At 37.9% G+C, this 60,948-nt stretch overlaps 5 protein-coding genes and 1 long non-coding RNA gene across 6 annotated transcripts; 3 read left to right on the top strand and 3 right to left on the bottom strand.

Moving 5' to 3' along the window:
• The first annotated feature begins 1,806 nt into the window (after window positions 1-1,806).
• On the top strand, window positions 1,807-2,259 carry LOC118646664. Its single transcript, XM_036290116.1, has one exon. The coding sequence runs from the start codon at window positions 1,891-1,893 to the stop codon at window positions 2,257-2,259; it is 369 nt and encodes a 122-aa protein (XP_036146009.1). The 5' UTR covers window positions 1,807-1,890.
• Window positions 2,260-8,158: 5,899 nt separating this feature from the next.
• LOC118646663 lies at window positions 8,159-9,358 on the top strand. Its single transcript, XM_036290114.1, has one exon. The coding sequence runs from the start codon at window positions 8,159-8,161 to the stop codon at window positions 9,356-9,358; it is 1,200 nt and encodes a 399-aa protein (XP_036146007.1).
• Window positions 9,359-10,123: 765 nt separating this feature from the next.
• LOC118646743 lies at window positions 10,124-11,614 on the bottom strand. Its single transcript, XM_036290326.1, has 2 exons — window positions 10,825-11,614; window positions 10,124-10,720 (listed from the first exon to the last, which is right to left on the bottom strand). Exons 1-2 carry the CDS (start codon window positions 10,869-10,871, stop codon window positions 10,144-10,146), a joined length of 624 nt encoding a protein of 207 aa, XP_036146219.1. The 5' UTR covers window positions 10,872-11,614; the 3' UTR covers window positions 10,124-10,143.
• Window positions 11,615-15,850: 4,236 nt separating this feature from the next.
• LOC114254132 lies at window positions 15,851-16,925 on the bottom strand. Its single transcript, XM_036289758.1, has 3 exons — window positions 16,890-16,925; window positions 16,703-16,814; window positions 15,851-16,608 (listed from the first exon to the last, which is right to left on the bottom strand). The coding sequence occupies exons 1-3, from the start codon at window positions 16,923-16,925 to the stop codon at window positions 16,028-16,030; spliced, it is 729 nt and encodes a 242-aa protein (XP_036145651.1). The 3' UTR covers window positions 15,851-16,027.
• Window positions 16,926-19,485: 2,560 nt separating this feature from the next.
• LOC118646747 lies at window positions 19,486-26,360 on the bottom strand. Its single transcript, XR_004964196.1, has 3 exons — window positions 25,968-26,360; window positions 22,831-22,832; window positions 19,486-19,495 (listed from the first exon to the last, which is right to left on the bottom strand). It is a non-coding gene; the product is annotated as an uncharacterized LOC118646747 (long non-coding RNA).
• A 16,794-nt stretch (window positions 26,361-43,154) lies between these two features.
• LOC118646572 lies at window positions 43,155-49,666 on the top strand. Its single transcript, XM_036289757.1, has 3 exons — window positions 43,155-43,344; window positions 48,295-48,524; window positions 48,662-49,666. Exons 1-3 carry the CDS (start codon window positions 43,155-43,157, stop codon window positions 49,664-49,666), a joined length of 1,425 nt encoding a protein of 474 aa, XP_036145650.1.
• The last annotated feature ends 11,282 nt before the right edge of the window (window positions 49,667-60,948 follow it).

Below are 60,948 nucleotides of genomic sequence, written 5' to 3'. Positions count from 1 at the left end.
CCACGAACTCTCTTCGTGTAACAAAAACAATATATACTACACTTTGCTGCTAGTGAAGTACTAACTGCTAGGTAAGCCGTGAGTGATGGTTTTCTTTTATAAGCCTTTTAGAGTAAATTTTCTCACGAGAAGGAGCGCCGTGCCTTCGCCTAGTGGCGAACTTGCGAACTACTCGCGACTATATGACTATACATGCAGTACATTAATTTACCCGATATGTTCAATCTCTGGGAGTTTGTTTTGTCGAATTTTGTAAACTTCTTGAAAACTCAGCAAAACGAACTGCCTGGGAGCTTGTTTTGTCGAATTTTGTAAGCTCCCCGGGAGTTCAGCAAAATGAACTCCCTGGCAGCTTGTTTTGTCGAATTTTGTAAGCTTCTCGGGAGCTCAGCAAAATGAACTCCCTGGTAGCTTGTTTTGTCAAATTTTGTAAGCTCCCCAGGAGCTCAGCAAAATGAACTCCCTGGGAGCTCGTTTTGTCGAATTTTGTAAGCTCCTCGAGAGCTCAGCAAAATGAACTCCCTGGGAGCTTAATTGGAGCTTTGTGCTGTATGGGTATATATATATATATATATACAGGGTGTTAATAAACCTCCGCATAATCCCAGTAGCAAGGTGACGTTAATACGACGTCAATAATTCGTCATTTAAGGTCGCAGACGTCATGTTACCAAATTAAGACGTAATAGTAACGTCATATTCTTGACTAATTAATAACGTCAGTTAATTGATCATTTTACGACGTATTAATAAGATTTTATTAGTGACTAATTACCGACGTTAACTATAATTCTTTGTAATAATTGACGATTTGACCTCAAATGACAAATTATTGAGGTCTAGTGGACGACACCTTGCTATCTATAACTATCATTATTTAAAGATTGGTTAATAAACAACATTATTAAAATTAATATAATATTTTATATAATTAATACTATCAATATTTTAGAATCATCCCAGGCAGCATATAATATTTATGATAAATATTTATTAATATTTATTAATATTTATTTTTTCAAAATATTATATAAATATTTTACACATATTTTATATATACGAAAAAAAAAATCTTTATTCAACATATTAAAATATAAATTTAATATTTTATATAATATTTATGATAAATAAAAGATAAAGATTTGTATAAGTAATATTTTGTAAATATTTATAAATATTTCATAAATATTTTTATAATATTTATAATAAATCTTTATGATTTGTCAAATCTAAGACCACAAAAATATTTATAAAATATTTAGATAAATATTTATAAAATATTTAAATAAATATTATAAATATTTAATAAATATTTTATAAATATTGCGTTTTGTCTGAGGTATAATTTAGCTTTATCAAAAGAACAGAGCAAAAACATATTTCTATAAGTTATTCCACATGTTATTTTGCATATGTAAAAATCAGGAAAAAAACTGTAAATTTATATTTATTTATAAAAATATTAGTTAACTACAAGTTTCATGTTTCTCGCATCTATTGAACTGATCTATAACAAATATGTATTCATGATCATCAAGTGTTCATGGATCATCACAAAGGGCTAAGTAGCGTACGATCTTCGAAGTCAAGCAACGTCGACGGCGGTTCAGAGTTGGATGGGTGACCGCGGAAGTTAGGCAATTCCAAACGTGACTATGGTGTGGTGGGTCGTGATGCTTGTTGAGAAACAACGTAGATTTTTTTTACATTATAATTATGTTATTTCGATATTTTCATAATGTACTGCATATACAGGGTGTCCCAAATCTGGTGTGCAATACTTCATGGAAAGATAGACGGGATCGAGATGAACATAAAAATCCAATATAGTCGAAACGTGATATTACAAGACTCGATACCAGCGATTATCCGATCGGTAATGCGTACGGTATGCCTCTTGAAAATAAAAAAGTGCCGGGTCTGATGAAGGATGAGAACAACGGTGTGATAATGATCGAGTTTGTTGGACTCAGGGCAAAAATGTATGCAATGAGGGTGAATGGGAAGAAAGACACCAAAAAGGCCAAAGGTGTCAAGAGCAGCGTCGTCGCGCGAACTATAACATTCGATGATTATACACGCTGTCTCCGTGAAGAAATCGAAATGACACGTCGCCAATCATGTATACGATCAAAGTTACATGAAGTATACACGATATCTGAAAAAAAAATCGCCCTGAGCCCGTACGATGACAAACGATATCTCGTACCGGATTCGATTGAGACATTGCCGTGGGGACATTGGCGGATACCTTTGTAATATATTGTATTAAATACATATTTCATATTTGTATATTTTATATCATGTATTTTACATTTTACATGTATTTTTGTAGTTTAACATTTTATACTGTATATATTATACATTTTACACATATTTTATGTATTTTATATTTCTGCGTCTTTGTATTTTATATTTCTGCGTCTTTGTATTTTATATTTCACATATATTTTTATATATCTAAAACTCGTACGAAAAAAGATTTTTATACCTATTCTATATTAAGGATAAGGAAGAAGGAATAATAAAGATACTCTTTGTTATATATCATAAAAATTTATTTGTATATTTTATACATTATACTTTTGTATGTTTATAAATAAATGTAAATAAATAAATGTTTATTATTCTGTATGAATCAAATGATATGACACTTTGTGTATCCATGAATTGTGTGATCCATCGAATCCCAATCACTTTACGTAGACCTCGTCACCCTTTCTGCGTAATATTTTTTCCACAAGAAATACATCCGGATGAGTCGTGCGATGTAATTCGTACTCGTAGAACGCTCCAGATATAGATTTTCCGCGATAATCCTTGAGTAGATAGGTTACGGAATTGGTATGCTGGACTTTAATGATTTTAAACATCTCAGTCGTCCAATTTGGTGTATAACCCTTTTCAAAGACAGTTTTGTACTTGCTTACGCATACAGAATCACCCACTTTAAATTTCGCCGGACCGGCAATCTTTATAGCGTTGTATACTGTAGCCAAGAGTCTTTCAGCTACCGCGGGCGTTACGTCAACGGGTCGCATGCCAATTGTTCGATGCTTTCGGGTATTGTAAGTAGACACGAGACGCGGTAACATATCAATCCATTTGTAATTGCCGTTGAACGTAAACTGTTTCCACATGTCGTTTTTCAGCGTGCGATTAAATCGCTCAACGACCGACGCTTTCATTACAGAGTACGTAGAATAATGATTGATATCATGTTTTTTCAAGAGTTTCTGTACATCAGCGTTGTAAAACTCCTTCCCCATATCGGTTTGCAAGTTTTTCGGATGTCTACTGCTCTCTCGAATTATCTTGGCGATAGCGTTAGCCGTCTCGCTTCCACCCTTGCTCTTGAGTGATACAACCCACGCATACTTGCTCATCGATGACAGTGAGTATGTAGTGATAACCTTTGTTGAAACGCGAATACGGATGCATCTCAACGATATCAGCCTGCCACAAGTCGTCGTATCCTCGAACTATAACACGTCTTCGTGGAAAATTTCTTTTTGCTGGAGCATGCAGTTCCTCGACGAGTCGCAGTCTTTCTGAACTAACGCGTCTATTGAATTTCAATGATTTCATGTTTCGCAAACTATCGATCAAGTAATAACGCGCGCGATGAAATTACACTATGATTTATTTCGTTCTTTTACGTTCTTTTACGTTCTTTTACGTTCTTTCACGTTCGTTTCACGTTCTTTCACGTTCGTTTCACGTTCTTTCGCGTTCTTTTACGTTCTTTCACGTTCGTTTCACGTTCGTTTTACGTTCTTTCACGTTGGTTTCACGTTCTTTCACGTTCGTTTCACGTTCTTTCACGTTCGTTTTACGTTCTTTCACGTTCGTTTCACGTTCTTTCGCGTTCTTTCACGTTCTTTCACGTTTGTTTCACGTTCTTTCACGTTCGTTTCACGTTCGTTTCACGTTCTTTCGCGTTCGTTTCACGTTCTTTCACGTTCGTTTCACGTTCTTTCGCGTTCTTTTACGTTCTTTCACGTTCGTTTCACGTTCTTTCACGTTCGTTTCACGTTCGTTTCACGTTCTTTCACGTTAATTTATAATAAGGCCAACCTCGCGAAGTTCCTCAATTATTGACAACATCTCATTATCATGTGCATTGTGACCAGCTTGACGCGAAGCTTCAAGCAAACGTAAGCGATCCACTAGCTCGTTGGGATCATCCCAGTGCATGTAATCAATCGCGTTATCATTTAATGTCGCAACGTTAGGTTAATCCTTTTCCAATCGTAAATTTATCATTTAATAACGGTGCAATTATATATTTATACTTATATCCCTTGTTGCTCAATAATCGACCGTGTGAAACGTGATTTCGTTTATGCGCGTTTGTAACCAACAATATGTTTTTGTACTTTCGTTTATCGTTTTCCGTGTAGAGGGAATCATCGGCATATCTTTTAAAGATCAGTTCATAAAGACCCGGTGTGCCAACGTATCGCATACCGTCGACAATTATATTATCTTCGCTGTCTACGTCAAACTTTTTACTACCAAGCATCATTCCATCCTTGCCCAGATAAACACCGTAAACGATATCTATAATTTTCTCTTTTTCACCATGACCGCTGAGGAAATCTCCGATGTACTCTTGACCTAGCGGACCAAAGTGCTGCGACAACGCTTTTCGACCCTCTGGTGTTTGCAAACGATTTCGAACGATTGCTGCAAACGAATCGTCTGTCGTTTCGAAAACATCTTCGTTCTCGAGCGACTTGGGTTGTACAACTACCATACGCGGCGTGGACGCTATTGCTGGCGAATCCATTGCTGGTGAATCCATTGCATCATTTAACGTATGCTGATGCTGCTCATCCTGTATCGATGGCAAATCTACCGCGTCGTTTAATGTATACCGCATAAGTTTGTACGATTCGTTTAAGGTGTGATCCATCGAAGTGTTTTTTTTGTTTTCACTTTATCTTACTCTTTGTCGTATCCTTCTGAACAAACGACGTTTCAACATCATCGTCACGAGGCTCCTCTTTTATTGCATATGTACTAGAATTGTCAACAATCTTTTGCAGCGGTTCAATCTCTTAGTCACGATATCCTCTTCGATCCTACCGGTCTTCAAGGCACGATGTTTTTTTCGGATTGATTCACTCGTTTTCTCAATCTCCTTTGCGATATTTTCACGCTCGCGTATATCTTTCTTTTCAGCCATGTTGACGTTTGTTTAACGTTGACGTATCGATAACGACTAATCGTTCCGTGGTATCGCAAACTCGTTAAATCCTCTTCTATATCGTTCGTTAGCAAGCTCACTATCCTTGTCTATCACTAGAAATCCATAATCACGCTGCCAACAATCGCGACACAATGTACAAAAATCATCATACGTCATATCGGTATTCACATGATCGTTGTATACATGCTTCAGGTTGGTATTATCCTGCTTGAACAAGATTAATAGGTTCGCGTTGTCACGTATAAGATGTTTAGGTATTCTAGCATACGTCTGACAGAGATAAAAACTATCGACGTTTGAGTGTCTACCCATTGAAAAGTATTCTCTTATCGTATCTTGCTTATCGCATGTCACGTCATCAAAGATGAAGATTGAGTTTGAACGCGCCTCGCTCGGAGGAATAACGTTACTGTTATTAGAGAATGTAAAGTAACCGATTTCATCGATTGATGTTAACAAATTCTCCAAGTATCGATATTTCGGCTGCTGAAACGATTTCGAGTACACGTACACGTTCTCGAAACGTACGCCGTGCGGACTTTCCAACAAGCTTATGATGACATTGGTTTTACCACAATTCGAGGGTCCGCAAATAATTGCACGTATAGTACTCGGCAGCATTTCACCATGGTTACGCTTCTCACCACCGTCACCCATCAGTGACAATTTGTCGTCGTAATTTGTAACGCGTATCGCCAACGGTTGTTGTACGAACCTCATTTTCTACTAAGTAAAAAGATAGGATCGAACGTCTATTTATATGCACGCAAAACCGTGAATTGTTCAGTAGCAAAGATATTTGCGCTGTTATCACATCTCTCTGATATTCCTGATTTCAACGGTCCCACACCGTTGATAAAGAATTGTAGCGAATGCCATCGGGTTGTGGTTTGTTAAATCGCTTGATAAACGCGCTTCCTTTCGAGCTACATATCCCTGGATATCAGTTTTGCGGTCCGGGAACACACTTGAAAAAACGATTAGCCAGAGGCGATCAGGGTGTAAATCCATTGGACGCAGCGTGCCGCGAACACGATATTGCTTATTCTCATAACAACAATCTCGCTAAACGACACGCGGCGGATAAGGTACTCGCCACGAAAGCGTTAGGACGTGTAATCGCAAAAGATTCAGCTCTAAAAGAGAAAGCTGCTGCTGCTGCCGTTTGGGCAGCTATGAAAGCTAAGACAAAGATTGGTATGGGCATGAAGAAGACGACAATGAAGAAAAAGACAACGAAAAAGAAACGAGTACTTCCAACAGCAAAACGAGGCGGTATGTTACCGATTCTACCGTTATTGGGCGCACTCGGATCCATGATCGGTGGAGCGGCTAGCGTGGCAAAAGCTGTGAATGATAAAGTCGCGCGAAGTCAGCTCGAGGAGTTACAACGTCACAATCACACGAGGGAAGGTCGCGGGGTGTATCTTGGTCCATACACAGGTGGAAAGGGACTGTACCTCGCTCCATACAAATACGGAAAAGGTGTAACAGCGAAAGGAAAAAAAAAACGTCAAAAAAACGTTAAAAATGCCTGCGGGTGCAATGACAAATGTGCAACTGCAGCAACTGGCTATTTGTATGCGTATTCCATACTTTAGAGATGTTTTCATGCGTGACGCATTACCGATAAGCGGTCCACGACGAAATGAGAGCGGTATCGTAAACCTGGATGATGTAACGGGTCCCGGTACTCATTGGGTAGCGTACGCAAAGAGAGACAATCACGTGATATATTTCGATAGTTTTGGTAATCTTCGGCCACCTAAAGAACTTGTACGATATTTCGGAGACGGTGTGACAAAGATAGAGTACAATCGAACGTCCTATCAAACCTACAATCAGAGCATTTGTGGGCAATTGTGTTTACAGTTTCTCCGAACAGTCGATGCGTATGAATTTAAAGCTCGACAGCATGCGAATTAACTCAGTATTCGTTGGACGGTTTTTCAATCATGTCGTTGATACTTACGCTAACTGGGAAGGACAGCGTCCTCACTACAACATACTTTCCAATTATAGATTTGAGCGATAACAATTACGAGCTCGATCTAATGAACTTTGAGACTTACAATACGATTCCGAATGTAAATGCTTCGAATAATAAGTTTTACTTTGATGAAGATGTGGAAATTACGATTCCCGAGGGATCGTACGAACTGCAAGCCATAAACGAGTTTTTGAAACACAAAATGCTGAAAAGTCTGGAATATGCAACTAATGATAATGAAAAACAAGACGATGGTAGCGTTACACACATATCGCATGATGACATCCCACTTGAAGACAACGATGTCGATAAAGATAGCGGTGATAAGGATTTCCCGATAGTACTTCGCGCGAATAACAATACGATGAAGAGCGAGATAATATGCGCCTATAAAATAAATTTTAGCAAGCCCAACAATATTGGATCGTTGCTAGGATTTTCTTCAGATCGTATATTAAAGCCGCGAAAATGGTACAAATCAGACTTATCAATTAACATTATCAACGTAAACATTATCCGCATAGAATGTAACGTGACTTCGAGCGCATACAGTAATGACAAGCGTGTGCATACAATATACGAATTTTCTCCGAACGTGGCACCAGGATATAAGATCTCGGACACACCAAGGCAGATCATTTATCTGCCGATCACCGCACGGAGCATTTCGGATTTGATGATACGTGTCGTCGATCAGCACGGACGATTGCTTAATTTTCAAGGAGAAGAAATCACCGTCAGATTGCACGTACGACGACTACGACGATAACGTTTGTGTAGACGCAGCGTGAGATGCTCGTATTGAACGGGCACGTAAAAGATAACACATCGTTTACAAAACCGACATTTAGTAGTAAATTTCAATCATCAAGAAAAGAAGTTTGCACTGAGAAAAAGAAACTTACCGCGTCAAACGTTGCATTTCTTCAATCTTTGGGATTCGCAGTACGACAATGACGGACATTTTAAACATCGAGAATGAACCGATCTTCGATGATCGCATCATCAAGATCGAGACTCACACGTACAATCCGTTTGCCAATACAACGTTTGATCACAGTGATGAGATAAGAATACCTATACAACATCAAGATTTATACACGTTACCGTCTGAAAGTTTTCTATACATCGAGGGAAAAGTTACGATAAAAAAAACAGTTACGGGATCTAGTGTGACATTGGGGAATAATTGCATCGCGTTTATGTTTGATGAGATTCGATATGAACTTGACGGTGTAGAGATTGATCGTAACAGAAACATTGGAATAACCAGCACGCTCAAGAATTATATGACCATGTCAACTAACAGAACCAAAATTGCGAATAACGCTGGTTGGGATCCGTGGTATCATGTAAATGGATACTTTAATTTTTGTGTGCCACTTAACATGCTACTGGGATTTTGCGAAGATTACAAACGCGTGGTGATTAACGCTCGTCACGAGTTGATCTTGATACGCGCACGCAACGATAATAATTGTCTAGTCGGCGATCCAGCGCAGGAACCAGAAATTGAATTATTCAAAGTACAATGGCGAATGCCGCATGTGCTGTTGAATGAGAGAAATAAACTGTCGATGTTGCGTGCTCTAGAAAGTGGGCGATACCTCAGCATGGCTTTTCGCTCATGGGATCTGTATGAGTTTCCATTATTGCAACGCACAACCAAACATACATGGGCTATCAAGACCGCTACTCAGCTCGAGAAGCCGCGTTACGTCGTCTTCGCTCTGCAGGCTGGTCGGAAGAACGTTATGCTTGAGGACGCGAGTCGATTCAATGATTGCAAACTGACAAATGTAAAACTGTATCTGAACTCGGAATGTTATCCGTATGACGATATGAATCTGGATTTCGATAAAAACAGATGGGCAATTCTGTATGATATGTATACACGTTTCTGTAAAGACTATTATGGATATGATAATCTTGAGCCGAATCTATCTGTCGCGAATTTTCGACAAAAAGGTCCGTTTGTAATTATCGATTGCTCTCGACAAAACGAATCGATTAAGAGTGCAACTGTAGATGTGCGTATAGAATTTGACTGTAAAGAGAACGTACCCGCGAGCACCACCGCGTACTGTCTCATCATACACGATCGCATAGTTCAGTACAATCCGTTGACCAACGTTGTGCGCAAAATTACCTAAGATGACGACGACGACACCACCACACTTTTCTCCGGAAAAATACATTTGAGACGATATAAGAATGTATAGCGCATTGATGTGGATCAGTCTTCTCAACGATAACAGTCATGTCTGTACCAACGTTTGTGGATCTGCAAGACTTCATCGTCAGGGGAAGCTTTGTCGTGAAGGAATTTGCCTCTCTCAAAAATGGCGTCGAACTCTCACATTACATTTTTCAACATCCCATGCCGTGGCATCAACTTAGCAACGCTGACAAGCGCTTGGCATCGTGGTTGCTTACGCATCATCATGGAATATCATGGGAGGGTGGAATGATTCCATACAGAATGGCTAAAAACTTGATTACAGCAGCGCTGATGAGGAATGAAACAACACCCGTCATATACGTTAAGGGATGTGAGAAACGAGAATGGTTGTTGGACTTGCTTCTGGACGAGGACGCTAATGTCGAAAATATCGAGGTGCATTACGAAAATATAAAACCTCTAAATAAAATGGATGTTACGCATACTTTACGTTGTCGGAATCATGTGAACAATTGCGCTTTACAGAATGTATTTAAACTGTATAATTGGTGGTCTAATAATAAAAAATAAAAAAAAAATAAAATATATACAATCTTTTACTTTACTTTATTTTCCCCATCATATTTCCCTTTCTTTTTTCTCCGTTTAATAAAAACTACATTTAACAAATTAAATTAATTTTATATATTAGGATAATTGATAGGAGATAGGAATAATTCTTAAATAATTTTTAACATTTATACAAAAACATATTTATTAATTATGTAAAGCATCATATACAATATTATCGGATGCATAAGTCACTAGTTCGCATTCTATGATACAAGTTTTATCGTAATTTTCATTCAGAATTTTTATAGCATCATACTTATTAGTAACATAATTTTGACGCAAAATAGTAATAAACTTCTTATATTTATTGCTTACACTATAAGTATTTTGATATAATTGATTATATACAGATTCAGCACAGTGTTCGAGATTAAATAAAAATTGTACAGTTGAGGGTTTCATATATATACAGGTATTACACAGTGTTAATTTTACGATATCGTGTACGTTTACAATTTCTATTACTAAATCACAAATAAAAAGTCTCGAAGATGGTATAGTTGCTCGTACGAGTTCTTCAATATCCACACGTCTCTCGATAAATTTTTGCCATGTTATATATGGCAAAATTAGCTGATTTCCCTTGTTGTCGCCAAGAATCATCTCCACAAAAGGCTCAGACCCCACGCTGATTCCCATTTCCAAGTACTTGTAGGATGTAGCCATAAGAGGAAATCTCCTTCTCAGGATGCGAGGTGTATGGCGCGGTTGTGATATTGTTCTATAAAGAAAAAAAAATGCGAGTTAGAAATAAAATCTAAATAAATATGTAATAAATATGTAATAAATATGTAATAAAATTTGATTTAATTAAGAAATACTTACGGTTTATCACGAGCTTCGTTTTCCTGGATTGGAACGTAGTAGTTCATCTTTGAGAAGTAAGTTTTTCCAATTGACTCCAGCAGCCAACGTTATTCTTTGTTGTCCGTTCGGTAATGAGCGACTGTAATGAGGATATTCGTAATGAGCGACTGATGTATGGCGATGTTCTTCTTATATGATGCACCCCTCCACCATATCTTAATAGTAATGTGCATAATCACATTGGTCACGTGATTTTGATGAAAAGAGTTTTAGAAGAAGGGGAAGCTAAGATTTAACATGTTGCGACACGTTCAATTAAAAGAAATTTTTAGGTATAATATTAAACGCATACTACAGTATCCGAATGTTATATTTTTATTTTTTAATCTAACATATATTTTTAATGTTTATAAAATCTAGCAGCCTGATATCGGCGCTCGCTAGCAACCAAGATAAGGGCGCTGTTTATATGATTAGTGTAGCGGGAGAGAGAGAGATAAAGAGCAAACTGTAACTGGGGTGGAATATACGTAATATAATTTTTATTACTTAATTATTTATAATTTAAATTAGAATACATATGCATATGTAATCTAACTCAAATTATAAATAATCAAATAAAAATTACATTACATATATGAAATAATAAAGTCTCTTTACCTGAGCGGCGGTGATGGTGAGCACAAAGGACTTTCGAAAACATCTTGAGACAAGTTTCTCATTTGTTAGAAAAACAATAAACAAAAACAATTTTGAAATTTATGATAGGGTAATATGTTATAGAGAAATAATAAAGAAAAGGAAGTTTGAAATTTAAGACATGGTCAATTGTTAAAAAGAAACAATAAACAAAGGGATCTTGAAATTTATGACAGACATTAAAAAGAAACAATAAACAAAAGAAAAAATAAAGAAAGTTTGAAATTTATGACAGGGTAATTTGTTAAAAGAAACAATAAACAAAAGTAAAAAAAAAAGAAAGTTTGAAATTTATGACAGGTTAACCCCACCTCTCCCCAATAAATTATTTGATAACCCTCCTTTCGCGATAGATTAATTAATCCCCTCAATTAATTTCCCCGATTAATACTCCCCCTCTATTAATTACCTTCTCCCCTACAATTAAATACCCTCTCCACGCTTAATTAATTACCCTCTCCCTACAATTAAATACCCTCTCCCTCAAATAATTACCCTCTCCCCTACAATTAAATACCCTCTCCCCTCAATTAATTACCCTCTCCCCTACAATTAAATACCCTCTCCCCTACAATTAAATACCCTCTCCCCTCAATTAATTACCCTCCCCTCTATTAATTACCCTCCTCTCCCCTCCCCTTATCCCCACTCCAACTTGGGTTAGAACTCTCATAGTCCTACTACTTATATATATACAGAGTATAATGTAATCGGAAGCCATCCCGTAATGGAAAGATAGACGGGATCGAGATGAACATAAAAGTCCAATATTGTCTTGGGTTAGGTCTATCAATAATCGAGATATAAATTTTTCAAATCGTACGAATGAGAGCGCGCCGTGTGAAGAGCCGAGACACTCGAGCTGTAGCGCGGCCCACTGTGTCGAGCATTGGCTGCCGGCGGCGGGGAGAAGAAGGAGAAGCGGTGCCGCTGCCTGTGCTTCGCCGCCTTCGCGTCTCACCGCACCGCGCCAACACTCGTGGCGATGGCAGCTATGCACATTCGCGATTACTTGACAAATTAGGAGTTAGCAAAGATATGACAAATTAAAACCGTAATAAACTGCTGTGATTAAGAAAGTCGAAAGAGCGAAAGCGATAGATGCTTATGGAATCTACATATAATCTAATTTCTATCGTAATTGTGAATAAGTAAATTAATAAAAGTTTTTCGTACATTCACGAAAGATTCTTTCTTTTTCTTAAATATCTTATTTACAGTATCATACAATTCTAACTTTGTTTCTTATCGAATTGTGTCGTACTGTTAAATCCTTGATGAAAACATTAATAAAAAATTACCATAAATTCACGATTGATTCTTAAAGTGATAATTTTCTTTTATAAGTGTATGTATTATAATATTTGCCGCATCAAATTCTCTCATCGTTTCTTATTGTTTTTTTTCCATGGAATGTTAAATTAACGAAGGTTTATCACGATTAATATCTACGATTGATTCTTCATATATTCTCATTTCGTAAATATTTAATTAGAAAATTATAAAATGCGCGATATATATCCATATAATATGTTACACTCATTGTTCATAACACGATAGAAAAATATCTCTTGATGTAACGATTTCACAATAGATTATGCCTTCTATGATAATTATGCTTAGAGATGTTCAATATCAAATATTATTAATATAACGAAGAGTTTTTCTTTCATAACGATAGGGAACTCGGAATTTCTTTTATCTTTAATTTCATTATTAATTACGACAGATTTTCACTGATTGATTTAGAATAGATACCAACAAAAATACGAGAATCTAATTGATTTCTCTTTCGTAATCCATTACTTGTCTGAATAAAAAAAAAAAAAAGAATTTCAAAAAGTGATATCATTGTCTATTGTTTTCTCGTTTCCTGTTAGGAAAGTATATTTTCTCATTGGAATATGACAAAATATCTACGGAAACATCGTGTTTAATAGTTCTGTTAGAATATTTCGTAAACTTAAGTTCTCTATTGTATAATTACGAAAGAAAACGCTTTGTTGTTAACCATACTGGTGACATTAACATCTCCAAGTATAATTACGATCGTATCGTATAATTTATCACGAAATCGTTAGATCAGCATACTTTTCTATCGTGTTACGAAGAGTGTTATATTATGGATAAATATTTCGTGCATTTCGTAATTTTCTAATAAGATACTTACGAAAAGAGAATGTATACAGAATCAATCGTGACAGACGATTCGTTAATTTACCATTGTATGAAAAAAAAGATAAGAGACGACGAATGAATTTGATGCGGCAAATACTATAATATACTGACAAGAAGAAACTATCAACCGCAAATTCACGGTTGTCCTTTGTCAATGTAGAATTTGTAAGTATGATAAAACGCAAAATATTACAAGAAACAAAACTATACCTGTGGATGTTTCGAGGAAACGCTATCGTTTCCGCACCACCGAAATAGATAGCTTGGCGCGTTTTTTTTTAGTGGTTTCCCCAGTAGGCCTAATCCACTCTCGCTATTTTACACAAAAATGTGAGTATTTTATACTATAGGGGAGTGGTTAGGTTTGGTTGATCAATCAGAAGGCCCCCTTAAAATATAATAATGCGTGCTCTTATATTTAATCTCTTTGGTACAACTGTGAATATGTCAGTTTGTAATTAATGTGATCTTGAGGTAGCCCCGGAAGATGGTTCGCTCTGGTTGTCGTCTGCCGTACGCCTCAGTCTCGAAAGATGGTTCGTACTGGTTGCAGTGTTGCCAGGTCCCAAAAAAGTTTTTCCCCACCAGAGTTGATTATATTTCTCCACTTCGGTTAATATTTCCCCACTAGCTATCTCATAATTCCCAAAAAATTCCCCATTTATGGAAAATGTATCAAATAAACAAATAAAATTCAAAATATGCGTGTATTTTGCATAATAAATAGCGTTTTTATTCAAAATAATGGAAATAAATATTATCACATAGTATCAAAATATATAAAATAAATGAAAATTATGAAAGTAAAAATTAATTTACATAGGTATAATTAATTTTTACTTCTATAATTTTTAATATATTATCATTATATATATATATATATATATATATATATATATATAATATATTACATTATTATAATATTTAAACGTAATATTTACGTATAATATAAAATGAACAACAAAAATAACATTCTTTATGAGTGAGTCCCAGATGCGCACAGATCGAAACGGACACCATCAATCAAATTCTATAAATTTATCCTAACTCTAACTAACTCAGCAATCTGATTGGTGGTGTCCGTTTCGATTTGTGCGCATCTGGGACGCTCCCTTCTTTATAATACCAGGAACAAATATAAATAATCTTATTAAGGTTTTGAACAAAATACTTATTCATAAATGCTATTATTAAATTTTGCCAACATGCTTTCAGAAATATTGTAATTAAAGCAGCTATTCCCATCTTCTTTTATTAACTGCTTAGGAAAGAGAATACTATTAATTGTCTCAGTGGACAGTCTATTTCTTTGTTTAGTTTTATTTAAATTTACTGCACTAAAAATTCGTTCGACTGATGCACTGCTGTGAGGCAATGTCATCAATCCTGAAACGAAATAAATCATATTTGGATATAGGGGAGTATCGTTAGCTGTTTTTAAAGTGGAAACTTTACCCCAAAATAATTCAACGCTCAAGGAAAAGTCTAAATCTGTTTGATTGCGCAACAAACGAAATTCCCTATCTAAGAGGTTTATATCAATAACAAAATTTTTGAAAAACTTTGCTGTTGTAGCTATAGTCTTAGTGCCTGATATGTTTGCAGGATTGAGAAAACCCAATTCCTTCAAACCCTTACAAAATTCTGAGTCAAATGGAAACCGTTTGTTGATTTGGTTTAAAGCCTCAATGTAAAAGTGTAGGCAGTTTGTTTTAAAAACAACTAATGACTCCGCGTTTATATTGCAACTATTGTCAATAAGGACCGCCGTCACTTCCCCACCAAGATAAATTTCATCCAATGACAGATAATTTTGGGAATCATTATAATTTATTCCAAGAGGGTCTACTTTAATTAAGTCAGGTTTTATAAAAAATTCTAATATTGTAACATACGTGGTATACATGGATTGATATATATTATGCAACTGAAATGACTCGACCTGGAACAACAAGTTGAGATCACAAAAGGGGCAACACAAACTTTAAAAACTGAAATGTAAGCTTAATTAAAGGATCGGTAAGTTTATCAAAAATGTGTTCAGCTTGCTGGTTTTTCTCTTCGAAGGCTGTCATTCTGAAGAAAAGAATTAAAGCGTTGTACTGCTCCAAAATTCTTTTTACTGAAGAGTACAAAGACAACCATCGGGTCTGGGATGAATGCAAAATTTTGTGAGGGCGTGCTTCTACAAATTCCTGAAATTCTTTAAACTGGCTGATTTTTTTATAACTGTACTTAAAGTACGAATAAATTTCGCGCAACAGTGTTTCAGGTGTTCTTGGCAATTTTGTGCAGGCTTGTGAAGCACATAAAGCTAAAGAGTGGCAAATACATTTGAAAACCCTCAAATCGGGAATATCTTCAGTAAAGCTTGTACTAAATGATGTTGGCCCATCATTACGCTTGCTCCATCAGCAGCAAAACCAACCATTTTTGATTTATAATCTATCTCATGTTCGTGGAAAAATGCGATCAATGTGCTGTGTAAGGTAGTTGCATTCGCTTCAGGAACAGGCAACAAATGCAAAAAATAATCCTTAGGTCGACAATTAATAACATACCTTACACAGATCGCCAAACTCTTGATTAAAGCAACATTAGTTGATTCATCGATAATGATTGAAAAATGTTTTTCTTTCATCATTATTACCTGATTTTGGAGGCTTTCTTTGCCAAGTACATTCTTAACTAAAGCAATGCACTTCGTGCGGTTGCACGACATATCTTTTAAGAAGTCTGAATCGGAAGGAAGGTTACGCACAATATTTATCAAATGGTCAACTGCATTAAAAGATATGTTGTGCTCGACGACAAACGATGCCAATCTTAATTGAAAAGTTTTAAGCTGCTTTTCTTTGGTTTTAAACAATGATACAGCTGGCATTTGCAAAACAGAAACTTGGGATTTCATTAATTTGCAATTACCTATAATAAAAAAACAAAAAATCGATCAATTAAAATTTAAAGACTTAAGTAATTATAGCTTTAATTAAATAAAGTTTCATTCTATTCTCTTTACTTTTGTGTTTGTTGGAATTCTCGTGTGTACGAATTGCTGAAATTCCTGCCAAATAATCACTGGCACACACTTTACAAAAGAAATAGTAGGCTCCTTTCTTGCTGACTTCAATCTATGAATATTTTGTCTTCTATTCTTCACGGAATTTATGAGAATATTTTCTCTTCTTGTTAGACGGCTGGCATACCGCCACAATGTCAATGTTAGTATCCGATTCCGACATCTCAACGAAAGTTGAAAACGAGAGAGAACTAAGATAATAAATATAAATGATGTGATATTACAACAAAGCAATAATCAAAACAAGACTAAGTATAATGTATAACCTTCTCCGGAGGCTCAGCAAAGTCCAGTCAGTTGGATCAGTCTAGTTGTGACGGTGCGGTCATCAATTAGTCTGTTTGTTTTTACTGCACTTCTGAACTAGTGCAATAAGTTAAAGGTGCCTTTTCACGCTGACGCTTGACGCTCATTTTCAGCGTCAAAAGACATCACGTGACTAAAAATAAAAAGATACCCATTTGTCATTTTTAGTCACATGATGTCTTTTGACGCTGAAAATGAGCGTCAAGCGTCAGCGTGAAAAGGCACCTTAAGGACCCCGCACACACTTTTGCATAACGCATAACGTATGTACATAAACAAATTGATTGGTCCATGAGCAAAGTGCATAAGAAATCCAACCAATCAAATTTCTTATACATTTATGTTATGCGTTATGCAAAAGTGTGTGCGGGGGCTTTTAGAACGAAACAAATATATTTTCTTTCTAACTTATTGCACTAGTTCAGAAATGCGGCGAGAACGAACAGACAAAAATTTGAAATTTCCCACTTTTCTCGTGAATTCCCCATTTCCCCACTGACACTAAAAATTCCCCAAAAGTGGGGAAAAATCCCCACACCTGGCAACGCTGACTGGTTGTCGTCTGCCGTAAGCCTCAGTCTCGGAAGATGATTTGTTCTGGTTGTCGTCTGCCGTAGGCCTCTCTGCCTCCAAAGTAGTTAGGCCCAGTCGTGGAAGAATTAGGCGGCACCCGGAGATGCCTGAAGGCGGGATCCGTAGACCACGGCAGTCAAGTAGGCGACAGCGGGACAGGATGCCCGAATGTGTCTCCTGGAGGAGATCCTGGAAGATACCGGAGCTCTCTTGCGCCGAATATCAGAACGCCAAGGCCCTGAGGTACTTCTTATGAAAAACAGAAGCTACTAGTATAGACCCTCTCGAGCTCACTATACGCGTAGGAAGCTTAGCTTGATCCTTCGTCGTGGGTGGTCTCCTTATGTAAACCAGGTGTTGTGATTTTACTCCCGAGTTTAAGGCGCCGCGCTTTCGCCTAGTGGCGGCCGCGCGCACTACTCGCAGTCGCCGGGGTCGGTGACCCGGCCGCGGACGCTGCGCGCGCGCGCGTCGCGCTGTGGCGTGCCGCCACATATACTAACATAGTACATCATTACTCACAAGAGAACCTCGCAAACTCGGAAATTCAGATTTTAATGAAACTTGGCATGAATGTAGAGGGAGTGAATACATGAATTTAGAAATTTTTAGTTGGTGCCCAAAAACGGTTTGAAGGGATAAAACCACCCTTCAAAGTTGAGACAATTTTTGCGGTTTTTTGATATATCTTGTAAATTAAACAAAATATAAAAAAATGTTTCATACGAAAGTTTTACAGTATAAATACCTTTATTTAACTATGCTATTTATTTAAAAAAAATTTTTTTATAAAAATTTTTTTTTTTCCGAAAAATGAATAGCGTAGTTTAATGGAAGTATTTATGCTGTAAAACTTTTGTATGAAACATTTTTTAGTATTTTGTTTAGTTTACGAGGTATATCAAAAAACCGCAAAAATGTCTCAACTTTAAAGGGTGGTTTTATCCCTTCAAACCGTTTTTGGGCACCAACTAAAAATTTCTAAATTCATGTATTCACCCTTTTTACATTTATGCCAAGTTTCATTAAAATCAGAATTTACGGGTTCTCTTGTCAGTGATTAAAACGAACGCGTAAGTGAGAATATGCTCCGTAACTTTACAATATACTAACTTCACTTTTAATGTGAGTATTGTTACGTGCCTAGACACGATAAAAATTCTCTTTTTAAAATATTTCTAACTAATCACCCTGTACAAACTATGTCATAAAACTATCCCGACATATCATCCCAGATCCTTAATTATTGATAACCTTTTCTATCTGCGGTCTTTTTAAACTTAATATTTGTCTGTTTCCTCCTGTAAACATCCCTGCATCCCACCCAAACTATTCTTTATGACATAGATATCAATTATCAAATTCTCTCCTAATTTATTTTTAAGAAATCAACCAATAGTTATTTCCGCCTTACAAGCATTTCCTATGATTGGACGATGCTAACTTATTCCGACTTTGATATAAGGATCCCTCTCGATGATTAGAGTCCGTCTCTGTACTAACAATAAGCCATTAGCAGTTAGATGAAAGTCTGTAAAACACTTTAAAATATTAGTACGATCCATTCTCTCACATTACGTGCATCTCACACGTAACAGTATGCGAGACTTAATAAAGCACAAGGTCTTGAAAGCGCTCAGATTGTGGGTATAACGCTCAGTTCAGTCTCACTTGTGAGAATGCAAAAGAAATGTGCATTTAACTGAATTATGACGTTACAAGTGAGAATTATCTGAGTTTTAATGTAAATGAAAAGCAATTATAAAGATCCGGACACTGTAATAAAATTGAATAAAATATATGTTATCAGAATAAGGAACAATTAATTATTTTTGTTAAACGGTTTTAATCATACTTTATTGAAGAAGGATCCAACTAGTATTAATTCTTAAAATATAAATATAATTATAAATATAAAATTTATGAAACATAAAGCTTATTAGTGATTCATGGTGAACATAAAATTGAATACAAACATCACTTATCTTAAATTATTAAGATATAATTAATACATACAATAACTAAAATTAACCAAAGATTTTGGCAAAACAAAAACCAGATACATCACCTTTTAATTAAAAATATGAATATATTGTATTTAAATATCACAATAATTAAACAAATAAAATATTATATAAAACAGAAATATAATTATATTTAACATTTAATAAAATGTATAAAATAAAACAGTTACAGTATTTATTAATAAAGTATATAAAGTAAATCAAAAAAATTGCAATTTATTTTATATTGCAGATAGAATAAATAATAATATAAAATGAAGTTCATTTTATATTGCGAATTAAAAAAATGTTATTTATAGAACAGCTGTATACATGCTCATACTTTTACTGTTGAATGCAACTGTTTGACAAAAGATGTTTTAAATTATCTTTTTGTTTTAATGCATACATTTTTAGTCTCATTTGAAAAAACCTGATAAGAATTTTGCGACTAATATCATGACAGGTAGACACATTTCAACAAGCTTTATTTCTTTTGCCTGTACTAAAAGTAGTTGTGTTTCCCTGAAAGATAATTCAGCTTTTATAATGGCTTTGAAGCAAGCATCGGATTCGGATACCTCAATTAAGTTTCCTTCTTTGTAACTCTTTAATTTTATTACTAAAGCAGAAGAATGAGAATTGTGACCATGCCACAGAACAGACTGGAAGCAAATATCACAAATTTTTTAATTGGTAGATTTAACTGTGTGTACAACAGCTATATCATAAATAATTGGCCACTCCCACGGATCCAGAAGATTCAAATGATGGTCTTGCAGTCGAGGTATTTACAGTGCTGATGATTTAAAAGTATTTTATCAGTTTTTTCAGCCTGCCTTGCTGCAGCTATTTTTTTGAAAATTTCAGAAAATCCATTTTTACTTCTTCATTTTTATTTTTATCAACATTATCATAACTTGAATTTTTTGAATTTTTGCAGCTTTGACTGATAGTAATGTTTTACATGTTTTGCTTCAGTTGGAAGACATTCGGAAACGCATATCTAAATCTAATACATGAAAATATATTTTCAAGACAATCTTGAGTAAAGCGTCCAAGAAGAAGAAAACTGTAATCTCTTTTGTTTAGAAAATAATCTTGAAGAAATACAGTTTCATAAACCATACGCATTCCTGTTTGACATTGTTTCCAATGTCCTTTAATGCCAATTTTCATAAAACGGAACACCATTGTAGTCTTCTTTATGTGGTTAATTCCTTTGTTGTAGTCCATCTCTTTTTTCTTACTGAGAGCTAGTTTAGGACTTCTGTTAGTCACAAAATTAAACCAAAAATTAACAAGTGCAAAAAAAGCTGTTGTCTTAGGAGAGGTTCAATGGCGCACAGTACAATTAGACACGTTGCAATTGCCAACCGTGCTATTAGACACAAAACATTGCGCACCGTTCAATTGCGCACAGTTCGTTTGGACACAGTTCATTTAGACACAGTTCGATTGGACACCGTTTGATTGAACACAGTTCGATTGCACACCGTTCAATGACATACCGTTCAATGGCATACCGTTCAATGGCATACCGTTCAATTGCACACATGTCAATTGCGCACATGTCAATTGCGCACATGTCAGTTGCACACAGTTCAATCAAATGCATATTAATATTTATATATTATGGCCGCGTTTGCAATGTGTACATAGGTTAGCGACTTGGACGGGATGGGTGCGGGAGGGGAGGCCGAAGGCCCCCCTTGCACCCCCCCCCGTGTGTGTGTGTGTGTGTGTGTGTGTGTGTGTGTGTGTGTGTGTAAAAAGCATTTGCGACTTAAATGGTGTGCGATTGAACGGTGTGCAATTGACATGTGTGCAATTGAACAGTGTGCAATTGAACGGTGTGCCATTGAACGGTGTGCAACTGAACGGTGCGCAATTGAACGATGCGCAATCGAACTGTGTCCAATCGAACTGTGTCCAATCGAACGGTGTCCAATCGAACTGTGTCCAAATGAACTGTGTCCAAACGAACTGTGCGCAATTGAACGGTGTGCAATTGAACGGTGTGCAATGTTTCGTGTCTAATAGCACGGTGGGCAATTGCAACGTGTTCAATTGTACTGTGCGCAAATGAAGGCCTCTCGTTGTCTTTACTCCAATGTCGCACATGTGAAGGGAATATGTCTGTAGACCAATTTCAGTTTTTTTGTTGAACACAGCTTTAGCAGTGGAAACTTTTATTTTTGTAAAATTATTTAAACAATTTAAATTTGATGATTTAAGTTTAGAGGCAATCTTTAATTTCAATTTCCACTCATTCCATTAAATTTTGTATGTTTCACATTTATTTCAAGATGTTGCAGATTTTTAGCATTTAAAATAGCTGTTGGTAGGTAAATTGTCTTGTTGCTTACAAGCATGGTACGGATGTTTTTAAACACATGCACTGGATCTGGCATAAAGAATAACCGGTCGTTCTTTCTTACAGGGTGTTCTACACTAGTTCTCACCTTAATATTCACCTTCACGCTTACATACAACGCCAAATGCTTTCCACATTGCTCTGTTTTCGCTGCCCATGTCATTTGTAATGCAATAAACTTGAAGACCAATCTCTTCAGTCTTTATGATAATTTGAAGCAAGATATCCTTGAGTACTTTGCCAGTGGCTGTGATAAACTCATTTTTTAAATCCTTTTTGCTTTTTTGTCCACTGTACCAGTGAAAAAATATCCCACTATACAAAAAAACGTATTTAATGTGTTTCATAGATGTTTTTCTGAAACATGAAATGTTTCAGAGACTCATACTGAAATACGTTTTAAAAATGTAACATAAACAGTTAATGTCCGTATTCAGATACTTACATGTGAAACGTTATAGAAATATTTCTTGATATTATATCATAAACATTTTTTAAAAACAGTATTTAAATGTTATTGTGGTATATTACTATAATAATATTTATAGCGATATCATAAATATCTTATATGAGATCCATTTTGATAGTTTCGATTAGATTGATTTTTTTCTTTATTTTATAAAATTTATGTTTTCACAGATTTAATAAAATAATGCATTTACGCGCGCGCGCGTTTTCTTTTCTCAAGAAAAACTTTTCGCCACAAATATCACTTTTCTCTCTTTGCACTTTTTTACTTATATATATATCATTATTCCGCAGCAGCCGCGAGTAGTTCGCGAAATCGCTGCTAGGCGAGGGTGCAGCACTTCTCCTTCTCGTGAGAAAATTTACACCAAAAAGCTCATAAAAGAAAATCACCCACAGTAACAAATTATCTCTGGATGTGTATAGTGAGCTCAATAGGTTTATCTAACAGCAAAGTGTAGTATTTTTGTCATTTGAAGAGAGTCCTTTGGGCCTTCGCAACTTGAATAGAGCTTCCAAGAATTGAAAAAATATAAAAATAAAATTTTAACCCTTGATCCGTGGTCTTATGCAGTGGCCAGCAGAGATCGGCAGAAAAATTATAATAAATTAATATTATTTGATTACTTAATTAATCAGTAATCAAAGACAAAAATTATTTAATTACTCGATTAATCAGTAATCAGAGATGAAAATTATTTGATTATTTGATTAATCGATAATCAAAGACGAAAATTATTTGATTATTTGATTAATCGGTAATCAAAGACGAAAATTATTTGATTGTTTGGTTAATCAATAATCAAAGACAAAAATTATTTGATTACTCGATTAATCAGTAATCAAATTTTTGATTACTTGATTAATCAGTAATCAGAGACGAAAATTATTTGATTATTTGATTAATCGATAATCAAAGACAAAAATTATTTGTGTTTGAAGCACTAAGGAAAGTGAGCGAGGATAGAAAATCACTTGCACAGAGTTTTCTTATGCACTCAAACTTTACTTTACATAAAATTGATACATTACACTTTGAATTATATCCTACTTATTATATCTTAGCGATCACACGCGGTGATATCAACGAGTACTCGACGGCGCTCATATCAAGACTAAGGGAAATTTTTTCCGCTTCTCCGCTTCTCGTCGAGGGAGGCAAATCTGACCTCATTGAAAGCCAATGGGTTGTCACGTCGTCAATTTTGGCAGGGTGACCCCGAAACGACAAGTGTAATTGGTGGCTCCGAAGTCATCCGGTGTCACGATGCCGATCTGCCAGGCGCGCTGGCAGATCCGAGCTCGCGATTGGTTCGCGGTAACGTTGGCGCGGTGCGGTGACGTTGGCGCGGCGCGGCGCGTTGGCGCGCGAGCGGGCTCGCTGTCGATAGAATTGTTGTTGCTGAGCGTGATCGTGTGTACAAGGCGAGTTTGTTTTAAGTTAAGATTCCGTTGCAAAATAACGAGCGGTGCAAAGTTTCTTATTCGCCTTGTCCGCCCGACCCGCTTAATAGAGCATTTTTAAACAATTTGATTATTTGATTAATCAATAATCAATGATGAAAATTATTTGATTATTTGAATAAGCGATAATCAAAGACGAAAATTATTTGATTACCTGATTAATCAGTAATCAAATTTTTGATTACTTGATTAATCATGAGCTGTATAAGAAGTGGAAATGACAATCTTTTTTTCTGGAGACCTGTGGAAAGTGTCGAAAATCTGTCAAATTAATTAAAAATTGCGTCTATCCGGAGAGGAACTGTACCGATTGCGCACATAAGTGATTGGACACAGTAGTATTTCCCGATTGGACACAGTCGCGATTGAACACGGACCCGATTGGACACGGACCCGATTGCGCACCGACCCGTTTGCACATGGACCTGATTGCGCAGCGACCCGATTGCACACGACCCGTTTGTACAAGGACCCGATTGGGCATGGACTCGATTAGACACAGATCCGATTGGACACGGACACGATTGAATACAGTCTCGATTGCACACCGTCTCGATCGGACACAGTCCCGATTGGACACGGTCTTGATTGGACACAGACCCGATTGGACACAGATCCGATTGGACATGGACCCGATTGCGCACCGACCCGATTGCGCACCGACCCGATTGCGCACCGACCCGATTGCGCACCGACCCGATTGCGCACCGACCCGATTGAACACGACCCGTTTGCACACGGACCCGATTGCGCACCGACCCGTTTGCGCACGGACCCGATTGCACACGATACGATTCCGCATTGCAGATAGTACATGGGTTAGCGACTTGGACGGGGTAGGTGCGGGAGGGAGGCAAAGCTCCCCTTGCACCTCCCCGTGTGTATGTGCGTGTGTGTGCACAAAGCATTTTCCATACCACATGGGTTTGCGACTATAAAATATGTATAAGAAAGAAAAATATAATAAATATTTTCTACGTATTTTTTTATGTCTGAGTTTGCCAAGTATAAAAAAATTATGATAAATATTTATGAAAATATTAAAAATAAATATTTATGCAATTATAATCCAAAAATATATCAAATATTTTGAATTTATATACCATAAATATTTTTCAGTACATTTTAAAAATATATTTTATATATTGTTAAAAATAATTTTTGTATTATTTCTAAATAGTTTATGAAAAACAATTATATAACTTTTAAAAACAAATTCGTAAAATATATATAAAAATTTATGCTAAATTTTTTGTGCTATCTACGTTGTTTTTGCATTATTCTGCAATGCGGAATCGTATCGTGTGCAATCGGGTCTGTGTGCAAACGGGTCGCTGCGCAATCGGGTCGGTATACAATTGAGTTCGTGTGCAATCGAATCCGTGTCCAATTGGATCCGTGTCCAATCGGGTCCGTGTCCAATCGGGCCTCACTCATCCGGAGACAAGTCGAATCTGTGGCATGGAAGAATTTTTAGTCAATTAGTTTTTGGTTAAATACTTATCCAATAGTTTTTGAGATCTCTAATAATGTTTCAATATTGGGATCCCGAAATTCAAAATGGCAGATTCAATATGGCGTGGCAAAATATCAAATATCGTCACAAATATCACACTCAGCCGAACTGAGAGACACGAACGAGGACGTTGTGGTTGTTGTCTCCATTTGTTAAACTATTTTTGTTAAAAAACTTTTATTTTGTTTTTTGTTTTTTTTTTGTTTTTATAATTATTATAAAAACATATAATTATTATAAAAAAAATTAAAAAACAAAATGAAAAAATTTTTTAACAAAAAAAGTTAAAAAATGGAGACACCATCCACTACGTCCTCGTTCGTGTCTCTGGGTTCGGCTGAGTGTGGTATTCGTGACAATATTTAATATTCTGCCACGCCATATTAAATCTGCCATTTGGAATTTCAGGATTCCGATATTGAAACATTAGCGATCTCAAAAACTATTCGATAAGTATTTAACCAGAAGCTGGTTTGACTGAAAATTCTTCCATCCCACTGTTGTGAGCGTTTGCTCGTTTTGGGAATTCTTTCCCGTTAGTAGTTGGGATCGTTCTGCCTGAAGGGTTAGGACCCAAAGGATGAAGGTTTGGCTCGGTGTATGAGAGAAAAGAAGACGCTTCTTACTTTCTTGTTCGTTGTCTTTATTTCTTTCTCTTGCGCTTACAGTCAGCTGTGTTGATGTCACGTAACACTCGCGATAAGGTTTACGGTATGCGACGATGCTCGGTCGCTGTTATGATACTCTCCGCTCGGTTACGGCGTGGTCGCGTTTATATATTATGATATCTGGCGCAATTTCAGGGGCGTGACCGGGCGTCGGTAGCTTCCGCGAGGCTAAGCGTTTCGACATCGGAACGCGGTAGCCTTGCGGTTTGATTTTGCAGCGTAGGGCCTATTTCTAGGGCGATACGAACTGCTTCCGAGTGCGCTGTTGTAATCTCACGGAAGTTAATTGGGACTTCCGTGAGCGCGCCGGATTCTTGTGCGTCTTTCGAAAGAGGTGCTTCTTGCAACGTCTTTCGAAAGATGCGTGTCGCAATTTTAATAGATATAGTTGTAATCGGCTTACAACACCACAGACTCGACTTGTCTCCGGATAGATGCAATTTTCCATTAATTTGATAGATTTTCGACAGATCTCCAAAAAAAGACTATCATTTCCACTTCTTATACGACTCATAGATATCCATGGAACTCATTTTAGGTACTTTTTGTAGTCGAAAAATCGACCTTTTTTAACATCCTCCTTTGACCACGTTCAAAATAGCCACGTTCGAAACGGCCACATTCGAAATGGCCATGTTCGGAATGGCCATGAAAAATATTGTACTGAGTTCACCCAAGTAATAAATCGCAAGGTGCTCATTACAATGAACTCTTAAGGAATACTTTAATGTGAACTAATTGTGGTTAATTCCTCAAGAATTCTTTATGTATTCATTTTTCTATTTCTGCAAGTATTCTTTAAAATGACTTCTTTATGATTTTTTGTTCATCTCTGTGCTATCTGGGTATGCTGAAACACGGTGCCGAATAAGATTAAGATGAGTATAAACTTGATGCAAACGCAAATGAGACAAGCCGAGGCCGCACTGAATGCCTTACATTGTAAAATTCAAATCTCCGCGAATTGAGCAAATTGAGAGAATACAAGGCAACTTCGTTTGATGAACGAATGTTTTTGACTATGATTCTGCCGCGCTATATCAGATTAATTTAGCACTTGCATGTATTTGCCTTGCATGCTCATGCGGTCTTCAGTCTCTGCTTACCTTATTCTTGTTTATGTATATACATATATATATAAGTTGATATATAGATATTAAATAAATGATATAAATTAAGCTATTATTATTATTAAACTATTTTCCCGTATAAATCCCGATTACCTATTATAATTATCTTGAGTATATCTTATAATTATCCTGCGATATACTCTCAAAGTTTTACTAATCGACAATAATCACAGATATCTTAGGGATAAGATAAAAATATATTTTATTACATTTAACGATATCTTTACGATATCTTCACGTTTTCTTAACTACGGACATTAGTACATCCCAATAATATGCCATGGATATTGAGACGTTTATCAAATATCTTTGAGATATTGCAATATCCTGACAAAATAGCTTGAAGAAATCCCACAAATATTTTGCTGTAAGGGTAGTGTTTTTGACTGGCTTTGGGTTAATCGCTCCGAGAGCGACTAATGATGTCCTAGGGCAATCACAGCTATTCTTTTGAAGAATGGAATAACTGTAATTAGTTGGCTCTAGAAGGAAAAGAAACTGAGATGGGTTAACCCAGCTCGATTTTGTCCAGTCGAAAACGTTATAATTATCTATATGAAAATTTATTGCGAGATCTCAGATAAGGGATAGTGAAAAAAAAATCTTACTTCCACAGTGATTTCATTGACGTCAATTGAGGTTGGGCCATCGAACATGAAATCTTTTATGTGTATATAATGACCATGCTGCATGCACATGTTCTCAAAAATGAAACAACCACGTCCATACGGCTACATATATATATATATATATATATATATATAGGGTGTCTGGTAAAACTTTATGGAACGTTTATGAGCAAGTAAAGCGCATTAAACTGAACAGAAAAGTCTTTTACTGTTTTTCCAATTTCGCAATAGTTAACGAGTTATTGATTTGTAAAGTTTGCTGTATTAGTCCAGCCTATTGGCAAATACAAGCGCACCGGGTGAGCGCGCGGCGAGATGCGGCCGCCCCCGGCATCGATCCTTGAGGTTGTTAGGCGCACGGGAGGAATTGTTTACAACAAGCGACAATGGCGACGCGTAACGCTGGATTCTTCCTTTGAGTTATGGTTTCTAGCTTTTTTTTTAAATAAAAATAATATTTTTTGACGACAAAAAGTATGTGTGTACGCGTACATACATGTGTACAAAAAAATATCAATCTTAATGCTTAAAGAAGCAATTAATAAATTAATTTGTTTTTAATAAATAACGATTATATTTAATAAAAGATATATTTTTTGATGATAGTCTTAAACGTTGTAAATTGTCATTATAAATAAAAAAAACTCATGTGCGCGAAAAAAAATTTATACTTTTTCAAAAAACATTGCAAAATTTTATCGATTAAAATCGAAATAACAACCAAATAAAATTTTTGTTTTGTTTTTATATTTTTAATTAAAAATTAAGCAACTAGCAAATTTATATTTTTATTAAAATTAATCTCTGTGATAAGCTTATAATACACAGAGAAAACTTTATAGTAAAAATTACTATGGTAAGTAGTAAACGCAAACCAAAAAGAAATTATGGAAATTTTTATTATATTTTTCATTAAATTACGATAGTATTTACACCATTTATATGGTATAATTCTCTGAAATTTCTTCTTACAGTTCGTGGTTACCATCGTAAGTAATAAATCATACATAATTTTTCTATGAAATTTTCTCTATGTAGATTTACGAATATATGAAATTATAAAATGTTTGAAAACTTATAAACAATATTTATTTAAGTCAAGAAACTTTTAGTATGTAATATGTATGTTTGTGTGTGTACATACAATCGCGAGCTAAAGAATAATCATTTTCTCCAGGATTAATTTTATTAAAAATATAAATTTTCTAGTTATTTAATTTTTTATTAAGAATATAAAAATAAAACAAAAATTTTATTTGATTGTTATTTCGATTTTAATTGATAAAATTTTGTAATGTTTTTTGAAGAAGTATGAATTCTTTTTTTGAGCATATGAAAACAGTTGTTTTTTAAATTTATAATAACAATTTACAACGTTTAAAACTATCATCAAAAATATATTTTTTATTAAATATAATCGTTATTTATTAAAAACAAATTAATTTAGTAATCGCTTCTTTAAGCATTAAGATTGATATTTTTTGGTACACATGTATGTACATGTACACACATACTTTTTGTCGTCAGAAAATATTATTTTCATTTAAAATAAAGCAAGAAACTACCATAAGTCAAAGAGAGAATCTAGCGTTACCATTGCGTCGCCATTGTCGCCTGTTGTAAACAATTTCTTCCGCACGCCTAGCAACCTCAAAGCTCGAGGCCGGGTGGCAGCCGCATCTCGCCGCGCGCTCACCCGGCGCGTTTGTATTTGCCGATAGGCCTACTAATACAGCAAATTTTACAAATAAATAACTCGTTAACTATTGCGAAAAAGGAAAAACAGTAACGAACTTTTCTGTTCAGTTTAATGCGCATTACCTGCTCGTAAACATTTCATAAAGTTTTACCAAACATCCTATATATACATTACATGTGATAATATTTAATATTAATGATACATACAAGGTGAGTCGTTATAAGGTGTTACAGACTTACATCTTAGAAACAAAACTGTTGTGAGTGACATACTCATACCAGATAAAAATGTGTCAGTAGCATGATGACGTATGTCGGTCAGCTGCATCGATCAATATCGAACCGCCCGAAAATTAACGCGATGCTTCTTAGAGAGCACTTATTGTATAAGCAGAATTTCAGACCACTGACCGAGTTACGCATTAGCGTAATCCTCCTTTTCCTTAACCAGATAATTAAAATTGATGAGTATATAAACCGCTAAAAAAGCAAGGAATGGGTCAGTCGAGCGAAGTACTATGGCACTCTGCCTTGCGGGGTCGCGATCCAACATTGTAATTAAAATCTTGCACCCAAGAGCAATACTAAGATTGCAAAACTCTACAAGTGTTTTTGACCTTTCACCGGATCCCTGGCAGCAATTCCGTCCGTACTCCGGAAATTACGGGGTACAACAAAACATTTTACAGGAAAATGTTTCTGACAAAAATTATTGGGTTCGAAGAGGGATATAAGATAGTGCCATCGGTTTAATTTTGAATAATTGGTTAATGGTCACGTTAAGGTCGCCTATAATTTCTTAAATGGAACATCCTACTTTTTATTACATATTCTTGTTGATTACCTTAAAAGCTTTCCAAAACACTATAAGGTGTTTTTTCGTTAAGTATTTTTCAAATTGTAACCCATACAGCACATTTTTCAGAAAGCTTTCTGAAAGCATACACACGCACACAAAGAGGTGTAGGTAAATCCTTTAATAAAACAGTACGTAATATTCACATTAATAATACGTGGATCGGCATTAGGGCTTTCAATACCCGTATCCCGGGATTCCGCAATACCGTGATTCCGGTTGAATTCGGACTCTTTTTCAATGGCTTAGTTTACATCGTGCATTTGATACGCGTATCAGGTACCATATTCGTATCAAATTCGTACTAAATATTTAGTACGCACGATGTAAACGCTGCCGGATCAATTTGGTACGAGCGTATCAAGTAGGAATATCGTACTAAACTGATACGCGTACCAAGTGATACAAATGTCGATGTAAACGCATAAAACGCATTTTAGAGAGAATTTAGCAATTGAGCATAACCTCAGTGCTAAAATCTAAAAACCGGTGTGAAAATGTCTTAGTAGGAGACATCAACATGAATTAAATTTGTATTATATTTTTCACAGTACGTGCTTAGTACATTCGATGTAAACGCGCCCGTACTAAGGCTTTGGTGCGCACCAAACTTAATACGCGTACTAAGGTTTTGACGATGTAAACTAAGCCAATACCGTTGTTGCCTGACCAATACCGGAATCACAGTATTATATAAAATGTAATAAAGATTCAAATTTACGCGCGTTTCTTCGCCATGTTACTGTGACGTCAACCGATGCAACTAGGGCTGCGTGATTGGTCGTGTTATTCCGTTCTATTGTCAATTTCCGTCTATGGGATTCTAACCTAAAAGCACATCGCATATGCGTTTGGAACGCAACTTAGCCGATATCAACTCCCGTGCCCCCCTCCCCTCCTCCAAGTCCCGTACAGTCGCTTTACGTAGACCAATCAGCTACTCAGTAGTGTCTTGTAAGTGTAACGTTGGGTGTGTACGTGCGACGTTTGGCGCTTCATTTGTTTGTAATTATTTTAGAGTCAAATAACAATGTAAATAAACTATTTTATTTAACAATTATTTATATAAAAATAATAGAAACACTCTAGTTTATCTTAATTTAATGCTTATTTTCATAAATGATAATTAACTATTAGTATATTATTTAACAAAAACCTGAAAATGTGTTAGTATCATAAATCTTAGTAGTCGTTCGTAACATCATTAATATCATTCGTAAAATGTTATATTTTATTTCTTTGAGAGTTAAGTAATGTTTAGGTGAATGCTTTTTTTTAAGTCGACTTCAAAGAACACAATAATAACTTATAAAAAGTTTTTAAAAAAGCGTACTCTTATTAGCATATGGGATAATTTTACAGCAGCTGATGATCGACTAAATGCTAAGCGTAACCTTTGCAAAAAAACCATAAAAACAGGTTCTAAAAACAGGTGAAGGTTCTACTAGTGGATTGCATACTCATATGCGTTCAATACACAATTTATCTTCAAATAATAGTCTGGCTTCTAGTGCGTCTTCTTCATTTAAATTGTCTGGATTAAAAGACGAACCCGTTCAACCCGCATCGAAAAAAACGAAGCTTATAGACTATTATCAAAGTTCTGATTCTATGGAATTAATTGTATCAAGAATGGCAGCCCTAGATGGAATCCTGTTGACTAAATTTTGCACATCTGAAGATTTGCGTCGATTTTTCAAGAAATCGGGCTATAATTTGCCAAGTTCACCGGAAACTATAACCAATATAATAATAAAGCAAAGTGATAATCTTAGAAACCTACTAAAAAAGATGTTCCAAAAACTGAAGATCAGGGAACTCAGATTTACTTTAACTTTCGATGAATATACAGCGACAAACAATAAAAGATTCATGAATCTTCATCAACGTACATAATAAAAATTTAGATCATGATTAATATAAAAACCTCGGACTTGTCAGAATTACAGGATCTATGTCAGCATCTGTGGATATGCAATATCTGAAAGATCGGCTACAGGAATTTAGCATAAATCTCCATGAAGACATTATCGCTTTTACAACGGATGGTGCGAGTGTTATGACCAAAATGGGCAAAAACTTTGAAGGCCATCATCAACTCTGCTTGGCTCACGGCATTCAATTAGCTGTCATAGATGTACTGTACAAGTGCATTCATAAGACGTCTTCCGTTGTTTCTTCAACCTCAACTTCTAAAACTGAAATTGAAATTAATAATAGTGATGATGACAGTGAAAAAGCGATTGAAGAGGATTCCTTTAATTTATTACAACCGATCCTATTAGAGGAACCAGAGTTTATTTATAAAAACCTAATTGAAAAAGTGAGAAAATTGGTTAAACTTTTTCGAAAGTCTCCCACAAAGAACTTATTACAGAGATACATTGTAGAAAAACATAACAAAGAAATGCATTTAATACTCGATTGTAAAACACGATGGAGTAGTATGTCGGATATGATTGGTCGCTTTTTAAAACTGAAGTATTATGTTTTAAAGGTTTTGATAGACTTAAAATTAGAATTTTCTCTTGATGAACAAGAAATGCGAATTCTTAATGATATTTACCATAGCCTTGCTGTAGTCAAAGCAACAGTATTGGCACTTTGTAAACGAGATGCTAACTTGCTGACAGTTGACGTTGCTCTGAAATTTATGTTAAAAAGATTAGACGAATGGGCTACTGATTTAAGTGAGAATCTTACAACGGCACTTAGAAAACGCATAAAAGAGCGGCGTCTTTTAATACCAGGAGTTTTACAATATTTACATGATTCTAAAGCTTTTTACAATGACCACGATGATGACGACACTTTCAAAAAGCCAACATGTGACAAAATCCATCAAATAATTATATCTTTAATTTCTTGATCAAAATATGAAAATATTAATTTAAAACCTACATCATCTCGAACAAAAAGCAACGAAAAAGTATCGATTTCATTGATTGGTGATTCAAACAGTGAAAATGAAGAAATATCAATAAAGAGCTAGAAAAAAAAAAATTTTAATGTATATCTTTAAATCAGAATGCTTCTTCGAAATCACAAAATACTGATCTCGATTCAATTATAACAGTGGAAATGTGTGTGTATGACAATGCTGGGGGAGGTCGTGAAGTATTTTTAACAGCAGCGTACGAATATTTATTGTCTGTTCAGCCCACAAGTGTAGAGGCAGAGAGGGCATTTTCTTCAGTTGGTTACTTATGTAATCGGCTAAGAAGCTCTCTTTCAGATAATTCATTAAATGCTTTATCATTCTTGAGATCCCAGGTTCAAAATGAAAAGAAGTGGGACTAATTTTGTCATATTTATAAGAATATTTTCTTTATTTTCTTAAATTGTATATAATTAATATATAAATTATCTTACTAATAATTAATATAGGCAAGCAATCTTAATTGATACGATGTGTATGTGCAATACATAACAATTTTTATTTTAAATATTTTTGTGATAAACGAACGTTTATTTATTATAAAACTTGTTCAGTTTGAACTAAAATAATTTTAAGAATAAGATTAGTAAGAAAAGCAGGAAATTATACCTGCCTGTGATAATTAATTACGTATAAGACTGTTTCATTTGTTGTCAGATTCGAAATAATTTAATGTTTTTTTGTATTTTTAATAGTAATAAAAAATACTAAAAAACTTTAATTATGATAATGAAAAATTAAAGACTAATTGGTAAAAAATACGTATTTAGTTTTATTTAATTAACATCTCAATTTAGGCACCCTTCCAATACCGGAATTCCGGAATCCCGATATTGGAACAGACTAAATCCGGTATTAATACCGATATTCAAAAAATCCGATATTTAAAAGCCCTAATCGGCATCGTAAAATTTACGTGAATATTCGAATGGACATCCGCTCGAACATGGTACTAGAATCTATGTGGATGCGATCATAGATCGACGTAGAAATTACTAGAACTACCACGTAAAAATTTTATGAATTATATGAACAATTTTATGAAAAATTTTATGAAAAATTACGTAAAAATTTTATGAACTATAACCAGTATCCACGTTCAGTCCGAAGGGTAACTCATACACACAATTTTTAGGTTGCGTTCCGTACTATGTACACAAAGCGACAGCTATATGAGAGTGAGCGAGAAGGTAATAAGAGTGAGCGAGACAACAATAAGAGAGCTTGAAGCGCGAACGAGACAGTAATAGAAATGAGCGAGATAAAAATACAAGACGAAAAGGGGGGGAAAGTCTCGAGCAGGCCTGCTCGGTTTAGAAGTGGGGGTATAGGCATACGTAGAAAAGAACAAACGTAGACATTGAAAAGGGACGGACGATGTAACATGCATGATGTAAGAAGAAAGGTGTGCTCCCACCGTGAACTAATTTTCGTTCAATTCTGCGCCTTCCGAAACGCCGCCATATTAGAACTTTTGTTTACATTTTGCTACACGATTTTTACATCAAAAATTATTCAAAATGCCGAATTGTTCAATAAAATCGTGCTCTAATTGGAATGGAAACACAAAGAGTAAACATATTAAATATTTTTATTTCCCCAAAAACGAGGATCTGCGAGAACAATGGATCGACGCATGTGGAGTTGAAAAAGTTAACCTTAAAAATGGTAAGTTATAGAAAAATTTGAAAACAATATTTAAAACATTTTTTTAATAATATTAATTAAAATGACTAATTACTAAAAACATGCCTCCTCAAGATCCTTCTATCTGGATTGGTCATATTTCTAAAGGCCAATTGATATATCCTTCTGAAAATTTACTAAACGCAGCAAATATTTTAGAAAAGGTTTTCAATGAATTTCATAAAGATTTTTTATCCGATGAAGACTTAATTTTCACAAAAGTAGCACTTAAAATAAAAGAAAAGATACCTGAAAATTGTTAACTTCCATGGAAAGTTCTATTATGTCTTGTCAGAACAAGAACTTATATTAGACTCAGAGAATTAAACAAAAATAGAAAACAATCTTATGCACAAATTAGAATTGCTGCTAGGTCAGCAAAAAATCAAAAATTTTATACATAGATATTTTTGTTTATTTGAAAAGCTTTTTTAAATAAAAAAATGTTTAAAAATAATTTCTTTTACATTTCTTTAAATAACCTATCCTTGAGAATTTTCCTTATTTAATTTGCAATTCTATGTTTCTTTATTACTAAATTTATTTGTTTACTTAAAATTCAAAGTTAAGTTTATGCCAAAAAATTTTAATTCAATATTTTTTTCAACTTTTAGTAAATTGAGTTTTAAATAGACGAAATCTCGCGGATTGATGCTATTGATTGATTTCTCAATATGGCGTTGTTTAGGAAGTGTTTGTGATTGGCCGTGCGCGGTAGCACACCTTTCTTCTTACATCATGGTAACATCTATTTCCTTCTCTTTCACACGCAGGCGTGTGTAAGAGAGAAGGAAATACCTGTTATATCGTACGTAAGCCTTACCCCCACTCCTGAAATTTGGGACAATCCTCGGTCTAGATATACTATGTCTATGGTCTCGAGCCTCGAGTCGTTCGAGCTTCGAGTCTCCTTCTCGTGCTGTGATTCTTATCTCGCTCGTTTCTATTCCTGTTTTGCTCGCTCTTTAGACTCTGTTGTCGTCTCGCTCGCTTTCATTACTTTCTCGCTCATTCTCATGTAATTATCGCGTTACTCTCCGCTCACTCTTATGACCATATTTACAGACCGACGATTATAAATTTGTACTATTAAATTATTTATTACACTTATTGTATATAAATTGTATATTATATCCCCGATAGGAAGATTTTGCAAACATTGCACAATAATGGCATTAAAGATTGTGCTAAGATGATTCGTCATAACGCAACAGTTATGTCAGAATATAATTCTTAAATAATATTTGTTACAGATTAGACAAATATTGAAATATAAATATTTTGCAATTATTTCAGCATTTAAAATTATTACATTATAATCTTCACAATATTTTCACAATATAATGCAGCAATAATAATGTGCAATATTTACAGCATTTAATCTTCAATATTTAATTCAAAATTAATACCAAAAGGTAATACACAATGAATTTAACAAATATCGCTTATTTACTAGACATTTAATATAAAGATTAAAAAAAGAGACACTTTGTCTGACGGATTAGTTGCGTCCGTTGGAGAGTTAAGTATCTCATTGATAGTAATAGCGGTCAGAAACTCTTAAATCATTTCTACATTATAATGCACAAATATTGAAACATACAATATTACACATTCCATGTTTCAATATTTGTGCATCATAATTTAGAAATAATTGGGGAATAATTTGAGTCTTTTGTGCACAATTATATTTCTAAATGTTTTAAACATGTTACGACTGAAATTTTTTTCTCAATTATTGCACAATTTATTTCTAAATTTAATTTTGCAAATGTGTTGTTAAAATGATTCGCCATATCGCTACTGTTACAACATATCATTTCAAAATTTAATTGCGCAAACATTTATTAATGTTTTATAAAAGGTTAATGTTTCTACATCTATTTTCTCAACTATGCCCTCATATGATGGATTATAAATCTTTTACAATTCTTTTGTCATATAATTTTATAAATCTTTTCCTATCGGGGATATAATTATATAGTTATTTAATTATATCATATAATTATACAGTTATTTAATTATACCATTACCTGTCACATAAATTTCAAAATTTCTTTTGTTTATTGTTTTTTATAACAATCAACCCTGTCATAAATTTCAAAATTCCTTTTTATTGTTTATCTGTAACTAATGATCCTGTCATAAATTTCAAAATTTTATTTATTTATTGTTTTTTTTGTAAAAAATGACCCTGTCATAAATTAAAAAATTTCTTTTGTTTATTGTTTTTCTGTAACAAATAACCCTGTCATAAATTTTAAAATTTCAGGCTGCTAGATTTTATAAACATTAAAAAATATTTTTAAAAAATAAAAAAAACATACAATATAACATTCGGATACTGTAGTCTGTGTTTAATATTATATCTGAAAAATTTCTTTAATACAATTAAACGTGTAGCAACATGTTAAGGGGACCGTCTACATTAGAGGGTAAAAAAAATCGATTTTTTTTCTTGCTTAAATCGATAGTATTTTATCCGTAGAACATGCTCCTGAAATCCCAAGTATAGATTCAAATTGTATTAGGCCGAAATGAGTGAAAATTCCTAACGGTCTTTGAAAAGGTACATTGCCTGCTCGGAAAGAATTACTTGAGAGGTGTTTAGGTGGGTATACACAAAATGCCAATGAAAGTTTTAATGCGACGATTTGGCAACTGGCCCCAAAACACTTCTGTTGCGGCCGCAAATTATTGAAATTGCTGCCTACATAACTGCTGGAATTTTTAATGAAGGCTATTTGTTGGTTCTAAGAATCATTGTCCATGTCATGCATGGAAATAATTATTGGACCAGTATGCAGAGATGTTGCGGATAGAATAAACGAAAATCACACGATTAGCTAAAATCGTCGTAGCAGATCTGTTGCGCAGGAAACGCGTACTTACGACAAACAATAGCTGTTGGAGAAGAATGAATTGTATGAGGACACTGAGAACATTTATATGGAGCAGGGATAGTAGATTAATCGAAAAGTACGGATGAACAATCATTAGCAAACTTTTATCAACCTTTTTCTTTGATTGGAAACTTTAAACGCGTTTTTTTCGAAACCACTTTTTTCGAAACTGCGTATATGATTAAAAAAAAATTAATCGACGGATCCACTTCTTTTTTTTTAATTAAAAGTTATTAAATTATCTTCTGTGTGAACCTAAAATATAAATTAAAAGTCATGTAAAAAAAAAGTTATTTTTAAAAAAAGTCAAAAATTTTTTACAAAAAATCAATTTTTTTTTTCAAAATGCTATTTTTATAAATTTTTTGTAATAAATGTACGGCTTTCTTAGGTGCACTTAGAAGTTATACTCATAAACTTTACAAAAAACTTTGGTTTTTTTCCTTTTAGTCGATTCTACTGGATGTTATCGTGTACGCAATGTGGAAGGAATTTTTTAAGGCAGTTGTGCATTTTTGCTTACAACTTATAATTAAATAAATAAAATTTTATAATAAAAATTGTTTTGAGTATCTAAAGACATGCACAATAAGTGAAAAAAATCACAAAAAGATCCATTGCTTAGTTCCATTAGAAAAAAATTATGAATAAGTGCTTAATTATGGCCTCCTAATGTAGACGGCCTCTTAAAGCTCAATAGGACTTTTTCCCTTCTAAAATTCTTTTAAAAAAATCACGTGACTTTACAAATAGCATAAGTATATATAGATGAGACTCTTAGAGCATCCCTTAGACGTTTTCAGTCAGTTTTCGAATCAGTTTGCCCGAAAGCTTGTGTGTGTAGTTTTTTTTATAAGCGATTTTAAGAACAATTCAGTTTTTTTCGCAAAATGGAAAATTTCGAATGAATGGAACGCGAACTTCTAGAACAAGCAAAGGAGTCACCACATTGAGTGAATTTTTTACTTGGTTGCAGCAATGTGAGAAGTGTATCAAACAACTTGAAGAACGCAATCATACCAAGCGTCCTCGGCTTGCCATTGGACAGAGACAATCTTTGGTGGCAAGAATCGCTCGACTCGCGGGTGAAAAAACGCACCTGCAAAGACGTTTTATGCACGTTGGCGGCAATTACGTGAGCACTAGTGACGATAGTAACAACGCGAGACTTAAGTGGCGTGAAATAGATACTGCATTCGAGAGCCGTATCTTAACCGGTGCAGTAATTAACGTGCGTCACATCGAATCTCGTCATTTTTTAGAAGATGCTAAAGACATCGTGCTTGAGCGAGTGCGGGAGGCAATAGACATACACAGTAGTGTAAAAGTGAACATCGCGTTCAATGGTGAATTTGTAGCAGGGGATAAACGTGCCAACAAGAGTGTGAATACAAAAAATTATGCATTCTTCCAATTATCAGATTTGAATGAATGGTATGAGCTGTACGTTATCGAGCCCATGTTAGCGTTGCTCGAAGAATTTCAAGAACGCGATAGTGGGTGGGCGGTGTCGCGTATACTAAATTTAACTGTTAATATAAATAAGTACAATTCTATGCGTGCAGGATGCCGTTTTACATTACCACAGCCTATTATGGTGAAAAAGCGATAATCAACGTGCAATCTGAAGACAATGCATGCTTCGCATGGTCGCTGGTAGCCGTTCTACATCCTGCAGAAAGACATAGTGATAGAGTGTCGTCGTACCCTCATTGAAGTACTGGAACAGTGGGAGGCGTACCGTAGCGCGACACATTATTATATCTGTGATAAGCCGTTCGCATTAGATGATACGCGAGTGCGCGATCATTGTCACATAACCGGTAGATATCGAGGTCCCGCGCATTCAAATTGTAACCTAAGTTATAAAAATTCGTATTACATTCCAGTAGTTTTTCACAATTTATCAGGCTACAATTCACATTTTATAATAAAAGAAATAGCAACCGTGTTCGAAGGTGGCATCAATCTGCTACTAATAACAAAAGAAAAGTACATTTCTTTTACCAAAATTGTTGAAGATACCATCGAAAAAGACTCGCAAAAATACATGCAGTTACGCGATTCATAGCATAAATTCATACAGATTCCTTAATACCAGTCTCGATAACATAAATTCATACAAATCCCTTAATACCAGTTTTGATAAATTAACGTCATATCTTAATAATGACAAATTAAAAATTGTACAGTCTGAATTTGCAAATTTATCTGACGAAAAATTTAGTTTATTAACTCAAAAGGGTGTATTTCGAGTACGTGGATTGCATGGACAAGCTGCAGAACACGTGTTTACCGCCGCGCGAATTGTTTTTCAGTTCCTTGACCGGTGATACGGTATCCGAGAGCGATTATGCGCATGCCGAGAAGGTTTGGAAGCGATTTCCCATCCATACCTTGGGTAAATACAGCGATTTATATTTAAAAACAGATGTTTTATTATTAGCAGATATTTTTGAAAATTTTCGCGACACGTGTATCAAAAGTTACGGTCTTGATCCCACACATTATTACACATTACCAGGTTACACGTGTGACGCCATACTGAAACATACACGTGTCAAATTTGAACTACTCACGGATATCAATATGGTATTATTTATCGAACGCGGTATACGCGGTGGTCAGTCAATGTACAGGTAGATATGCGCGAGCCAATAACAAGTACATGCAGTCGTACGACTTATTGAAACCGTCGTCGTACTTGATGTACTTTGATGTTAATAATTTGTATAGATGGATAATGTGTCAACCTTTGCCTTACGCTAAATTTCAATCGAGGATGTCTCAAATTTTGATGTAAATGCAATCGCTGTGGATTCGCCTACGGGTTACATTCTCGAGGTCGATTTCGAGTATCCAGAACATCTTCACGACGCTCACGCCGATTTATCCTTCTGCCCAACGCGCGACAAACCGTCCGGTACGCGGGAAGATAAACTACTTGCAACTGTTTACGATAAGAAGCGTTACATTGTCCATTATCGTAACCTACAGTAATGCATGCGCCACGGTTTTCACGTAACACACCATATATTACAATTTACTCAATCTGCATGATTCCGCGAGTACATAGAATTAAATACACGTTTTCGAGCCCTCGCGACAAACGACTTTGAAAAAAATGTATACAAACTAATGAACAACGCAGTATTTAGTAAAACAAGGGAAAATGTACGCAATCACGTTGACGTAAATCTTTTGACGAAATGGGAGAGACGATATGGCGCGGAGGCAATGATCGCAAGACCTAATTTTCACAGTAGAAACGTATTTTTAGAGAATTTAATCGCCGTTGAACTGCGTAATCTCGAGGTGAAATTCAACAAACCGATCTATGTAGGAATGTGTATGGTATACTCGACATTTCGAAAATCTGTTATGACGTGGCGCGTATGACCGCGCACGTCACAAGGCCGTAAGTCCGACCAAGGGGGGCCTGCTTCTCGCCGAGCCGAAGGGGAAGCGACCTTATTGTGCTTTTTAACTTTCGCGTTACCGTCTTTTCATATTATTTTGTTAAGTTTTATTAGAAACAAGGCGCCGAGTGAGTGCTCAATCTAAAATTATACCGAAGACGGAAGAGGAGCAGCCGTCGAAGGAGTTTTGTCGCGAGCCGACAGTGGACAGGACATCTCGCAGGGAGTTTCCCAGCCGAGCTGTGCGTCGGACCCCGTTGCGAGTTGCCGTACCTGAACTACAAGGATACCGACCCCGCAAGGATACAGCGTTATCGAAAGACGATCCTCGAGGTGAATAACGCCGAGGGCACGCCACCAAAATCGGCTCGGTCGCGGCCTGGCCAGCCGGACCAGCCGAAGCTAAGGAGCACGAGAGATCTCGCATTCGAAAATCGACACGCTCTGATTTCGGAAAATTCCGAGGGATAAAGCGGCGCTGCGATGGATCGAGAATCCTGCGAGGCGGACGGATCTATCTATTGGAAATTGAAGCGCGCACGGGCCTGCGCGGAGACTCGATCCGGCTGGCGTGGGACCGGGGTTCCTCACTGTTTCGGCGGGCCGTGCTTTGATGCGTATCGACGAGGACCTGCTCTGGCTAACTCATCCCGGTGGACCAGGAATTCTGTTGTAAGGCCATTACTCGGCAGCCTTCAAGAATTGCGTAAGATTCGGTTAAGGTGGTCGACTCTCGTGCGAATCCGGATAAAGAATACCGTTTCTTTTCGTGTTACCGGTAATTCGGAGTCCGCTACCGTGGTTGTTGTTGCTTTTGCATTTGAGAAACTCGAAATAAAGAGTAAAGTCTCGTTGCCGCATGAGAGATCGGAATGGAGAGAATATCGATTAATTAAGTACGTCCCTCTCGAACAAAGCCGGCACCGACAGTCACTTTTAGTTAAAAGTAATTATTAATTGCTATCGTTTATTGTATTGTAACGTTTATTGTTATCGCGATTATTGTTTCCGGGAAGTAAAGTATTTGTTGTTGTTTGAGCGAAGAGCTTCGTCAGCCTCTCGCCTCGTCTAATAGATTTTTTTTAAGTTTCTGCATTTTCTCTGTTCGTGGATTCTTGTTTCCGTTTCAATCGCGTCAATCTGTGAATCTATCTGGTTCCGCTAATTTGAGCAATGTCAATTATTTTCGCTTGTTACTGTACTCGTTAGTTATTCGAAAAATATATTTTATCAGTGTTATTCATTTAAAAATTGTGTACCGATTCTATTCTGCGACCTGCCTCGATCCGAAATCTCCACACCTTCCTCTTATTTAAGTACCACGCCCCTCTACCACTTCGGGTAAAGAGCTACCGGCTTCGTAACGCTTTTTCTTTGGCTACCGAATTATTATAAAGTATTGTGTGGCGCGGAGATCCGGGCCTGGCGCCCAAAAATATAATATTTCGAAGATACCGTTTTTCGCGAGTTACTGATACCGTTGAGGGAGCATTTTCAAGCTCCCTTTTGGAGATATCGTTTTTGTAAGCTACCGATTTCATTGAGAAAGCGTTACCAGTTAATCTTTATACCGATTAATTGATTGTAGTCCTTTTGGACCTGGCGGTTCCCGAAGGAAATCTACGTCGCACTGTTTGTATGAATTTCACCCCGAGTACATGCTACCGCTGTATCGCGACAAATGTAAAGTAATGTATACCGACACCAACAGTCTTGTATACCACGTCAAGTGCGAGAATATTTATGAAAATATGAAACATGATTGCAAGATTCGACACAAGCGGTTATCTGATCGGCAATGCATACAGTCTGCCTCTCGAAAATAAAAAAATGCCGGGTCTAATAAAGGATGAAAACAACGATGCGATAATGACCGAGTTTGTTGGACTCAGGGCGAAAATATATGTGATGAGGGTGGACGAGAAGAAGGATACCAAAAAGGCTAAAGGTATGAAGAGCATCGTCGTCGCGCAAACTATAACGTTCGACGATTACATACGCTGTCTCCGCGAAAAGATTAAACTGACATACCACCAGTGGTGCATAAGATCTAACTTGTACGAAGTACACAGTATCCGAAAGGAAAATTGCCCTCCGTACGACAACGAGAGGCTTTTATTTGCGCACAGTACAATTGGACACGTTGCAATTGCCCATCGTGCTATTAGACACAAAACGTTGCACACCGTTCAATTGCGCACAGTTCGTTTGGACACAGTTTGATTGCGCACCGTTCAATTGCACACTATTCAATTGCACACCATTCAATTGCACCCTGTTCAATTGCACACCATTTAAGTCGCAAACTCATGTGGTGCAGTGAATGCTTTACATACACACACACATACACATACACACACACACACGCGCGCGCGGAGGATGCAAGGGGGTCCTTCAACCCCCCCCCCTCTTGCACTAACCCCGTCCAAGTCGCTAACCTATGTACACATTGCAAACGGGAGCGTCCCAGGTGCGCACAGTAATAAACGGACACAGCAAGCTGAGTGAAACGGACACAGTAACAAACGGACACAGACCAAACAGACACAGTAATAAACTGACGCAGTAACAAACGGATACAGTAACAAACGGACACAGACCAAATGCACACAGAGCGAAACGGACACAGTGCGAAACGGACACAGTAACAAACGGACACAGACCAAATGCGCACAGAGCGAAACGGACACAGACCAAATGCGCACGGACCAAATGCACACGGACCAAATGCGCACACTGCACATGCGCACACTGCACGTGCGCACGGACCAAATACAATCCATGTACATTACAAGCAGAGTAAAGTTCACATAAGTTAGCGACTTGGACGGGGTGGGTGCGGGAGGGGGGCCAAAGGCCCCCCTTGTACCCCCCCGTGTGTGTGTATGTGTGTGTGTGTGTGTGCGTGCAAAGCATTTACTGCATCACATGGGTTTGCGACTTTCCGTGTATGCATTTGGTCTGTGCGCATGTGCAGTGTGCGCATTTGGTCTGTGTCCGTTTCGCACTGTGTCCGTTTTGCTCTGTGCGCATTTGGTCTGTGTCCGTTTGTTACTGTGTCCGTTTCGCACTGTGTCCGTTTATTACTGTGTCCGTTTGGTCTGTGTCCGTTTGTTACTGTGTCCGTTTCACTCAGCTTGTTGTGTCCGTTTATTACTGTGCGCATCTGGGACTCACTCTTGCAAACGCAGCCATAATGTATGAATATTTAATATGCGTGATTAAACGATGTACAATTGAACGGTGTGCAACTGAACGGTGTGCAACTGAACGGTACGCAATTGAACGGTGCGCAATGTTTCGTGTTTAATAGCATGGTGGGCAATTGCAACGTGTCCAATTGTACTGTGCGCCATTGAACCTCTCCCTACGACAACAAGTGATATCTCGTACCAGATTCGACCAAGACGTTTCCGTGGAGACATCGGCGGATATCTTTATAATATAAATAAATAAATGTGTATATATATATTGTGACGTGACGTTTTCGTCAGTTACAAGGGCCGGATGGCCCGACCGGGAAAGGTCATTTGGGGCCGCTCATTACCCCGAGGGGGGGGAGCGGCCTCTCCTTTTCTCAGTAATATCTTTTTAGTTAATAAGACACTAGGTATCCGCCAAGCGGGAGACGCGATCCGCGGGAGAAGTAGTGTGCCATGATGACCTTTTGTAATTAATGGAGCAGCCGTCGAGGGAGTATCAGTAAGAAGCTTAGACGACGGAACGGCGGGGCCCCGGGCAGCCGGAGGACAGCGAGTCAGAGCAAGTATTTACGTACAGTACCGAGGTACGTAAGGAAAGTCGTGGGACAAACACTGCCGCTATATTCTATTGTAGAGAGAGGAGCAGCAGTCCGGTGCAGCCTGAGACGACGCCGGGGAGGGAGCGTGCGCCCTTATACCCGACAACCAGGGTGGAGAAAACCCCAGCCGGAGCGGTCGTCACGGCCTCGAGGAGTAAGCCGGACGGGGCCTGATCAACCTCGAGCTGGTCCAGCAGCAGCCGATGCGGCAAAAAAGGACATCGAGGCGTGCAATCCGCATCCTTCGAATTGCGCGGCGTCACGACCAGAGGCGCCCTCGGACGCTAAGATCTTATAGGACTGGCGGAAGACCCCCCATCGACTAGCGATCGGTGTGCGCGGATCGAAGCGCGATTGATGGGCGGGCCGCTGCCGGCGTCCGCGGCGCCCCCGATCGCTCACGGTTCGTCACTGTTCGGCGAGACGACACAGAGAGCGGTTCCACGGTCCTTGACGACGTCACCGTACCTGTAAGGTCACCACTTCGACCACGCGGTAAGGACGGAGATGGCCGGCCCGGCATTTCGTGAGAAATCATTTAATAATTACCCTACCGAACGTTCGGTGGGCGGATTGATAATAACCGGGATATACCGAGGTGAGAATCACCGTGTAGCAGGGCCGTGTCTCCGTCTCGTATATAATAATAATAATTTCGCCTATTGTCTCCTTCCTCGGGGATTGTGTCGAGCCGACAGTCGAGTTGTAGAGAAAATAAAGTATAGCGACGGGATAGGGCGTAGAGTCATATTACCGGGATTCACTTGCTGCATACCGAGAGTGCGAGTTATGTACGCGTTACCGAGACGAACTTCCATAGGAGAAAATACCTACGAGGAAGACGCACATCCCGTCGAAGCCTATCTCGTCTGTTGTCATAGCCGCGTGTTGTTAAACTTAGTGTGTAGCCTATAGAGTGTAGCTTTCGAGATGTTGTAAATTCCAAGTCGAGTACGATACAGTCATACAAGACAGTCGTGTCGAATGACTAACTTGTATTCGTCGTATAAAGTTGTTGCTACCTTATTTCCAATATACGATTTTTAATTTTATTAATTCTACTTAGTTTTCAATGCGAGACCTCTCTTCTCTTATTCCGCGTACCGAGAAGAACCTCGCCCCTCTGCCACTTCGTGTAGAAACGGGCTAGCAGGCATTCGGCCGTCGTGCGAAATACCGAGAGTTTTGCGACTTTTATGCGGCGCGGATTCCGCGCCTGGCGCCCAACTTATAGTACAGAGAGTCCCGAGCACGACGAAGTTGTAGACGCGAAGAAAAAGTAACGTCGCAAATTTGACGCCCAACGTGGAGCCCACGATATAACGAAAGAATAGGAGAGAGAGATCGCAGTACTGTCGTCTCGAATATTCGTATCGCATTTTTGCATTTGCATGTGTTCTTTCGTGTTTGTCCCATTATATTATCTTTTCTCTCTTTTACTATTTTTGCCTATCTGGAAAATTTTCTGTTATTATATATTTGTGTTCCCGATTTATTAAATATTATTATTGACGGTCTAATTATTATTGTTGTCCCGAGTATAAGTGAAGTATGGTGCGTGGAATTTAGTATGCCATCGCGCGTGACCTTGCGTGATAGGAGCGTGTACTGAGAGATCGAGGCGAGTGCTTCATACGCATACCGAGGGACCGCGCGCGCGCGCGCGCCGGTTCGCGAGCGTAAACAATGCGCCTCGCGCCGCGTGCTATGGTCTGTTCGTCGTAAGTGAATGCCGCTGTACGACTTTACTATCACGCTTGTTTTGGGGTATCGGATCTATTATTTTTCGTGCGATGTGCCAATTATTGATTTAGGGAGCGTGTTTCGTGATAGAATTGTTTTGCGTTTATTTTCCCCGTCCCGCGTGACAGCCTCGTGAAGCTCGGATTTCTGCATAGATGTTTATGATTTTCGCGACGTACGTTCCCGCTACTGACTCAACAGGAGAGTTGTGATAATTCCCGTCAGGGCCTATTTGTGTTGTGACTTTTGTGATATTTATTGAGATGGCCTCGGACGGGAAGTCGTTAGGATTTTAATTATACACTGAGTATTATTATTGTTGAGTGAGCGGAACGTATACCCAAAATAACGAGATACCGAGCTTGCTGTGGGTTCGAGTGGAGCTTGATACTGAGATATTCGTGTGATCCCTGTCATTCGCGTGCTTCGTGATGGCGCAACAGCCACCCCCTTGGAGTTGGATAGATACGCTTAGTACCAAGGAGATATGGCAGAAATTAGAGGAGAGGGGGAGTCCACTAAGGAAATCCACCCCACCCTTAAGCAGAGATTAATCCAATATGAGGCTCTGCAGGCCGGGGAGGAGCCCCCTCACACCCCCGAGTTATCCGCAGGAGAATCGAGCGAGGAGGAGGGAAAATTCGAAGGCGTGCTGCAGGAGACTTCGCGGCGTCTTCCGTCGACTCAACCCCCTCCGCGCGTGGAGCTGACGGTCCCGTCTCCCTTCGAACAGCTGCGGGTAGAGTTAGCAGTCCTGCCCCCCCCCCCTCCCCGCGAGCGACCACGCGTGGAGCGGGCGACTCCGTTTCCGCGCGATACGCCGCGGCGAACGTACAATCCCGCTACCAAAGTTTACAACATTATGAGAAAGTGGAATTTAAATTTTACGGGAGCCAAAGGTAGTGACGCGGAGGCGTTTTTAATACGGATAGAGGAGAGACGCGCGCTAATCCCCGTAGAGGACGAAGACATATTTAAGTGTCTGCCCTTCTTCCTGAGCGGCATCACGCTATACTGGTACCGAGCGAATCGGGCCCATTGGCGTACGTGGGGGGAATTCGAGAGCGCGTGGCGTACCCGATTCGGGGACCCGGATTTTCAATTCGCATTGCGCGATGAAATCATGCGGCGAACGCAGGGGGCGGCCGAACCGGTGGCCGACTTCCTTACGTGCATTCAGGCTTTATTTGATAGGTTGAACCCCCGTGGCATTTACAAGAACAATTAAATTACGCGCATCGAAATATGCTACCGCGGTTGCAGGTGGCGGTGCCGCGCGATAAGATCTATGATTTTTGTTTTAGAAAGCCACGCGAGTGGAATGTAGTTATAATGCCGCGGAAAATTATTGAGCCCCACCCAATCCCGAAAGTTCTATCTTCCCGGAGTTAGCATATAGGCCCCCTCGCGGGAATTCTAAGGCGACTCCTGCAGTAACCGCCACGGGGTTGGACGTACCGAGAAAGAAGGGGAAAAGTAGTTCAGGGGAGGGCGACGCGAAGCGGAACGGTAAAAAGAAAAACGGCAGCAGCGGAGGCATCCGCTACCACTACGGCGAGTGCAAATGCGGCCGCATTCGTCGCGTAAGTGCACCGAGTGCGTCCCGCAAATCAAAAATTCGCTGCTGGAATTGCGGGAAGCAAGGGCACCTTTCTAGAGAATGCGAGGAATCTCGAAAGATTCATTGTTATCGTTGCGGGAAGTAAAATTTTACGGTTAGAACGTGCTCTACGTGGTCGCAAAACGGGCGCGAGAGTCGGTAGGACGGACCCTATCGACTCCAAGCAATTCGGACGATGTCCGCGAGTCAGGATACTCGATACCGAGTACTGCGCATTCGTATGTCACCTTGGAGAGCGTTGAGATTCCCCCTTTGCGATACTTTACAATTTGTGTTAGAGATAGACGAATAAGCGCTTTAGTGGATTCGGGTTCGAGCCGTACGCTGTTCGGGAGGGAAGGCATCGATATTATTAAAGAGTTAGGCTTACCGAGTTTGCGAGACCGAGGAGCCCAGATTCAGATGGCGAATGGGCAGATCGTTTCCGTGGGGGAGACCGTGATGGTACCATTAAAATTGAAAAACATCACGTATACCCTGCCGGTGGGTTTACTACCAAAACTAGCTGTACCTTGCATTATCGGAATGGACTTTCTACGAAGGTTTCGCGTTTGCTTAGATTTTACCGCCTCAGAGTGGCATTTTGCGGGGAGCCTCGCGGAGCGATATCCTTTTAGTGCGGAGAGCGATACCGAGAGAGTGTGTAGCGGCCTACCCGAGCTTACCGAGACTCAGCAGAGTGCCCTTAAAAATTTTTTTAAACAGACAGTACCGACGCCTACCGAGACTCCTGAGGTGACGCCCCTCGCGGAACATCGAATTGACGTGGGATCACACCCGCCGATTAGGCAGCGATGTTACGTAGTGTCGCCTCGCGTACAGGAAGCTATACGCGAGGAAGTCGATAAGATGTTAGCCAGCGGGATAATAGAGCCTTCGTTTAGCGAATGGTCGAACCCCATCGTTATGGTGAAAAAGCCTAACGAAAAGTATAGGTTTTGTTTGGATTTTCGTAAAGTAAATGGCATTTATAAAAAGGATGCATACCTCCTACCTAATATGAACAGTATTCTCGATAAGTTACGTTCGGCCAAATACATCTCTACTATAGATTTGTGTCAAGTTGTGTTACTTCCAAATCCCTCTGGCAAAAGACAGTCGTGAAATTACCGCTTTTAGCCAGAGAAGGGCTTATATCATTTTACTCGAATGCCATATGGCCTAACCGGAGCCCCAGCCACGTTCCAGCGGCTTTTAGATAGATTAATAGGACCGGAAATGGAACCCTTCGCATTTGCCTATTTAGATGATATAGTTATTGCCACGCCGATTTTCGAAAAACACTTAGAATGGTTAGGACGCGTTTTAGCGAAAATCTCGTCAGCAGGCTTTACCGTTAATACCGAGTGGACCCGGAGAAAACTCGCCCTGTTTTAGAATACCCAGCTCCGCGAAATATTAAGCAGTTACGCCGATTTTTGGGCATGGCGAGTTGGTATCGGCGCTTCATTCCCCAGTTCGCTTCTGCTAGTGAGCCCCTCACGAGGCTGTTAAAAAAAAATAAACGCTGGGAGTGGGGAGAAGAACAAGTAGAAGCCTTTGAACGAATAAGAGAACATCTCTCTACTACGCCAACATTGGCATGTCTGGATTTCGAACAGGAATTCGTGCTTCAGACCAACGCGAGCGCGGTGGGTATAGGAGCGGTTTTAACACAAGCGATTGAGGGCGAAGAACGAGTAATCGCGTTCGCGAATAGGACCCTGGCGGATCCGGAAAAGAGATAATCCGTTACCGAGCAGGAATGCCTAGCAGTCGTGTGGGCGATACAGAATTTTAGACCGTATTTAGAGGGATATTGTTTTACAGTCGTTATGGATCATAGTAGCTTGCCTAACGGTGGCTTCATAATTTGAGAAATCCCACGGGTAGGTTAGCGAGATGGGCACTGGAATTATTAGAGTACAACTATAAGGTAAAGTACAGAAAGGGAGCGCTGCACCACGTTCCGGATGCGCTGTCGCGTATGTTCGAGGATAGAGAAAATTCGGGTACCGAGGTCACGTTGGTGGCGGCCGCCGAAGGATGAGTGGTACAGAACACGTTACGAACAGGTGCGCGCAAATCCGAAGCGTTTTCCCCAATGGAAAATTGTCGAAGGCCAACTATATCTTTTAAGACCGAAACTTATTTTCGTTTCCGACATTATAAAGGACTTAGATAGATGGAAGCTCGCGTTGCCGCGAGAATTGCAGCAGGACGCGTTACGCGAATCTCATGACACCCCTCAGGTCGGTTACCTGGGAATCGGTAAGACATTTCAACGCTTAGCCGTCATGTATTTTTGGCCGAAAATGTTTCGGGACGTGGTGAAGTATTTGAAAACGTGCGATATCTGTCAACGGACAAAGGTAGAGCAGACAAGTCCGGCGGGAATGATGGACCGACGCGTCGCGGAGAGTCCCTGGTTAGTAATCGCGGCGGATATTATGAGTCCGTTACCCCGTAGCAAGGCAGGTTTCTAGTATCTTTTAATAGTGCAGGACTTATTTACTAAATGGATCGAGTGCCGAGCGCTTCGAGCAGCGAACGGGGAAAAGATTAAAGAGGCCTTAGAAGATCTCGTAATATCGAGATGGGGCACCCCAAAATTTTTACTAACAGATAACGGCACTGAATTTGTAAATCTATTAATATAATTTCTTTTGGCATTTTCCTCAAGTCTTTTTAACCGTGCCTTGTAATTTTCTTTTTTTCTATCCTGTGCTTTTCTACATCTTTTTGTTTTTGAAATTCACTATCATTTTCAATATCATTTCTCTTTGTTTTATAATTTTGAATTTTAATCGTTTCCTTTCCTTTTATCGTATTATTCATACTATCGTTGTTATTATTTTCCCGTTTACGCATATTATATTGCATTTTCATATTTTTATTTTCGTCTCTTTTCATGTCAGACTTTCTTCGTGTCAGACCAGAGGAGGGAAAAATACCACGCTATGCTCAGCTATATTTTTTAGATGTTGGAGAAGCAGTGAAACATAGAATAAATTTTAAAACAAATCAAGGATGTGATAAAAAATTAATGAAGGAATTGTCATGTTTAATGGAAGAAAGTAATGATTTAGTAAAAACGTTCAAGATGATGCGTCAAGTAGAACAAAAACTAAATCCTAAAGAAAAAAAACGGTGAATATAACGTTGTCTTTTAGTAAAGGACCAAAAAAAAGATCAAAGAAGATACAATGCGCCTCAAGCAAACGAAATAGCAGTGGTATTTCAAAATGAAAATGGAGAACCACCATTTGAAAGAGATATACGAATATATAATAAAAATTCAAATGAAGTACAACAAATTTCAATTTTGGACAAAAGATGTGATCCAATGAGTTATCCATTATTATATCCGTATGGGAATGATGGATGGCATAAAGACCTAAAAACATGTAATCCTAAATGTTCTGGATATAAGATCAGTCAAATGGAATATTATGCACACCTCTTAGCACCAAAGAAGAAATTTAGTCAATTTCAAAAGGCCGGAAAATTGAGATGTCAATTTATACTTGATGCCTATATGAAAACTGAAGCAAATAGACTAAATTATATTAAATTAAATCAACCAAAATTAAGAGTTGAAATTTATTCGGGATTAATGGATCATTTAGAAAATAAAGTACAAAATGATGGAATAAAAGTAGGAGTACCAGTAATTTTACCATCTACATTTATGGGAAGTCCAAGAAACATGCAAGAAAGATATCAAGATGCAATGTCTATGGTGAGAAAGTATGGTAAACCAAACAGTTTTTTTAACCATAACATGTAATCCACAAAACCCAGATATTAAGAATAATCTGGATGATTGTTTAATAGAATTTAGACCAGATGTAGTAGCGAAAACATTTAATTTAGATATTAAAGAGATTTTAAAGTCATGAAAGCCTTTGCAGACAAGAATAAAATCGTGCATACCACTGTACCGCCGTACCACCCCCAAGCCAATCCGGTCGAGCGCGTAAATAGAATATTAAAAACAATGATTGTAGCGTTCATCGGTCGAGATCACCGCGAGTGGGACAGGCACATTACCGAGTTTCGATTCGCATATAATACAGCCTCGCATTTGTCGTTAGGAACCTCCCCAGCATTCTTAAATTTAGGCCGTGAATTGTTACCGAGAGAATTGCTGCGAGGAGAGAAGAATGACGTATCGGAGGTCGAAGTTCGAACTACCGAAGAGTGGTCAGATCGTATGAAACAATTAGAAACGTTGCGAAACTGGGTCACCGAGAATTTAGGGGAAGCCCACGATAGCAAGCGTCACGCTATAATTTGCGCCACCGACATCGCGTCTTTGGGCGGAGGGAGTTGGTGTTGAAGCACCAACACACTCTGTCGTCGGCTGCGCAGAACTTTGCAAAACTGGCACCTAAGTTTCATGGACCGTACCGTGTTAAGAAAAAATTGTCTTCCGTAGTATACGAATTAGTGGGGTTAGATGGGAAGCCCGCGGGAAAAATTCATGTGCAAGATTTAAAGCCCTATAATCTCCCTGCTCCAATATAGAGTGAACGACTCTACCAAGGCTACCGAGCGACGATGGAAGAATGGATGGCGGTTCTGTCCGCGTTACGCGGACCTAGTCCACCACATTAACGAATGTTAATGGTTCCGTTACCCGGGGTTTTGGACGGACATAACGGACGTCCAGAGGAATGTCCTTGTCGCTCGGGTTACGACGCAAGGAGCCGTGGTGCGAGCTCTTTCCACCTGGTGGACGTCGGAACCCAGACGACTCTCCGGGCACAAGAGATAATAGTGCGGGTGCCCGGGAGGTCGGGGTTAACACACCCCGACCACTAAGGGACAACACAATGTCGCAGATCGACCTGCGGGCGCGGGACATTGGAGAGCGAAGACCCACCCGGGACGTCGGGACCATCACCCGCTCCTCCCCGAGGGCCCTTACCGAGACGCCAACCGTACCGAGGGAGGATCGGAGGAGCGCGGAGCGCATCCGAGGCGCGATAGGCCCCGCGGAGCTACCCCAAGGCTGTTGGAACTACGGGGGTAGCCACCGATACTCATATGCCCACGGCCAATAAGGGCCTTTTGTTATGGATGCGGCCAGGAGGGAGTAACGGTCCGGTCCTGTCCGCGGTGCAGCCCTATCTATCAGGAGGGGGCCACCCTACAGGCGGAGCGCGGTTCCTGGAGCCGAAGCCGAGGGCGAAAGCGATCGCTTAGCCGCCGGGGCCGCGAAGGTGTCGAGCTACGGGGTAGGAGCGGCCAAAGACGTCGCTAGGGGAGCGAAATGGAGGCTGGGGACACGGAGACGACGGACTAATCCCGCGGGAAGGGGGTCCCAGGGTGATCTCCCCCCCCATTGACTGGAAAACTATTTCCTTTGTTTTTCTTTTTTTTTCTGTTTCTTTTTTTCCTCCTTTCCTTTGTTGAGTTACGTTGATACCGAGTTTTTTTTTTGTTTTTGAGTTTATTGGTTGTAAGTTTGTAAGGGTACCGAGTCGAGGCTCGGGGAAAGACATATTATGTTTTTTTTTTTATTATCAAGAATATATGCCTTTCTGTGTGTGTAAGGCACGAGTAGATGAGTCTGTTTCTTTTGCACATACGTGTTCCCCCTAAGTTAAGAGTCGAGACGCGTATCGGCTTTGGCGAGCACCTCGGTTGGGAATCCTGGCGTGGCGAAGTTGTTTTGACGCCAGTATAGAAGTGAAAGTCCCGATCAATCTGAGCGATTTGTGAAAAGTCGGCTGGTCATGATGAGGGAGAGACAGAAAAAATAAAGGCGAGTAGGATGAGGTACCACTGAATGCTTAAGTTTTCTTTGGTGCGAGCTTTGGCGCTCATTTTTGGTGAAATTTTGTGCTTTGTGTCGAATTGGTGGTCACCGACGTTCGTCGCTGGCCAGTTAAAGAATAAATAAAATAAAAATAAGAGATTGAGCGAGAAGAGAAAGATAAGGAGTGAAAAAGGAAAAGAGAGAGGGTAGAAAGCCGAAAAGAAAAGGATAGCCCAGTAAGCAAGACATTAACATAATATTATTACTATTTTTATTTTTTTTATATAACGTTATTATGAAGAACATTTAAAAAAAAAAGAAAGGAATAAAATCGATAGTCGCATCTATCGAAATGTTGTCATCGATTTTCTGCAACCCTTAGTGGTAATCTCACGGCAATAACTTTATGAGAAACTGTTACCACAGAGTTAGCAAAAGATAATTTGTATAAATGATTACCTATATAACTATTATTGTTATTAAAATTATTATTATTATTAATTATATTAATTTATTTTTTTAGAATAAAAAGCGAAATAGCGCGCGTAATGTTCTAGTTAGTATGTAATAAAAATATGATGTTCCATTTAACGAGTTATTCTACTTTAACAGCTTTAAAAAATCGATTGTATTTTTATTGCATTTTTCAAAAGTATATAAATTTAAGAATATATTCCCAAAATTTTATGAAGGACTTTCGATGGTTTTTTTGCACAATTTTTTATTACTGAGAACTTTAAACATCTTTTTTGCAAAAGCACATTTAAAGTGGCGGGATAAAAATCTCAAAAACTATTTAACTCTGAAATTTTAACGCATTTATAGTTATCGCTCGAGCCAAAGTTATGTAAAAATATTAATTTTATTATACTGTAAACGTGTAAACATAAAAAAATGTTTTTAAAAGCGATTTTTCGTTTGGCTTTCAAAAAATGTCCGCTATTTTGTTCATTTTATATAATATTATTGATTGAGGTTTTGGCGATAGCCATTGTCACACAAATTAAAAATTCTTTTGGTTTTTTGTTTTTAAACATCAGAAGTGAAAATATTTTTCCCGCCATGAATTTTGACGAGCTATTTTCAATTATATACGTATAAATGCATAAAAATAATTTTTTTATTACAAAAAATTGTATTATAAAGTCGAAGAATAATTAAGAAACAAAAAATTATTTGAACATCTGAAATGGTTCTTGAAAAAAAATTCCTAAAAATCGTTTTTTGTTTAACCGTTAAAATAGAGAGTGAGTCCCAGATGCCCACAGTAATAAACGGACACAGCAAGCTGAGTGAAACGGACACAGTAACAAACGGATACAGACCAAACGGACACAGTAATAAACGGACACAGTGCAAAACGGACACAGTAACAAACGGACACAGCGCGAAACGGACACAGTAACAAACGGGCACAGACCAAATGCGCACAGAGCGAAACGGACAAAGACCAAATGCGCACACTGCACATGCGCACGGATCAAATGCACACACGGAAAGTCGCAAACCCATGTAATGCAGTGAATGCTTTGCACGCACGCACACACACACACACACACACGGGGGGGGTGCAAGGGGGGTCTTCGGGCGCCCTCCCGCACCCATCCCGTTCAAGTCGCTAACCTATGTGGACTTTACTCTGCTTGCAATGTACATGGATTGCATTTGGTCCGTGCGCACGTGCAGTGTGCGCATGTGCAGTGTGCGCATTTGGTCCGTGTGCATTTAGTCCGTGCGCATTTGGTCTGTGTCCGTTTCGCTCTGTGCGCATTTGGTCTGTGTCCGTTTGTTACTGTGTCCGTTTAATACTGTGTCCGTTTGGTCTGTGTCCGTTTGTTACTGTGTCCGTTTCACTCAGCCTGCTGTGTCCGTTTATTACTGTGCGCATCTGGGACGCTCCCAAAATAGAAATGATCCTTTAAGAAATTAAAGATGACCTTAACGTGACATTCAAACTATTATTCAAGATTAAAGCAATGGTGCCACACCTTATGTTCCCCTTCGAACCCAACAGCTTTGTATGAAATATTTTTCTGTAAAATACTTTGTTTCCGAGATATAAGTCTGTAACACTTTTAGTGACTCACTCTATACATGGTGTCCCAAAATATGTGGGTCAACGCTCGAAAAAAGGTAGAAGGGATCGAGATGAACATAAGTCCAATATTGTCTTGGGTTAGGTCTTGCGTTAGGTCCACCAATAATCGAGGTATTAATTTTTCAAATTATGCGAATAAGAGCGCGCCGAGGGAAGAGCTCGATCCGCTTGAGCCATAACACAAAGAAAAAATCTATCGTAAATGTATGATAAGCTTCCATTAATATACTGTTCAAATAATATACTGTTCAAATCACGATAGAAATTAATCAGATTATTTGAAAATTCCATATGTTAAGATCTCGATTATTGGTGGACCTAACCCAAGACAATATTGGATTTTTATGTTCATCTCGATACCTTCTACCTTTTTACGAGCGTTGACCCACATGTTTTGGGACACCCTGTATATACAGAGTAAATTTTAATGGCTGTCCCAATTTTTTTATCATGAAAGATGGGTCTACAGACTGCAATCTTAGTACACACATGTACGACATTTGCACATACATATTGTACATTTGTACATGTGTGTACTAAGATTGCAGTCGGTAATCCCTCATGATAAAAAATTGGGACAACCGTTAAAATTCATCCTGTACATAATTATACATGTGTATATATATATGTATGTATACATACATACATAAATATATTATATGTATATATACATACATAAATATATTACATGTACATATACATATATAGAATTATTGTTATTGAAAATTTGGTTTAGTATTTTTTGGTATAGATTTAATAAAGATTTATTAAAAAAAATATTTTAAGGTAAATATTTTGATTAGGGGAGTCCCAATGACTTTGAACTTGACATATGTTATAAAGGTCACCTTCCTGAGAGACCTTCAAAAGATTTTAGCCGTCGCTCGTGATTCGTTAAAAAGTTATTAACAAAAAAAATTTCATAAATATTTTTGTTTAAAACAGATAATATTTTGCATCGAACTATTTATGCTTTTGATTGAAAGAGAATTAAGGTAAATGTCTCTATTCCAGACCACGTTCCCTCTACCGACCATTTTGACGCGAAACGTTGTTTAAGAGCTTGCTGATTCATCAGCTCGTTCATTAGTGAAGTGGAAAAATTCCAGAATTCATGTAGTACAAGAGGATTGTAACGTGTAGAGTAAGTACGATAATTAATTATACTTTTTTTCGCATTTCTTGCCACACGTCACCATCCACGCGTATTCTTAAAAGTGAGGTTAAGAATTGTCAGTCGTCTAACTAGTCCGTATTTCGTTCAAAATTCTTTTGTAAAAAATAATTCGAACGCTAAATGGTTTGTTATAGTTTGATTGCCATACTTAAAAACAAAAATTAGTCGAAAACTGTTATTTTTTTATTTATTCGATGGTCGAGGTTAGGCACAGCAAAATGTCTGCATGTCCCCGTTGCCGTACATATAAACGTCACTGAAGAAAAGAAACGTATTATTGAAGCCGAAAAAGAGAGAAAACGCTTGAAACGAGAAGAAAAGGCAAGAAAAAAAGCAAAAGATGTAAAATTGATTAAATCAAAATAAAATATTGATTGAATTAAAATATAATATTGATTAAATTAAAATAAAATACCTATTTGCATGATTTATGTATATTTTTTGTTTATTATTGATTTATGTTCGTTTTTATGTTTATTTTTTGTTTGAAACCTCTGCCTTGCATGCTCTAAAAAAAGGTGATCGGTCATGAAGGCATGCCTGGTCGGCATTAGATACAGCTGGTCGGTAGAGGGGGAACGTACTAGTGCCGCTTTATTCTTCTTTATTTAGAAAAATACTTGACGGAATGGATTGAGTCTACGATTCTTGGAAAGTGCATGGATGAAGCTATCCACCAGTATAAAACTCTTTATCCAATTTATTTTCGTCACGCTTGACAACGCCATTCTTTTGTTGGGTCGGCCTTATAGGTGTAGGGAATAGGGACATTTACCTTAATATATTCTCAGAAAACACTCTTCGTAATGTTTTCTAACTCAAACCCACCAATTTTACGTCGCTATTTGGTTAATGTGAAAACATTGGAAACGGACAGCGTAGATCTTGTTTGTGGAAAGTCACAAACTCATGTGATACTGTACAAGTAGACGTCGTTTCATAAATACGATAAATGATATTAGTGCTTTACGTAAAATAAACGACGTCCACGCTTGTACAGTATCACATGGGTTTGCGACTTACCACACCAAACAAGAGCTACGCTCTTCATTTCCAATGTTTTCGCATTAACCAAATAGCAACATAAAATTGGTGGGTTAGAGTTAGGAAAAATTACGGGGTGGAGGTGCAAGAGAAAGAACTCCGCTCCTCTCCCGTTCTCGCGTTTTCTGAGAATATATTAATTCTCTTTCAATCAAAAACACAAATAGTTCAATGCAAAATATTATCTGTTTTAAACAAAAGTATTTATAAAATTTTTTTGTTAATGACTTTTTAACAAATCACGAGCGACGGCTAAAATCTTTTGAAGGTCACTCAGGAGGATGACCTTGACAACATATCAAGGTCGATGTCATTGAAGCTGGACCTTCTTTTATTAAGGTTTATCATTTATCGTATTTATGAAACTTTTTATGTGAATAACTTTTTAACGAATCCCAAGCGACGGCTAAAATCTTTTAAAGATCACTCAGAAGGTTGACCTTGATAACATATGTCAAAGTCAAGGTCATCGGGACAGTCTCCCCTGATCGAAATATTTATCTATTTTAAGATTTTTTCAGTTTTAAAAAAAAATTATAGAATACAAAAATGTCTTACAATATATTAGAAATAACATACATAAAGATTTTTAGAAAAAACGTATACTTTTAATGTTAGAATATACAAACTCGTGAAAATGACGGGTTTCAAAGAAGGATGTTAAAAATGGGTTAATTTTGGCCTTAAAAGAAAAGTGAATGGACCTTAAAAATCATTGTTTGGGTCCTCAGATGACAGAAAATAACAATTATCTATCCGACTGGTAGTGGGAACATTGCAAGAATGATCTGAATATAGTAAAAAATGCCACTGGCCTATTTACGGTTAATAATCACAAAACTATGATTCTAGACAGAATTGTGAGCACATCCTTGCTTAAAATGACAGATAGGTTATGATTGGATCTTATTCAATCATAACACAGATCTGCAAATAAGGGAGCGTCCCAGATGCGCACAGTAATAAACGGACACAGCAAGCTGAGTGAAACGGACACAGTAACAAACGGACACAGACCAAACGGACACAGTAATAAACGGACACAGTAACAAACGGACACAGTAACAAACGGACACAGACCAAATGCGCACAGAGCGAAACGGACACAGTAACAAACGGACACAGACCAAATGCGCACAGAGCGAAACGGACACAGTGCGAAACGGACCAAATGCGCACACTGCACATGCGCACACTGCACGTGCGCACGGACTAAATGCAATCCATGTACATTGCAAGCAGAGTAAAGTCCACATAGGTTAGCGACTTGGACGGGGTGGGTGCGGGAGGGGGGCCCAAGGCCCCCCTTACACCCCCCGTGTGTGTGTGTGTGTGTGTGTGTGCGTGCGTGCAAAGCATTCACTGCATCACATGGGTTTGCGACTTTCCGTGTATGCATTTGGTCTGTGCGCATGTGCAGTGTGCGCATTTGGTCTGTGTCCGTTTCGCTCTGTGCGCATTTGGTCTGTGTCCGTTTGTTACTGTGTCCGTTTCGCACTGTGTCCGTTTGTTACTGTGTCCGTTTCGCACTGTGTCCGTTTGGTCTGTGTCCGTTTCGCACTGTGTCCGTTTCACTCAGCTTGCTGTATCCGTTTATTATTGTGCGCATCTGGGACTCACTCGCAAATAATGGAGTTGTGATTGTTGTTGAGCAGCTGAGGGTCATTTCCGAAGTAATTTTTCGCGTAAAATAAAAGGGGAAAGATAGTAAATGATGGAATTGGTAAAAAAAATTTAAAAAATTTTTACAGCCTGTATCTAACCTCAAAAACAGCCAAAATAGCTATTTTTCGTGTATATAATCTCAAATATCTCAAAATCCTAACGTGATGGGCCAATTCTGAGCTCGGATTCAGATTCTACGGAAAAAATTACTTCGAATATGACCCTCAGCTGCCCAAACAAAACCTCGCAGATCTGTGTTATCTATCTATTATTTTAAGCAGGGATTCTGCGTGTATAAAAACGGATTACTTTAGCACTACTCATGCACTGCATATAGTCCGCCAGACATCCTTTGACAGAGATCAAAATCCCACAATAAGTCACTCCTATGGTATTTAGTGAAGACTTCAAGTCCTCTCTGCCATGTGTGTGCGTGTACGTGTACGTGTATGTGTGGGAGGGATGTGTGCGTGCGTTTTTGGGAAGGTAAAATAAAAAGACCGAATTCATGTTTTGCACTTTCCTCAAAATCTGATGGCACTATTGGTAATGATTTTTCATAAATATGTATTTACTAGTTTAATGTGTATTTACTAGTTGACAAAACGAAAGAAGAGATTGGCGTACCTGTGAATGCAAAGTGGGTCAACATGTTG

This window comes from Monomorium pharaonis, chromosome 7 (genome assembly GCF_013373865.1).
Source record: "Monomorium pharaonis isolate MP-MQ-018 chromosome 7, ASM1337386v2, whole genome shotgun sequence".
Taxonomy (NCBI): Eukaryota; Metazoa; Arthropoda; class Insecta; order Hymenoptera; family Formicidae; genus Monomorium; species Monomorium pharaonis.
Note: the sequence above shows the minus strand (reverse complement) of the source record. Positions and strands in the feature narration are given on the sequence as shown.

Excerpts from the sequence above, each read along its gene's own strand:
- LOC114254132 (XM_036289758.1), bottom strand. The coding sequence starts at position 16,925 with ATGTCGGAATCGGATACTAACATTGACATTGTGGCG. Across the intron at positions 16,815-16,889 it reads CTAACATTGACATTGTGGCG|ATTGAAGTCAGCAAGAAAGG; the intron begins GTATGCCAGCCG and ends AAATATTCATAG. Across the intron at positions 16,609-16,702 it reads GAATTCCAACAAACACAAAA|GTAATTGCAAATTAATGAAA; the intron begins GTAAAGAGAATA and ends TTTTTATTATAG.
- LOC118646572 (XM_036289757.1), top strand. The coding sequence starts at position 43,155 with ATGATTGCAAGATTCGACACAAGCGGTTATCTGATCGGCAATGCATAC. Across the intron at positions 43,345-48,294 it reads GGATACCAAAAAGGCTAAAG|CCCCACCCAATCCCGAAAGT; the intron begins GTATGAAGAGCA and ends AAAATTATTGAG. Across the intron at positions 48,525-48,661 it reads AATGCGGCCGCATTCGTCGC|AACGTGCTCTACGTGGTCGC; the intron begins GTAAGTGCACCG and ends TTTTACGGTTAG.
- LOC118646663 (XM_036290114.1), top strand. The coding sequence starts at position 8,159 with ATGACGGACATTTTAAACATCGAGAATGAACCGATCTTCGATGATCGC.
- LOC118646743 (XM_036290326.1), bottom strand. The coding sequence starts at position 10,871 with ATGAACTACTACGTTCCAATCCAGGAAAACGAAGCTCGTGATAAACC. Across the intron at positions 10,721-10,824 it reads AACGAAGCTCGTGATAAACC|AACAATATCACAACCGCGCC; the intron begins GTAAGTATTTCT and ends TTTTCTTTATAG.
- LOC118646664 (XM_036290116.1), top strand. The coding sequence starts at position 1,891 with ATGCCTCTTGAAAATAAAAAAGTGCCGGGTCTGATGAAGGATGAGAAC.